The sequence below is a fragment of the Nelusetta ayraudi genome, unplaced genomic scaffold (assembly GCF_046127955.1).
Source record: "Nelusetta ayraudi isolate G7.1 ecotype Tasmania unplaced genomic scaffold, CSIRO-AGI_Nayr_v1 ptg000004l, whole genome shotgun sequence".
Lineage (NCBI taxonomy): Eukaryota > Metazoa > Chordata > Actinopteri > Tetraodontiformes > Monacanthidae > Nelusetta > Nelusetta ayraudi.
In genome coordinates this window covers 5735729-5805527 of record NW_027466054.1, presented here as the reverse complement: position 1 = coordinate 5805527, position 69799 = coordinate 5735729, and the positions used below count along the sequence as shown (strand labels likewise).

Below are 69799 nucleotides of genomic sequence, written 5' to 3'. Positions count from 1 at the left end.
GCATGTGTCATTGTACATGCCAACATGCAATATGTATTCGGGATGTGCAATTGTTTAGCCAGTTAAGTCAAAGGTGCCTCCTGCTTTGTTGGTCAGGTTGAAAAACATCAATGGGGTGATTAGGCTGAGGCTTAAACACCAAAATGAGCAGACGGGAAATGGAAAGAGATCAAATGAAGGCAATGAAGAAAAGTTTCAAGTGTTTCTTGGAATGTTCAAGGGTAGCAGAGGTGAAAAGGCGTGAAGCTAAATTCTGAAAGGAAAGATCGTGATAAGAAGTCAGGGGAGGACGTGGACACTTTGTAGAATTTAATGACTACAAACTGTCAAAATAATAGAACTTGGCAAAAGAAAAGAAGAGAGGGTCACCAATGAGCAAAAGACTTTGAGAGAGAGCAGACAGAGGGTTGAGGGGAAAAAGGCGGGAAGTGTGGGGGGTGGATGGAGGGTGGGGGGGTGGGGGATTAGGGAGTGCAGAGGAGTTATGGGTCAATAAAGCCCGTGGTGGGGAAGAGGAGAGGGACTCATAACGAGGTCAAGGACATCATCGATCGACGCATCATAAAGCTGACTGGCAAGAGAAGAAGGGAAGCGCATGGGAGGGGCGGGTGGGCCGCCCGCTTTCTTTGAGGCAGGAACAAAGAAAGCAGCGAGAGTTACAGCTGGGATACGCAGAGTGGACGGCAGGGGCGGCCCAGAGAGGGGAGTCAAGAGAAAATAGAATTAGCAGGATGAAAAAATGAAAGGGGACATGCCTCTGGCCAGACAGAGGCATGGAGGAGGGAAATTGAATTAGATGGAATCATGGCTGAACAGATGAATTCTGTAAGAGAACAAGGACGCACGCATGCACGCACACACACACACCCAAACACTGTCAGCCTCCTGCACCAGATACATACAATTGCAGGGACTGGCTGGCGCATCCGACGAGCTCTGCCCTGGGGGAGCAAGTTGATTTTTATTTATTTTATTTTATTTTTGTAATTTTAACGCTAATCCCACTCTTAGTGTCCGGTGCATCATCAGGACGTGCGAATCTTAAAAAAAAAAAATCAAATCACGATCGTTGGTGAATGCACGGCGCCGACTCCAGGCTGCGCTCTGACAAAGCCCGCCACACAGTTTCTGTCGCGGCACCTAATTTAAATGAAAGCACTCGCCCTGTGATGTCATTTTGTTTGGTTTACGGGAAGGCGTAGCGCATTCCCTGACACAGCAGATCAAAGGCTTCACATATCCACGGGATATATTTCCATGTGGGAAACAGCCCAAAAAAACATGTTGGGAAAGGGCAGGACCTTTGGAAAGAACTTTGAAGGTGACAGGACAAACAAAATGAATGGAAACAATAAGGTTTCTTCCTCTCCAGTAGAATAATTTGGATGGATTTCATTCCATCTGTAAGAATGAAAACAGGCCAATCACGTCGTTTGGTAACATGGCAGCACTGACTGCTGGCAGCTATTTGCTGCTAACTAAATCCGACCCACAGGTTCTGATGCTGACTGCTCTGGTTCTTTTCCAACTGGCTGAAAAAGAGACGGATCTGCTAAATTTCATACTTGAGTCTCGCAGTTCAGCGCATTTGCAAAGTGATGGACAACATCCCCTTTTCAAGACTGCACTAATGTTCGATGTCATGTGACAGCTGCCAAAGGGTGAGCTGTTTTCAACTTTTCTCATTTCAGCAGACTGTTGTTTTTTGTTCTGCGTCGGTTGACACATCCAGAGCAGCTAAACTTGTAAAGAGGGGGAGAGTAAGATTTGCAGTTTGCTGACTCGACTCATTTTGTCCGAATTCCGCCGCAGAGCTTCAGTGTTTAGTTGCATCTGTTGGATGCCTGTCTATAAGAAAAACATTTGTGGCAGGCTGGAAAAAAACTGTTGTTGTTTAATTGATGTTTGATCATGAGGCGTCAATTGAATCCATGAACTAGATAGGGATGTATACTTACTAATGATTACTCATCAAATAAGGAAACGTCAGCATACAGATAGATAGATAGATAGATAGATAGATAGATAGATAGATAGATAGATAGATAGATAGATAGATAGATAGAGACTTTATTGATCCCTTTGGGATGACTCCCTCAGGGAAATTAAGAGACGTGAGACAGACGTGAGACGTGAATATTTTGGTCCAACATGTCGTTTAGGCTCAACACTGCAACAGCCCCAACAGTTAAAGGCCAGAAGCTCTTGATTAAAATGGTAATTTCCTCGGTTGAAATCCTGGGATATCGCTTTAAACAACATTTTTGAAAGCTCTGTTTGGTCCTTGAAATGAAGGACGATGGGAAACAATTTCAGAGGTCTCTGTTTGTCCCCGTTTGATCCCGTCACCCTACACATGAAGCAGTGCAGGAAAATGTACAAAGGCAGGTCGGCTCTCTTTATGTTGGGATCAAGGACAGTTTAAGGTTCACACATTATGATGATGAACTAACTAGGTTTTTTTTGATCATCTACTCAAAACATACTGTCGTACTGTTGAGCTCTTAATATTCTATGATGTTTTTGACTTTGAAACAAAACAAAAACTCATCGGGGGAAGATCACACGAATAACATGAAGGAGCAAAAAAGAATGATCCTCATTTCTCTCGCCGCCTCTTGCTTTTATCACACATTTATTAATTTCTGTGCCATGGCCCTTGGTCCTAACAAGTAGGAAAGAGGTTGGACTGCCTCATCCCAGCTAATGACTAAAAATACATCGCCTCCTCTGTGGAGACTTAAGATGAAGCCTCTGAGATGCCAAGAGCTGCCGCCTCTCCGTTAGACTCTAATATCTCCTCCTCCGCCTCGCCCGTCCTAACCATCCCGGCTGTCACTCAACCCCGTTTCATCGGCGCTTTGTTGGGAAATGGCAGAAGAAACAAGTGCTCTATTAATTCCCCGCGTCTGCCTAATTAATTTTGCTGTGTTTCCGTCTCGTCTCGCCTCGCCTCGCCTCGCCTCGCGCATTGCAGAGTTTGAACGTTCAATTTCCAGTCTCCAGTTGTTTGGACGGAAAAGATGAACCGAGTCTGGTCCAGGCGTTTACGCCAGCCGTCCGTCCGTCAATTTCCTTCTCGGATTATCCTGGAGGCGCAGGTTTCCCCGCCCCTAATCTGCCTCCGTTCCCGCACTGCCTCTCCACATGCTGCACGTTTCGAAGCAGATCTAAATTGAAAGGGTTGTAATTTTCCGAGCAGATAAATGAGTTTGAGAGGAGATATGAAGGGTGTTGTATAGAAATTGGCTTCCTGGTGCAGAGTGATCCCTCGGGGCCAGACGGAGTCATTTAACGCTCTCTGATATTCTCTCAGCATCGACTTACTGCAGTCGTCTCCATTCTTTCTTTCCTTCTTCTTCTTTTTTTCTACCGAAGTGAAAACGGGTATACTAAGCTAAACTGGAGCGATGTGTGTGTAGAAGCGTCAGTGACGGCATGATGTCAGTCTTCTCTGACTCGCAGGATTTGGGAGATTTGCCACACTGGGGGTGGTGGTATCCGTTGACAGGTGCAGGTACAGGATGCAAATGAAAGAGCTGCTTCTCCTTGTACTGTTAAGTCACTCGTAGCTTTATTTAGGTCATTAAAAAAGATGCCCAGGAATCCAACCATAAAAGAAACAACAGCAAAGCATACACACCATGCCCCAACACTCAAATGGTGTCATTTAAAACTCAAGAACGCTCTGCAGTTTTGAGGCAAAATATCAAGTGTCGCCTCTTAGTCAGGAGCATGTTCACAGTCACGACTGACAAGTATTCTGGGCTTTTGTATAATACTGTAAAACCAGGCTTGTTGTGCCTATTGTTGAGTACTATAGCACCACAATAGGCAGCGGCTGTTTTGGGTGGAACTGTACCTTTAAGCACGACAGAAAAAATGTGGAAAAAAAACATGATGATAAGGTAATAGCATAAATGAATTATAATACAAAAGGCAGCAGGACAAAAGGTCTAAAAATAATATGACTAAAAAAGATAGGACTTATATTATTTACATATTATTTGAAACAGCTTCAAAACTTAAAAAGTCTAATTTGCTCAGGATGAATAATGTTTACTGCAAAAAAACAAAAAAACAAAAAAACAGGTCATGAAAAAGTTCAACCACGTCTTGAAACAGCTGGACACCCAATTTGCGCCTAACTGAGTGCCACTGAGTATTAATAATATTCAGTTACAAATGAGTGTAGCTACCTTCATGTTCTCATTACATTCACAGTATTTACTGCAGGGAGGTGTCATCAGGGTTGGTTTGACTGCAGTGCCTTGTTTTTGTTTTTTGTAACTTGTCACTCATTGACTAAAGCACAGCTGCATCTGGAGACACAGAAGATTCAATGATGTCTCTGCGTTCCTGTTTTGTTTTCTTTCCTGAAACAATCACAAAATCGTTGGACGTCCTCAGACAAATAAATTCACTCCTTTTGTTTACTTTGCCACCTACTTTGAGCTCTGTATCACGCAGCTGTTGCAAGTAGGCACCATTCCAGATGAAAAATAAGTGTCTCTATTCCAGCGGTTTGTAAACATCTGCATTAATCCCAACTGGAATTAAAAGCCGTCCACAAAGTTTAGAAGAGGCCGTGATTGGTCGAGAACTATTACGCTGCGGCGTAACGGCTAAGCTCATAATCAAGGCGAACACGATGAGTTAATCTCAATATGTCTTTGCAGACCCCTGCCCAACTGCCTAATCCCCCAGATTTGGGATCTCAGATTCGAAAATCCTGGATGATTAATCCCATATTGTGTGTATGCACACGTTTTCTTCCTGCAGGGGACCCTACGACGGGTGACCTTCTCGGTCGTCAGCCAGCCCCACGACGGCGGTTGTTATGACAGCGGCCTGGAGGATTCCGAAACTCCCAGCAGCAAGAGTTCATCAGGGCCGCGGCTTGGAGCCCTGCCACTTCCCGAGGAGGGCTATGAGCGCACAACACCGGAGGGCAGCGTTGGGGAGGAGGAGCACGTGGAAAATGGTCAGTGTGAGAAAGAGAGGTGGCAAAAGTATTCATATTCTGTACTGTAAGTTAGTAAAAGTACTGATTCGACTCTTTTGCTTACGTAAAAGTAAGAAAGTTCAGGTCCTGAAATGTTCTTAAGTAACTGAAAATATTTTAATGGCATTAATGTTTTGACATTAATGAAACGATACATTTGTTGATAATTTTGCAAAAATGAGAAAGTTGTGACAGAAATGTCTTGCCTGAACTGACTTGCATGAGCCTCTAGATCATTTTTAACAGCTGCCAATGCACAACCAAACTGTAATCTGTCATAGTTCTGTGACTCCAAAGCTGAGGTACTCTAAAATAATCTCCCTCTAAATAACTACACAATAGCAGGGTTCAAATCGCTCCACTTCAAGAAATAAAAGCTATTATAAATAATAAGTGAATTTCTTTGAACAGAAATTGTATATTTTAAATACAGACGTAACAAGCATGTTTTTCCAATGTAAGAAGTAAAAAGCAAAGCTGTTTTTGTTATCAACACAGTGAGTAATAACATAGTGGGTAACAATAAAAAGTCATGAGAAAATCATACTCAAGTAAAGTACAGAGAGCTGAAAATTTTACCTTTGTGCAGTAACAAAGTATTTGTACTTTGTTACTCCCCACTCTGGAAAACACAGGCGAAAGTGACTGTGATTATATTCAAACCATCGCCTCTCACGGGATGGGAATGTGCGCCACAGAAAGGAATAATTGTCTTGTCTGCATATGCTTGTGTCATCTGTGAAAAGCTGTTTTATTAAAGGTGACGTGTAGCAAAATGTTGTGCTGCGGACTCGCCTGTGTCCTTGTCAGTCACCTGCTCAAATCAACAGGAGTGCAGGTTGGGTTTTTGTTGGGTTTTTTACCTTTTCATAGCAAGTCTTTGTCAGAGATGGAGAGAGGCTGAAAAGAAATTGTCTTCATTTATCCTCTTGTTATGGTCAAACCAAACCTGGGGAATTGGTTGCAGCACACTGAATTCACGCCGACCTTGAAGGCTGTTGTTGAGTGGTTGAATGTTTTGACCCGTTGTAAAACTAGCAAAAGGAATTGAACAGGGGAGTCCTCGTGGTGATTCTGACAGAAGTTTATCATAAATATTTTCTGCTTGTGTATGCTGACCTGCCACTCTTGCTGGAATGCCTCCCATATGTATGTCACATATTCATCTTGGAAAGAGACCCAGTACAAAGTGTGAGGCGAGACAAGATAAACGCTTGGAGTGTGGTCAATTTAGTTCATTTTGATTTGTTAAGGCCAATTGACATGAAAGCGGATAGCGCGGTTAGTGTCTTTTTTTCTATGGTTTGTGTGACAATTACACCCGGTTCTGTTTCAAGTCTCTAGCCGCAGCTATTGTGCCCAACTTATAGTGCCTCTCCTCCCTGGTCTTCTTCCATGGTGTTTAGCCTAGAGCGAATGCTTCCTGCCCACGTACCTCCTGCCTCTTCATTTGTTAAGGTAGCTAATTGGTTTTTTGGAATCCGCCAAATTTCTTGCAACAGGTAAAACCCCTGTCTGTTAGAGGTTGGCTAAAGTAGGATGACTGATATCTCAGTTTAAATGCTTTATCCTTAATTAATGTGGAGCCCAGCAGCAACGCAATGCCATGTATTGTCTGTTGCCCATGGTGTGACATGATGTTTAAAACGTTTTCATACTGTCACATGAGCCCAGGAGAGTTTTTTTTTTGATTCGGAGAAGAGTGCCACATTCACATTATATATTGCACATCTCGTCTATAATCAACATATTGTCAGTATTGATCTGCAGACTGCAGGCCGACATAAACATCCTTTTGACCTTTGACTCTTGACCTTATGGTTACTGCAGTCAGCCTCCGGTGGCCTCACTAACCTTTTAAATCAACACCCGTGGGACAAAAAGATGCTCACCGCATGTTAATTCCATAATTCTGCGCGTGAAGACGTTAACGTTTGTCATTGTAATTTCCGCCGATTAATAACTCAGTGGCTTCATTCTGCGTTTGCACTGACCTCACCTTTCACCCTGTGAACTGCTGAGGGTCATGTTTCTGTTTTTCAACATAGCATGATAACATAATAATAATAGCATAACAAAATATAGATATACATATATGCATATTATAAATGTGTGGGTGTATATATATATATATATATATATATATGTATATATATATATGTATATATATATATATATATATATATATATATATATATATACACACCCACACTAACATAATTAGTAAGAAATAATTATTTTATTGACCGCTTCTTCTGCAGAAGTCATCATTTACTAATCCCCCCACTCTTTCCTCTGTGTCCAGATGCCAGACAGCTGCCAGACGTGGCTCTGACCGGAAAGTGCACCAGAGAGTGCGATGAGTTTGGCCACTCTGACACTTGTTGGATGCCCATTCGCCCTTCGCCACGCCAGCGTCAGCGCCACGGCAGCGACCCCCCACGGCTTTCGACTTTTGCGCCAGGAGACGATAACAACAACCTCCGCGGCAACGACCACGAGAGTGACAGTGAGAGCGCAGGCAGCGCCGGGAGCTCCGAGCCCGGCGTGGTCGTTAGCGTAGAAGGGCAGAGATTACCCATGGCCAACGGTGATCCTCTCGGCACCCTGGGCCGCGGAGACCGCAACAGGAACGTGGGCGATCACAACCGTAACCTTCTGAACCGCAAGATGACTTCGGCCTCCTACGACACCTTCAGCAGCGCAGGATTGGCAAGGCGCCAGCCAGAGGAGGAAGGAGGAGAAGGCCAGAACCCACCTGAGGTCATACCGCTGACGCGAACAGGGGGAGATTACAAGACCGCGTCCTGCCTCACGCTGTCGCGCCGCGAGGTCTACCTGTGACGACCCTGCAGCGGAGCAGTCATCGTCACACATGAAGACTTCAGAAGGCAGATTAGTTGGGAAGGTCTTTAAAACAAAGATATGTTAGCATCAGAGGAAGTGTTTTCAAGATACTGAAAATCCAATTGCAACCGTTTGGACTTTGACTACTATTTATAGGCACTTAATCTTAAGCAAGCGATGGATCAACTCTGGGGTGAGGTTTGACCGGGAGTACTTTGTTTAAAAAAAAAAAAAAAAAAAAAAAGCCTTTTTAAATAATAGCGAGACTTGCCTGCAGGCAAACGTCCTATTAATGTCCATGTGGAGGAGGACAACTTCATCTCTTCTTTTTTTTTACCTGAATCCAATGCATGCCTGACCCTCAGAGGGATCTGGGAGAAGAAGAGAGAGACGGAAACTGAGTAAAACCTGCTTCTATAAATACTTTGGTGCATTCTTTGGTGCGTTCACTGAGGCTACGGCAAGCGAGACTTGGACTCAAATGGTGAACCATCTGCCGGTGGAAAAACAGAGGTCCTATCCAGTCAAAACAGAAGGAACAAAAAAAAAGAGTCATGGGTCTTTGATTGAGTTATTTGGATGTAATTCAAACCAATCAAACATCTCTAATCAACTCTGTTGTACTGCAGTGGGAGGATATTAACCATTCAAACTGCTAATCCTGTGAGTCTTAACGAATCAATGCACCAACAGTGTGCCAGCTGTACAGATACACCAAGTGGGGATGGGGCTGGGGAAGGGTTGGGGGAGAAAAAGTGCTGATCTCAAAAATCAGACATTGACGTTCAAAAAAAAAAAAAAAAATGAACAAACTGCAGCAATGTCAAAAGACTTTGTGATAATCAAACGTAACCATACGTGGTTCTCATAGTGTCAGTGCCACCATTGTCGAGCGTGTGAAAATACTTTTTTTTCCCAGCACAACCCGTCTGTATGTATACTGTATGTACTGTACCTGATAAAGCCTCAGAGCAGACTGACATGCTGAGGTCCGTCACACTTACAGCAACCAAACAGTGTTTAAATACGATGAAGGCTCTTTCGCACACACGCGACACACGTGTAAACATGCACTTTTGCACGCACTCCTGAGCGCAGACCTGAGCATGTAGACACAACCGGCCCATAGTGTGCACCTGCAAAAATGTGAACGCGCATAAGGACCACAGGTTATGACATGAGCCAATGGCTGTGTAAAATAGCATATATAATAACCTGCATTTACTTTCATACTAAAAGAGAAAGAAAAACAAAATAAGCACATACACCATCTTTGAAAAAAAAAGACTTAAAAAAACGCAAACCAATACAAGGATGTGCTCAATATGCAGTTCATGTGCGCTGTGTGTGTTGGCACTCATCATTTCCTCACACACACTGCCTCTCATTAAACTAGCTGTAGCATTTGCCTGCTCCCTCCCAGCCAGTATTTAAACATGAAATGTATTTAAATAAGTACTCATCTCTGTGACTGATGTTCGAGGCTACATTAGCAGGAGCTTCAGACGTGACATCTACTGTATGATAACGATAAGAAAAAAAAAATGTGGGAATATGAGATATTCCACATACTGTAAGTAGGACTCGGAAGGAAGGGAGAAAAAAAAGAAGAAAAAAAAACGCACATTTCTGCAAGGAAAAGGAAAAAAAAAAAGTGCATGGAAAAAAAAGATAACGCTTACTTTTTTCTCTTTTTTAAAATACACGCCTTTTTGGATACTACGCCGGTTTGGATACATCTGTACTATATCTGTGTGCTTACAGGAGGATTGGTGAGGGGTTTGGGGGGTTCTGATGGCAGCCAGGGAGGTAGCTTCAGCGGATTAAACTGTTCCCTCTTCAGCGTGGAGTAACTCGGGGTGAATCACGGGCCTTTTTTTTCCCCCCTTCTCTCGATGAGACGGAAGGTGCCAGGGAGGCCGTGACAACGGAGAACACCGTGTAGTGGGAGCACACAGTTCTGCCGTTACCCACCCCCCACCCCTCTTTTTTTCTTTCTTTCTTTTTTCTTTTTTTTTTCACTTTCCGCTGCACAGCAACGACCCCGGACGCGCCCCGGACCGCTGTGCCGAAACTGGCACAGATGAACGCACTTCTCCGAGACTCGTCCTTCCCCCGGCAGCCCACCACCGCAGGAATCCAGACACACTCGGCTGCACCGGGGCCTGACGAGCTGAGGCTGAGGATCGAGGCCAGCACATCTTAATTCCCATCATCAGTGTGTGGTTCGCTGGTGTGATAGGGATAATAGGGTTAGGTCGTCCCTGCGGTCTTAATGAGTTTTCATTTCTCCGCTCTCCTCCTCCCTTGATCTGCGCTGATCTCATTAATGTCTGGTTAGGCGAATGTAACGCTGCTGGAAATTGACGGCGAGCGCGCCTTCTTGGTTTGGCCCCCGTTGTTTCGGGTCGGGCGATGGTAGGTGGTCAGGGGGGGAGGCGTGGGTGACTGAAATATGACAGATAACAGATTCTTGTTTAGAAGGACAGCACTCAGGTAACGCCTGCAGCAATCTTGAATTTTCTTTACGCTTGTTTTTTGGGTTCTATCTCTGTTTTTGAGCCACGCTTCGCTACTCGACTGTCTCTCCACCGAAAAGGTGACTCGGTACAAGAGGTTGCAAGAGGTGCCAGTGGCGACGAGCTATGCTAAACAGGCCAAGAGAGCCTGTGTATGTAATTACACTTCCTGTAAATACCTTCCAATTTTACAAGCTGGTTTAAAAAAAAAAGAAAAAGAGCCTTTTAGTTGTTTGAGACCACTCATGTCCTGGCTCCCTAAGCCTTTATTACCCTCCAACCACTACTGTGTAAATGGACTGCGCTGAGGATGTAAGGAAACTCCAGGGACACCACGTGGAGCTAATCTGGTCGAGGAGAGTTCACATTAAGAACCGCTGGGTGACAACAATTACAGCGTCCCGCATGGTGCGGCCAAGGCGGACAGACTGCAAGCACAGGAGCGCCCCCACCCCTGCCCCACCCCCACACCTACCCCCCTCATCCCTCTTCTGGAAGATGGAGACGTGTGCGTGTCAATGCCTCGGACACTGACGGTACTGCATCCAGTGTGTCAGCTTGGGAAAAGGGATGAATCACAACCCCGACGACTCAAAAGTGCCGCATATTTCCTCCAACTGCTGTTTTAAGGCAGGTTCTTTGGTGGCACCTTTTCAAACTCTCCCATCTGGATTGAAGGGAACTTGCTGTCTCTCTGTGTGTGGGTGGGTATCTTATTTTTTTATTTTTTTATTTCTTTTTTTTTTTTTTGTATTTTTTAACTGCACGTTTAAACATGAATATGTTTCAGTCTTCAGCAAAACAAAGGAAGGAGACCGACAGAGAGGAGCAGCGGAACATCTGAGACATTTTGAAAAACAGACACTTGGTTGCACATCATGTACCCGTCATCTCTCTCTCTCTCTCTCTTTATTTCTCTCTCTCTCTCTCTCTCTCTCTCTCTCTCTCTCTCTCTCTCTCTCTCTCTCTTTCTCGTGATGTTACCCTTATAGCCATGTAAGATAAAACTACACTGTAGAACAGACAACTGGAAACCGTAACAGACAATGGCATGCTTAAGGTCTACAAATCTGCACTCGAGGAAAAAAAAGAGGAAAAAAGTGTTTTTTTTTATTTGCCTCTTTGTTTTTTCTCTTACGGGATAGACGCTTTTTTTGTTTTTGCTGCTGCGTTCCTGTAATTACCTTATCAACTAATTGCATTTGAGGAGGACGAGGGGCGGAGGCGCTGTTGGCGAAACCGTTTGGTACGAAGATGAATCGTGTAAAAGTTTGAATTTGACATTAAAAACTTCAAACATTCTTGTCTGCCTGCTCACATTTTTTTCCAAACTCAACTGAGGATTAGAATATGTTGCAGCCACAGGACTGTCAGCTTGAAGTTCAGCTTTTTAGCTCCATGGCCATACACACAGAAACACTTCCACATTTTTTTTTTTTTCTTGAATCAAAGATGTTTTGGTGCCATTGGAAAGTGTTTCAAAGGCTGGAATAAAATAATTAGCAGGGTTTGTTTTAGTTTTATACCTCTACAAAAGATCATGTAAGCTCGAGATCGTTCATATTTAGATATCTAAGAAAATAAACGTGATGGAGGTTAAAAAAATAAATAAATAAAACTTGTATGGACTTGAATGATCTTCTCGGGGTCTAAGGTCACAACCTCAATTTTAAAGAGATTTCACAGCCAGCCAACAGAGCAGGAATCTTTCCATTCAGCGGGACGACAACCTGATAGTCTTATTTTAATGGGGTAATGTCAATTTTGCACCTCACTGAGAAGCACACTGACTGGAATATATTATCTCTGAAATGTTGGGAAATAAATCGACTTTATCTTTGGAAAGTTGAACTTTTCTGAACCGGATTCTGCTGCGAGAAAACTTTAAAGATGTGGAGAGCAATTTGGTCTTCGACTAATCAGCGCACATTTCAGAGGTATTAGCAGCACGCTGCAAAGATTAGTGTGAAGTCAATGGTTTGAAGGACTCAAAATGTCAAGAACAATACCAGTCATTGGCCCAGTATGCAGCAGTGGCACCGTGTGGTCAAAACCAGTATTACTTATTAGAAGACGTTTGAAGTTCCAGCAAAGGTCAGAAAGGGTTCACGCACCAAAACTGCGGATCTGGACATTGATCTAAATTTAGTAATTAATGCAAATTCTGCAGGCCATAGAAAACACCAGGCTACAAATAAAGAAGCAGCTGAAGTGACTTGCATGCATACTCTAAAAAGGTTTAATGTGACATACAGTCTTGAAAACATTCTTGCATTAGGTGATCATACACAGGATTTAATAATGTGTAAATAAGCAATTTCTGCAGTGTTACTGACAAAAACTTTGTCAATAAGTAAATTGATGTATCACCTCCTATAGGAAAAGGCAAAAATTAAGTTTGTCTGCCTTGCTAGTTACCTGGCCAGTAGATACCAAAGCTATCTAGCAAGCTAGCGTCATTGTACTGCTTCTACCCATTTTAGGTGAGGAGTGTTTATTATGACATGCTTGATTTGTGATTTGCAGTGTGCAAAATGTGTATGGAGGACTGTACTACCCAGTACAGGGAACATTATAAAAGCAATGAAACATCAAATGGTTTTATCGTGTTCTGATGACTTACAGCAATGCCACACTATTCAATGTCTCACTACACTGCTTTGGAACCACTGTGATGTGTCACAAAATGTTATGTTTTACTCATTAACATAGCAGCATGTTTAATATCTAATTTTTTTTCCAGCTACAAATTTCAAAAGGTTCTTCTCAACTTCACAGCTTTAATGAGAAACGAGTGCAGACATAACTTTCCCCACTGGACTGGCTTTTCTGCAGCCAGTGAGTGCAATAAAGCCATAAAACCCACATACAGGAAAATCATTAAACTCCACAACAAATGGCTTTAGCAACCCTTTGTAAGGCTGCACGCCCCAAGTGAGATGTCAATCAGCTCATATAGCCCATAGCCAACTCATATTAGCGCCGTTGATGGAAAGCTTTGTCAAGAAATCACCAGATAAATGGGTGAGTAGCTGTCTGCACTGCAAAAAGAAACTGTTTCTTTGAACTCTTAATTAAATTCCAGGAATAGACCCAGTGGATGTGCAATTTATTGATTCTATAAAGATGGAGGAAAATGTTGCAAAGGAGCTGCCTGGTGAAGTAAACCCCAGAATGTTAACGCCCTTACGCAGTATGTCAAACGGTCTTTGGAGTTGTCAGATGCTTTCAAGCAGCTTAGGCGGACGGCTTTTTTTCCCCCCTCTTGTAAGCAAGCTGAAGTGAATTGCCTTTGAATTGCCTTTCTATGCAGAGATACGGATAGAACCTTGGGATTATCCCCTCAAAGTAAGAAGACGCAACGCTGGAACGTATTGATATCTCTCTGTCTCAGTCACTGTGACGTCCGCTTAGTTAACACTGACAGCGGGGTGCCGCGACCCTCCCAACGGCAAAAGCCCAACGAGCGTCAGGACGGTCGAGCCGTGGAAAGACCAGAGACGTGATGAATGCTGTTTGTTCTCTCCTTTGTCGGGGCCTTGCAGTGGAGCTGTTAACATTCCCCCTCGTTGATGTGCAGATAGTTGCTGATGTGAGATTGGATCCTTCCGGTGTTGCTCCGAAGGCTGTCATTTGTGCCTCTTCATCATCCTGAATGCGACAAACGCTGTGCTATCAGTGTGCCTAAAAGAGCGGCAGGATGTGACTTGTCGGCCATGTGTAAACCAGCCTGCAGCTAAACTACAAAAAAAATATTTTTTTTTTGGTCGGTTGTTGTGTTTTATTTTAAAGGAATGCAGCTGTCCACATTTGTAATCTTTATAAAACAGAGAATGGCGTAAAATGGCCATAAAATATTATGCCATGCAAATTAGCTGAGAGTTTTCTCACAACATTAACTCATATGGTTGGTAAAAAAATAAAAATAAAAACACATTTGTGCGGCTGTCATCTGTGACATTGCTTCAAATGATGTGTGAAAACGTAATAAGCCGAGGCAGATGCATTTTTTTCTAATTATGTTTATGCAGATCTGAATGAGTCAGGCCACTCGCTCATATTAGCTGTTGGGTTGTACTTAGCATTCAGATGGCCTGGCTGATGGGTTTTAATCACATACATAATGTATGGTTTGTATAAATAGTTTTTACAAAATGGTACATGGATGAGGAAACAAAACAGCCACTTTCATAGCATGTCATGCAGTGTTGGAGTCAATAAAAACAAATGCTGCACTAGTTGGGTGGTTCACAAAAGCTAACATTTAGTTGGCTTACATCTTAAGAAAACATGGTTCAATTTTAATTTTCAAATTTCTAATGTTTCAAACAATGGAGTAAAGGACAATTCTCTTTTCAATTTTTCTTTTAAAAGTTGGAGTTTATAATTTATTTGTAGATTGTGTGTACATAGGTGGGTTCAGCTGATGACCATTAGGTGCCATTTGATTTGCAGTTCCATTGCAAAGACGTGTATTGTCTGCTGACAGGCAGATAATTCACAGCTTCTGCCTCTGTAAAAAGCATGCAGCTCTGGATTGTTTTTCTCTTCAAACTTATTTAGGTTGAGTGAGGTTGAGTTTGCTCTGCTGCTCTGGTCCATGTGGTCTTGATGAGTGGGAGGGATAACTGCTGTATTATCCGTGTCGAATTTTTGTAATTAAAGATGTCAGGAAGTAGTCGTGCAAATTCACCTCTGTTTTGTGGTTAAATTGATAAAATGCCAGTGTGACAGCATCAAGTTGAGAGCACTGACTTATAGGGAACAATTAGGCTTAAGGTTTTAATTCAAAACTCTTGAAATCTTAATAAAGGTTGTTGGTGTTCGGGTGCTTAAGTTAATTTCAGTCTATTTCTATTACAATTAAGTCCAGCTCAATTATTTATTTATTTATTTATTTATTTATTTATTTATTTATTTTAAATCAAGGCTCAATGTGGACACCAACTGGCCAATGCGGAGTGTTGCAGTCTGCAGATACTCTAGACCGCAACGTGGAGCTTATCCAACTGATTTCATTTGCTGGCTCCACGTGGACGTTAATTTGATCCTCTGCCCGCTGCTGAAATAACTGTGAGAACGATGGGCCAGAGAAGTCACTGCACATTTATTGGCAGTCAAGTGTTACATGTTGAGTGTATAACATTTTCAAACAAGAGTTCAAACCTGTGTCGGCCATTCCGCATCACCCAATGGTTTTCACCTCTGAAATTAAGTAAAGTAAGCACACTGCTGACAGTAAAGAATCGTGTTATATATCTGTGTGTTATATCCTGCTGCTATTTGCTACTATCCAATGCATTAAATATTGATTAGTCATCACTGCTGAATAACTACCCGGTTGTTAGTTTTGGATTGGATGCTTTTTCGCTGCAGTCAGAGGGGAAATGGATTGTTTTTTTGTTTATTGCACAGTGGCTGGATGCAGCTCCGGCAGCCTGAGGGATCGCCGGTGGTAGAGGAGCTGCACAGCTGGCTCAGTAATTTGCCCAGCTCTGGCTGGGCCCCCGTGTTATTGCCAAATAGCAGCCCAATTCTTCCAAGGGATGAGAAGTGCTCGGCATTGTTATGGCACCTGTTCAGACTTCTGTGTGCCCTGAAACCCACTAAGCTACTGTTTTTCACTGCTCACTAGTCGCCCGGTTTCATGGCCCGTGGCAGAGAATGGGGGAAGCGACGCATCGTTTCGAGTCTTGCAGCCTCAATATTGCATCCCGTCGGTGTGATCCCAGAGCAGATGGCAGTGGCAACATGCAAGTCCCCGTTGGTTCTCCCATGAAGGTGATGTTGTCTGCAGCGGTTTATCAGTCGGAGGGAAAGTGTTCTCATGTTTACAACCTGTATTTTATAAATAAAAAAAGCATATTGAGGGAGCAGGCCCGAGGCTGACATTTCCCTGGGAAGATCACTCTTGAGCAACACTGATATGGCATTAAAAAATCTCTTCTATGTGCACTCATCCCTTGGTATATGTTCTCTTTAAGTTGCCCTTTTTCGTATCAAATGCAAGCCTTTAAAGATTCCATAATTTGAATTCCACTTTAACGTGGAATCTCACCAATCGCTAACGAGGCATGTGATTTCAGTCAAACACACCGACAGTGAAGTCATATTCTGATCTTTGGCATCACGGATTCGGTCTGTTGTGCAACCTTTTTTTTTCGAAGGGGAAGCTACATCAAAAAAGCGTCAAGTGTGTCACAATTTTTAGAGTGCATATTCGATGGGAAGAACTGTAATATTTATGCAACTGTCACATGAAAGAAACGCACACTGTTGTCTAGGTTGTGCTCCCCTCCACTGAGAAGCAGCAGAAAAAAATACATAAAAACAAGTGATGGTAATCTGTGCCAGATGAGACGTAACTATTAAGTCAAGTAAATGAGCCGTTATTTTTCAAACATTTAGGCGATAAGGAAACACTCCAGAGGGAGAACAGATGTGTGTGTGAATATATATATTTATATAAAGCAGTGAGTAATGATTAATTATAAAGAGTATTATGACGCAGTGAAAGTCAAGGCATGTTTAAACAGATAAGCTGAAAATTGCCACGTGGTGCAATTTCCATTCTACTCCTGCCAATCTGCCCGCCAGACTTTTATTGCGATACTTGAAGGGATTATTCAGACAATTTAAGGATTTAGAGGCTTGTTTCTCAAAAAAAAAAAACAGGAGACTCAACAGCAAATTATTGGCCACAAGGTGTTTATGGTGTCATGACGGCTCACATTCAACCCTCATCCATGAGAAATTGGGATTTTACACACAGCTCAGTCTTTGTTTCTCCTCTGTTTTATAGGTTTCCTTTTCACTGTGCGAGTTTCTCTTTGCTCCAAGAGAATTTACAGGAAAGTAAAGAAGCAGACATCTTGAAGACATAAGATTATTTTCTCATTTTCCAAAACTTTTTAATGAAGGAGCAGTAATGAGGTCAATTTGGACACTGATGCAGTTTACAAAAAAATCCTGGAGAACTTGTAACAATGCTTTATTTATTGAGAGGAGATCAGTGTGAATCTGTGATCCCACTGGCTATCAAAACCCCCCAAAAAAATCTGCTTTAAATTACATTTACATGATTGATTCTTCCAATCCACACATTCAGACCCAATAAGCAAACTGCCAGAAACTATCTGACCTCCACTGCATCTAAAACCTCATTTTAAGGTTTTAAACCAAGCCCGTTTTTGTTTGTATTTTTTGTTTTTTTTTTCACACAGCATGTGCTCATTCCTGTAAGGTTTCCTGACTGAATAATTTTTTTCAAATCAAGACTTTATTTGTCTATTTATTTATTTTTTATATTTTCATCTTGCAGGAATGTTGACGACTCAATTGTGTATTGTCAAAAGATTATTTCTTCACGTTTTGCTCTGTGTGATTTCCTCCCAGTTTCTGGGTTGCACACATCTGATTATAGGAATGGTGTGCAGGTGTTTGGCTCGCTGGTCTCCTCAGCTGCAACTTATCACATAATCATCTGTTGGCTACAATAACCCAGCCGTCGCTCGCAAACTAGCAGATTGTCCACACTGCTGTGTGTCGTGTTCAGGCAGCTTTTCTGTGTGTACGAGTTTGGTTTTTTTGGTTTTTTTGGTGATGTGTGTGGTTTTATAATTTCAGTTTGTCTGAAACCTGCCTCCAACCTAGTCATCTGGTTTGTCTCTGTCTTTGTGAGCCAAACAGTCTACGTATCAGATCAAGTTATCCAATATTGCTTGAAATGTGGCAAACCAGTCGCACATCTTTTAGTCACGTCTTGGAGTCAAATGTGTTGAAACGTTGCTGTTGGTAAACACAAGTTGAGGCCCGACATGTCTGTCTGCAAAAAAAGTGCACATCTTATACTGAAATACTGATACTCAAAAGGACGTCTTTGTTTAAACCTTCATGCTGAAAGCTCATCAATTGCAAATACAAACCACCACCTTGTTTAATCATGCTTTGAAACACCTGAGTTTAAAAGAAAAAATCCTTTCTTTTAATACGTTGAGCTTTCGCATAAAGCATCCCTATCAGTATCGGCACTAGCAATAACACCTTTGCTTTTATTTGATATCAGAATGGAAATCAGTGGCATTTGCACCTCACTGCTACTAAAGTTGACCTTCACATGTTGTTTGTTGAACTTTTATTGTGTTCCTCTTAGTAAGCACGTGCAACTTGACGTGCAATGAATTATGAGTACACACGCACTGTACCAAGAACAATGTAATGCAAAAGTATGACTCAACGACTCAGAATGACCGGAAACATCAGAATGGTGCTTTCTACCATCATGTTTGACAACAGTCAAGTCTTTATTGATCATTAGTGGTTCCATTGGAGACACCAGACAGCGGCAACAAAACAAAGCAGCATAGTAATACTAAATGTAGCAAGAAAACACCCAGGGTTGGCAAAATGAAATATAAAAGACGAGAGAGGTTAAAAAGATGCCTGGTGGCATCTTAGAGAATGAGGGTTTGAGGCGGAAGCCCTTTTGCAGCAGTGTAGTGACAACAAGGAGCTAGCCCAGTATGAGTTCAACTAATACACACACCATGCAGCCTTAACTGTGACTATTATGGAGGTACAATGATTGTATTTATACTGAAGAGAACATTGAATCATTTGCATATTTAGTATTGGACTGTGTAGAAGAAGAAGGATTGCTTTTTTTAAGTTCACAGTTAACATGAATTCATATGTTTTAAAGCTAGTTACAGTTGGCTCTACCCACAGTGAGTGTCATAATGTGCTTCAAGAATATATTCACCAATATAGGAATGTGTTTGTGTTGTTTCATACAAATGTGCTTTTGGTACATTTTGAAAGCGTTCCTCAGTTTGAAATAATACGCCACAAGTGGTGCACAATTTCATAGTTGTCCATGCAGTACATACAAACAGTGCACTGGAGACCCTGTGTAACAAACATTGCCTAGAGGCAAAAGAAATCTGGACTTCAACCAGATGGGCAAAGTGGAGCACCATGTCTAAATAGATCCACATAGCAAGATGTGGGATGTCAGGAAGAACCAGGAAAAATTCATGCTCACAGGGAAAGGAAGCAGGATTTTAACACAACACTGAGACAACGTGAATTTCTGTATGTGTGTGTGTGTGTGTGTGCGAGAGTGAGTGCGCACAGTTTCTGTGATTGTCATGACTACAAATGATGATTGAAAATCACACTCTTTAAGCGGAAGCATTAATGTGCCACCTCTCCGTGAGCTTGGATCAAGGGAAACCCTTCTGAAAAAGCAGGTTGCCAATCGAGAAAAAAAAGAACTATTCCTTCTGTCAGTCATACACGCATGCACACTGATCACTCCCATACACGTTCCACGGCACAAATCACTCTAGCGCTCAACCAAGGTTGGTGATGTTAGAGCGGCCACCAGGGGGTGCTACAATGCGGTGGCCAGACCGACGAGGGATGTTGTCATCGGCCTGCGCCCCTAGAAAAAAAAAAAGGCAGAATTGGTTAGAAACGTCACATTTTCATAAACATTCTGGATGAAAACCAGTTATTGGTACTAAATTAAAACCATTAAATGAACCAGATTTTAAAGCATAAAAAATATCGTAATTATTGCTGGTACCTGAGAAGCTGAAGTTGGACTGGTGCAGGTTGCGTATTGGTGGTGGCAGAGTGGAGGTTGGCGAGGTTCTGGCGGATGGAGCAGGAGTGATGTATTTGGGGGTGGGCACCATGTCACACACCGGACCGTCATACATCCCGCGAGTAACGCCTTGTTTGGCATTAACCTGGACAGAAAACACACCCAGACACAAAGTCACAGAGACGTACTTCAGCATACAGTATATCATTACTTTACAATATGGATAGCGACACCTATATATGTGGACTCCAACATTTATGCATATTGTGTTTTTGTGTGTACATATACATATATATATGTGTGTGTATACATATACTGTAAATATATCAGAATATGATGTCACTTAACCATACATGAATTAATATAAACAAAGTTAATGAAAACATTATATCCAACACAAACATTTTTATTGTAACTACGAACTTCTGAATCCTCCATGCACTGTACCTGGTTTCTGAATTTGACACGCTGGTACGCATAGTCCGGAAACTGCTTGCGTGGAATAAATCGACCGGTTCCCTGCTGAGCCTGCAGCTTGCCTTCCTCGTACACCACGCGCCCTTGACTCATCACCAGAGCAGGGCTGCCTCGGCACTCCAGACCCTCAAAGATGTTGTATTCGCAAGCCTATGTGCAGGGGGTGGGGGAGTGCAGGACAAAGAAGGTGATAATGGAAATTACATGAACAAGAGAGATCTCTTTGATTTTCCACAAGCCTTTCAAACACTGGCACCGTACAGTGTCTCAGCCCACTCCGCCATTTCAGCTGGCATTGTATCAGAGGGCTTAATGCCGTTGAAGGGATGGGGGATGAATAAGTGAGAAGCTTGGGGCGACAGTGTGAATACAGGGGGATGGGTTAGAGGCAGCAGCACGAATGGGTGAGGGGTGATGGGAGATTATAACCTAAAGCTGGCACCAGTCTGGATTAGAGTCTGTGAGAGTGGCAGAGAGCAAAGTGAATACATTATCCACAGTCTTGGATTTGTCCTGTACTGTGTCACAAGGATCAAAGCACATTTTACCTCCAAGGACATGCAGCTGAAATAAAATGTTTCATTGTGTCCTCAAGTCTTTGTGCAAATACAAGGACTTTACGATGAGAAATTTTCCAAAATATTTTGGATTACCGAGTCTTGAAGAACCAACATTATTAGACTTTGTCAGGGCCTTTACAAATAATTCAGCCAGATTTGATGATGCTACCCCAAATAGTAGGACTGCAGGGGATTTTGTCTCTTGGGAGCTGAAGGATTTAATACCCCCAAGTAAGGGGACTAATATGGTATAATTATGCCAGACCTCCACAGCAACAACAAAAAATCTACCATCTGCAGTAGGGTAGATTGTTCTTAAATTTAAACATAAAAAAGAAAGTGTAATGGACACCATCTGCCTACCCAGTCACCCATTACAGATACTTTAATTATAAAAACATTCAAGTTATTAACTCAATTCTACAAACTATCCCCTATCCAGTCCTCGGAAGTAAAATTCATCTTCTTTTAAAAAAAAGAATTAACAGTGTTTCACAAAGATTAAACAATGAATGGTGAAACACACAAAAAGTAAATAAAGATAATGTGTAATGCATAAAAACACTGATTTCAGTTCAGTCCAGTTCAGTGTCTGCCCTGTGGGTGGAAGATTGCAGTTCGATCCCTGCCCAGGTCATAAAAAGACAATAAAAATGGGACCCGCTGCTTCCCTGATTGGTACTCAGCACCAAGGTTTGGACTTGAAGGAGTCAGATGTGAAGAACACATTTCACGTGTTTTGTTCAGGGACAATTAACGGTATATAAACCTTTGACGTTAGATTCACACATATAAAGACAATGGTTTAACGAGAAGCTTGTTGCATTAAAAAGGGAATTCAAGGAAGGGAAATGAAAGGAAAGAAATCTGCTTCCTGCTCCTTTGGTCTGATCACCCGAGGCTGCAGATTAGAATTTGATATATTAAATATTAGATTAGGGTTCTATCTGTGTTGTATCTCTTACCGACTGCTGAATTTTGGCACTGATGGTTTTGACACTGTCTGGGTCCCAGATGACAATGTCAGCATCAGAACCCACGGCAATCCGACCTTTACGTGGGTACAGGTTGAAGATTTTAGCGGCGTTGGTGGACGTGACCGCCACAAACTGGTTTTCATCCATCTTGCCCATGGCCTGACATTCAGAGAGATCGATGTTTAGAATGACATCACACAGCCACACAGACAACATGTACACAGACTATTGCCTACGCACCACAGCTTTGTCCCACACAAAACCCATTCTCTCTTCAATCCCATTGGTTCCCTCTGGGATCAGAGTGAAGTCGTCTTTCCCGATTGCTTTCTGGGAGGTGCTGTGCGTGCAGTGAGCGCTGCCCACCGCCTGAAGGTCCCCACTGTATCGGGAAAAAAAACTAATTATGAGCACAGCATGGACTAACTGTACAAGTTCCAGAATTGTCCCTGCAGCTTTGTTGAAATTCCCTCAAGCGTTAAATACAGGTGGCTCAGTGTTTGCAGTCAGTTTAAGTGCATCTGCCGGGGTCGACGTTCAAACTTGAAAAAAATGCAAAGCAGCTATTTCATCCACAGGCCACCAGGTGTCTTCACTGAGCATGTGAGTTAAACTGCAAGTCATGCAGTCACCTGGAGCTCAAAACCCAGCCTGCCATCTGAACCAGAGAGAATGGTGCAACGCAGCTGCAGTACCAGCCCCTCAGGCCTGACTAGATGCCATAACAGCGTAACTTATCAAACTGCAGTCAGCTAACAAGCGAGAATTACACATTAGATTGTTATGGCATGGAGCCGAGGCCTTTCTGTTCATTCGTTGATTACAGTCATTTGTTTGCGATAGTAATTTCACCACGGAAACAACGGTGACGTGATTACTTGCCCTCTGCTGACTAAAAATACACCCTGTCACCTCTGCAGGAGCTCAAACACCTCTGCAGTGAAGCAGCGTCACCGGAGTGACAGCACGGACCCCACCCAGGGAAGTTGCACTCTCTGGGCGGAGGAGCAGTGACGAGGAGGAAGGCAGTGGTAGCCAAGGCAACAGATGATGAAGGATTCTAGCTCCTGCGCTATTTATGGAATCAAGGACAGCCAAAAGTGTAAGGCAGCGTACTCTCTGCATTGTCTGTGTATGAGGGTGCGTGACTGAGGTGAGCCCAGTGAAGGCCTCTTAATCTCTTTCCATAGCACGGAAATGACATTTTTAATCTAGGCCTATTTTGCAGTAAAACAGTAGAACATGTTTGAAAGGGATTTTCCTTTCCTGCCTCCATCACTCACCCTCTTTGACGGTTAGTCCTTAAATACTTGTTTGGTATTCATATCACCATTATAACGCACAATGTCAGAGCAGCCTCTGCAGGAGAAAAACAGATGGGGAGTCGCAGTTTCATAACTGAGTCTCCTTTGGTGTCATCCCGCTGATTTACATTCAACTTTCTGCAGAGGCTGATGCTAAATGAGGCACATACTCCATATTAATTAGTAAGGTTCTTACAAGCTGCATTGCTCAGAAAATCTGCTGCGGGCTGCATACTTTATCTTATCCGTTGTTTCCTCCAAAACATTTGCATTTAAACGAGGCTGAAGTCATTCACTCAAGTCGTACCAAGAAAGGAGTGTGTTCAGGTGGTCTGGGGTTGAGGGGTCAGGACTCAGCGGTGGGGAGGTGACATAAGCAGCTGCTTTGGCCCAGTTCTTGTTCCAATAGTGAGAGCCGTCAGTGGCCAGACAGGCTGTGATTGGCTCCCCAAAAACCACAGAACCTGGATGGGACGACAGTGAGACCGTGAGGAGAAGAAAATAAGTAAAATGGAACAAACATATGCAAGGAGTTACAGAGTGGATAGACGAGGCATAAAAGGTTTTCGATTCTAAAATATCCCAACTTCAAATCGTCTGCAGTGTCAGTAGCATTCCATATGTTATGGTCTGACTTTTGTTTGAATGTTTTGTGTGATTATGGTGAATTTTGTGTTTTGATTGTCTTTTCTCTTTTGACCACCTGCAGTGCTGGAGTGTGTCGGGGGCGGGGCTGACCTACTTCCCTTAAAGGGCAGTGAGGCACACCTGGATACAATACACTGATCACCCTCCTCATATAAACCAGCCTCAGACTTCACTCAAGTGCCAGATTATTCCATCCTGTGCGTCAGAGCTGTTGCACGAGACCTTTTGGTGGTTTTTCCTCCCATATGAACATTTTTGCTGCTTTTTCCAGTTTCAGTTTCCTTTTCTATTGCCATCTCGGTGTCGCAACTCCACAAGCAAATCAGTTGCTTTTTAGTTGTTACAACGCCATGAACAATTAAAAAAATTAAATGAATGACACTGGATTATACTTAATATTAGCATTGAAAATACCGCAGATTCTGTATTGTCAGAACTAAATGACATTTTTTCTTTGAAAGTCGAGCAAGAAAAAGGCGCTCAACTGTTGTCCTGTCTTTATTTTATAAACCTCCCCTTTCCCACACATGAACTTTTCAAGAGTTGGAAATGTGAAATGAATCCTTAGGAAATACTCAATCTGGCATGTCAATTTAGTGAAGGATGTGAGGTGAAACAAACAAGACGCTGACCTTTCCTACGGGCCTGCGTGATGGTGTCAGCCGCGCTCTTGCTCATCACCTTGGTAATGTAGACAGGACAGTTCACACGGTTACCAAGAGTGATGGCACGGAACACGGCCTCGGCCTCCAGCTGTGGAAAAAGGAATTAAGAAAACCCTTAAAACTCAGGGACAAATGAATAGATCACAAATGCATAACGCAGAGGCCATAAATGATGTTACTTCTTCAGGGCGACTCAGAGGATGGCCTTCGGGTCCAGTTATTCCCATTTCCAGAATTTTCCTTTGTTCCTGAAAGCCACAAGAAATAGTTGATATCATATCCACTACAATAAGTGTCGAAACAACATACAGCTCTTGTCATATCATATTTTCTCCACTGGGTTCAAGTTTCAGTGTTTTTGCTCCGGTCGCATTGCAAGTAAATGACAATTCCGTCTTTGGCCTGTCATGCTAACACAAAAAAGGACATGTGCAGTCTAATGTCATATTCTAATGAATGATAATACATTGGAATGGTGCCTCTGAAGCTTTTTCTGTTCCCAATCAGTCATTGTTAGGTTAAGAAGTGGACCATTATCATTCATCAGCAGCACCTTTATTCATCATTTGCCTCATTAACCTCAAATATGTCAGCGTTCACCTTTATTGTTTGCTTAACAATGACTATTAATACTTTTTGGCACAACTCTCTTCATTCTCAGCACCTTCTCCATCATCATCTTATGTTCACTGTTCATGTTTCTCTGTTCAAACATTAAAAATGAACAAGTATCTGACCAACGAGCAGGCAGAAAGCCATAATAAATACACAAATTGTGATGGTGTTCCAAAGTGCCACATAGAAAACATAAAGATGGGAGAGGCGGGCACCACAGAACATTTACCTGAGCAATCAGGTCTCCGTTTTCAGCGTGAACTAGCACCACGGCACCAAGCTGTTTCAGGAAGGAGAAAGCCTCATAGAGCTGGAGGAAGAGGGCGGGGGGTCACGTTAAAGTATTTTGACAGAGGAAATCACACACATGTTGTGAAAACATACCTCAGAGTCCGACATCTGATACACGTCCTTATAGGCCATGTACACTTGGAAAGAGTTGACGCCTGAACCAGCGGAAATAATAAACGTTGCCATTATGAGGTGGTAGAGCCATTAGCTGACATTACAATGACAAATCAAAGATAAGTAAATCAAAGATAAGTGGCGCAATACATAAACTGATGTGGAAACCTTTCTGTGGAGAATGTTAATGCCACCCGAGCCAAGAATTACAAGAGTAACTTCTAAAAACAATTGGTCAAGCCGACAGCTGCCTTGGCTCGGCCACAGGACTGTGCTGTGTTCTTCCCAAAAGAAAAGTGATTTTTTACTTAAAACAGATTACAAGTAATATTCACACCCTACCGCCACGAGAGCACCACACTGAGAGTAACCAATTTCCTCTGAGGCTCCACTGTAAGAGGATTCAACACTGGGCCAAATTGTTTCTAAGTCTGTCCCTACTGCTCCTGTGAAATGGGTCCAAATTAGGGATGAACGTGGCACTGAAACAAGAACACCAGCAACGACCACGACTCTGAAATATGACGGGAGGGCAGCGAAAAAGACTTAAGAAAGAAAGAAAAAGCCGTACCTTTCTCATGCACCAGCACCTCAAGCTCATCCTTCACGTTCTCATTCCACTGGGGGATGTCTACGTGCAGGGAGTAGTCGCAGCACGCTTTCTTGTCCGCCGCCTCCTGCCAGCACTCAAACGCTTCAAGCAGGCTGTCCCCAGGCTCAGGGGTCACGTGGTCGACTGAACGAACAAAGGATGGGGTTCAGAAGGACAAAAAGGTTACGGTGGAGAGAGTGCACGCGCTAATCCGAGTTACACTGCAATGTGGTGTCCGCACTCACTGATCATGGTGGTGCCCCCAGCGAGAGCTGCCTTGGTGCCCTGCAGGAAATCATCCACAGGCCTCGTGCCCAGGTAGGGCTTCATCAGGCAGGTGTTGACATCAATCCCACCAGGTATCACCATGCGACCGTTGGCCTCAATCACCTGGACATCCCCAGGCACGGCCAAGTTCTCCCCAACTTGCCTGTAAAGGATGAAAGACAAAGAAAATGAGTGTTCCGAAGGAGGCAGACGTGGACATATGTCATGAACGGGGATAAAATCATAAAAACGCGCCACAACAAAGTGTCTGAAATATTTCCTATGTTGTTTTGCCTCTTATCTACGCACTTGATGACTCCATCCTCGATGTAGACGTCGGCGTGGACAGACTGGTCATCGTTGACTACCCGCCCCCCTTTGATCAACAGCTTGTCACTCTGCTGGAGGAATACAGAGAGAGAAAGGGGAAATCAATCCTGACATTTTGATAGATTGTACAAGCAGTTACGTAATCTTTGCCATTAAACAAATATCAGGACTTTGTGCAGTGGTTGGAGTGTATGTGCAGGCATATCGACTCATATGAGAAACTCGTACTAAATGCTAAAATCAAACGTGGCCATTGACAAGCGTGGCTTTAAGCAGACATGCTCTCCTCGCACTACAATGATTCCACACCCTCTAGCACCGAGGATGCTGCCTGGCAACAGCACCAGGAAGATATTTTGTCTCCATGGAAACCACTGATCACCCTAGTTCAGCTGACATCTCTGCTGGATCCTTACAGCCATTTCTGTTCCTAATGGAAATACTTATTGGCCCCGTGTGATTGATAGCAGATCTAAAACATTTACCCAAGGAGCCTTCATTTGGTTTCATGACAGCTTTTGTGACAGCATGTTTGATGTTCAACAGCTGATTCAGCATCAAGCGACTTAATCCGCATTATACAACACTGGGAAATCTGAATATAAAAAACAAACAAAAAAACATGACACAGAGATTTGAAGGGACCTCACCGATGTGGAGCAGCGGGAGAAACACAGGGCCCTTCTGCTCTTTGCTGCCTCACTAAGAGTTTAATCCCCTCTCTGTTGGCATTGGCAGGAGGGATTTATCCACGGGTGCAAACGCTCTGCAGACCAGGCCAGGCCGAGGTTCCTTACCGTGAGGTGAGGGATGCTGTTCTTTCCTTGGTAACCGTTCCCTGACATGCTCCCACCGTGCCTCTGCCTGCGGGCAGCCCACACTCTCGGAATGACTCCGGTGCCCTGCGCCTCTTGGTCTCCGCCAACAGCAACGGCTCGTTTCCGCGTTACGGCGGAAGAGCGGCGAATCCGCCGCCGTACGGCAGCGTCACGATACGCACGGTCCCCGTGCGTGCGCGAGTGCGAAGCCGTGCGTCTCTCTCAGGTGACAGCGCCGGTCATGGACACGGCTTCAGTGGTGGAATACATTATTTATCAATTTGGATTCAGTGGTCGGAGAAAGGTTATATTACGAAAATAGGGAGATTAAACGTCGCTCGTCTCTTGTAGGTTTGACCGTCCACCATGTTACAATGTGTTCTCGCGACTCCTTTGTGCGAGCGCTTCATCGCGCCGAGCTTCGCGCACACCCCCCTGGAAACACTCGTTCACGTGAGAGCAGGTCAAGAACAGGTGCCCATCATCATACAGACAGCTAATAGTGATTTTTTTTTCTTGTTATATTTTGAAACTGCGCAGATTTTGCCCAACATATATAACGAATCTGCAATGCAGCATTGAATTTAATAATGTATGCAGCTGATGTAGCTGAACAATATCTCTGAGATCATGGAGTGTGTAGTGCTTTTATTAGTTGGCATTCGCTTTTTTTTTAAAAAAAGTGGATTTCTTTGGTTCTAACTATTAAAACAAGCGCCCTTTGTTCCTCGTCTGGGGCCCATGCACATCAGTGGCTGAACCCATTGTTACTTCTGTGTGAGTGCAAGTAGCCTGATTTACATGACGAATAAAGCAAGGACCAACTGAAAGCCAAATCAAGCGTCAGCCTGCTTCTAGCATCAGTCTCACCTTCCCATCACAGCTGTCGTTTCCGGATGAATGTTCGATTTGCACACCGGGGCGGGTGTCTCCTCTGTCGCCGGGCGAAATGCTCGGCGATCCCTCTCGAGCCTCGCCGGGGGTCTTCCCGACGGGCTCACCTGTATCCAGGAGCCTCTCCCGGCTCCCGCTCCTCGGGGTGCGGCTACCCTTTCTGCCCACGGCGTAGTTGTCAAAGTCTATGGTCTTGCTTTCGAACGCCCCCTCGACGGAGCTGAACATGCCGTAGCTCTTCCTCTGGTTCCGCCCGGTGTTGATCGGTCCGGCAAGATAGACCGGTAGCTCATCCTCCCGGTTCCACTGCCTCCTGCAGTCAGACATGGTGGCTTTTCGCACTCGGATGGGCGAGAAATGGGCGCGATGGAGAGAGAAGCCGGGCTCGTTTGACGTCTAAAACCGGGTCACGGAGAACCCCGCCTCTGATGCTGCGAGCTTGTGGCGCGCTGTGACAAGATGCTTTCTGCGGGCTACCTACCTTGCTGCACGTACAATCATGCGCGCGCGCACGCAAACGCGTCAATTGATGCAGTGCTCTACTTTCTGTAAGTGTGCCAGTTAGTCCCAGTTAGTGATCAGACAGACGCTTCAAGTGCAAGGGAGAAAGGGGGAGGAGCGCACAACCCCCAACAAAAACAAAGATGCCCCTCTCGTTCCCCTGAATGTGGGGGGTTTGCGCATGTCACACCATCGGCGGATTAGAGCAGAATGTGTCATCTTTTAACCCACATCTGGAGGGCTAGACAGATGTAGGAGTTGGCTGCATGACCATGGGAGGCGGAGTCCAGTAGTAAAACGGTATAGCCCACAGAGCCAAGAGGAACTCGACCCCATTCCAAAATCTAGTGCAATTGCAGGTAAGACTCCAGGCTTGCGGCAGGGAAGCTCTCCACTCAAGTCAATGATCTGTGCACTCATTGGATGCTGCTGACGTGAGCACGACGGACAGCAACAGACTTTCCTCCCGAAGGGACGTTGAGAAAAAGGCTGAGCGAAGCGGCCAGAGTTCAGTACCGGCTCAGGTGGACAGCTCCCAGAGGAACAATGATCCCCTCGAGCACAGCGGCAACAGTACAAAACAACAGGATCTATCAGTATATTACAAATTGATATGGATCAAATGCTAAATATATTATAACACACTCAGAATCACCAGGGGAGAAGATGCAGGCTTTGTTTGCCACGAGTTTTAAGAGGCTGATTTTCATTTAATCCAAACTATATTTAAAGACGTAGCATTCACATATGTCGTGACGATACACAATTAAAAACTTCAGTCTGGACAGTTATGAGAGTCGTAGGCTTCGGATCGAATTCAGATCTGCAAAGGAATTCACTTGGCTAGCCGTTTTCATACGTCTCAGTCTCCAGTCAGGCTGGTGCCATATGGAACGGAGTCACACTCGATTAAGAATACGCCTCTATACCATTTGACCTGGAACCCAGTAATCTACTTAGCCGACATGGTGGGACCATTCACTTTAACTAACAATGCGCTTAGTACGCAAAAACATTTGAGGTCTACATATTTTTCGGATTGAAACCTCGTTGAAATGAGAACTTTTGGCACCGACATCACGAAAAGAGCTGTTGTAATAATAATAATAATAATAATAATAATAATAATAATAATAATAATAATAATAATAATTCCTATTGCCGTTCTTGTCTTCCGTGATATCGCCTGGGGCCATTCTGATTTTGAAATGAAATTTAAACACAGAAATATGTTTGGACTGGGGAGGCCAATCAGATTTCTCATCCTTTTGAAGAGCATTGAAATTGCCCAATTACAACAGAGTCTATTTCAAGGGGGCTGGCCATAAAGTGGTGGTGCTCATTTTGACAGACAGGCGAGAGTTTAAAAACAGTCAGCGTGCGTCTTTGGTTTCAGCGGGACGTGCGGGTGCATGCACCGCCTTTAAAGTGTAAAAAAAATAAATAAATAAATTGTTTTCAGTCTGAATGAACTATCACAAGGCCAGGTAAGGTTTCGTGTTTTAGTGGCGTTTTAGAATTTATGTTGTTATCTTCACGAAGTGCTCCGTGTACGTATTTCCCTTGACATGCATTGCCCACTTGCTTGGTTAGCTCCATACTGTTCAGTGTAAGGCGACGACGCACAATAATGTAGTCACCGCTTGAAAAGGGATTGTGTATGCATGTGCTTTCTGGTTAATGATATCTTTATTTAAAACCTGGCGTTACAAAATAAAAGCAACGTTAACATAATGCGACTGCTTACGCAGGTTTCCCCACACTCATTAACCAAATAAGTATGTGTGCAACAGTGCAGTGCGGTGTTAATTTTCTAAGTACTTGGGACACTGAAAATTGTATCTACAATTAAGACTATCATTTCACTTGAATACAATATAATTCTACTTCCAGTTGACATTTCGTTATTTGCTATGTTCTTGCAACTGAAAGCTGATTTTCTTTTTTTTTATTATTATTAATTAATTAATTAATTTTTTTATTTTTTTATTTTTTTTTTTTTATTTTGCTCTGGTGTTTCTCTGTTGTTGTTCAGAAGTGTGTATGGCCAAAATATAACACACTTGTACAATTTTTACAGGCATCATGGAAAAGGATCTGCTCTTAACCCCAACCTCCGTCAGTAACCAGGGGTCATGCCCTGGCCTGGATAGGACTTCTCATCCCTCTTCTTCACAGAATCTCACTTTCCTCAACTCTAATGACACCTCTGCTGCCCCCACAAAAAAGGAAACCTCCGTCGAACCCACACAGTTGCACCAGTCCTCTCATCCATCCACTCAGGCTGCCACCAAATCAAAGGATTCTACCCATCTGGTAGACACAAAGTCTCTTGCCAAACCTCCGTCTGAGACTGTCTCACTGAACTCATCCTCTTCAGAGTCACGTGGAAAAACAGTTGTTTCCTCACCTAAATGCTCCGCGAACATCCCCAAGACGCCAACGTTTTCCAGACTCTCACAATCTGCCTCTGCACCTGCCGGCTTGGACGGTATAGCTCCAACAGATCCCCCTTCCTCCTCAAACACCGGCATGAATTCTGCAACTTCATCATCCCCACCAATAAAACGCACCTTCGCTTCTGTGGCCAAGACTGTGATATTGCAGGAAAGACTGAGGAAAGCAGAGGTGGATGCAGAGGATGAAGAGGAAGGTGAGACCCCCATTGAGTTGAGAATGAAACTGAATGGCGCTGTATTACCAAAACTGTTCATCAGACATGTCCTTTTTTTTTTTTTTTTGTAGCATACAGGTGTGTCCGCAAAAATCTCTCTTAACTTGACCTTTTCCAAATCTGAATGAGCTGCCCAACAGGTTTTTTTTTTTGTTATTTAGTTTGAGATGCTGTTAAGCAAGACACAAAAGCCCATACAGTTTTTGCACTGTACTGAACTAATCACTCCTTTGTATTCCCCCAGAACTGATCCACATGCACAACTTTTCCATATACATGAGAAACATTAGAATTCTTGCAGAACTGAGGCACGTGTTCAACATTGGTACTTTCTACACATATATAAGCCACTGCTAAATACCAGCTACAACCAGTGATATTTGTAGCTATTGTCAACTTCAAAGACCCTGGAAGAAAGGGGTTTTTACTTTAGAGACACTGGCCAAACTGAATTGTTGCTGTAAAATTAGCCATACTGGCTTAAATAGCACTTGGAAGGCAGCAACTCTATGCATTCACCAAGCATCCAGATGACACATGAGCTGGGCACAGTGTTGACGGAGGTTTTCGTTAAAGAGGATAGACATGGGCGAACACGCAGACTCTCAGTTTTACAACACTTCTGACTTCTCTGTACTCTCGCATTACAAGATATGTTGAGGGGGATTTGTTCATCGCTGGCTGTGAACAGTGTGAAATCTGCGCAGCCATACGGTTCCCTCAGTAAAGATTCTCAGCGAACTTGTTCCGGATCTATGTGTGCAATCCGCAAAGCTCAGAGAGTAGCTTGTGCTGGTTTGAGGCAGATATGTTTACAATGATGGCCTCACTGTGTCCTTTAGATGAAGAACCAGAGGAAGAGCTGACAGTGGAGCAGTTAATAGAGCGAGCCGAAGGTGGCGATGCCAGAGCTCAGACCCGAGTAAGTAAAACACACTCAGACAGACTTGCACTTGGCATTGTTGTCAGCCGTTGCCGTTTGACTCAGTCTGGTTGGGGACATGTGTCTATTTTTGGCTGGCTGGAAGATGATCCCATACTTTCAATACGATACACCAAAATATTCTCACCCACACAAATCATTCTAAACGCCTTTGCAACGTATTGCAGCACTGGCAATGATTCAAAAATATTTTATCACGTAATCTAAGGCAATATTTGAAGTCTTCTCATTTCTTCTCAAGCCATGAATTAAAAAAGGAGATGACGCGTGAAATGAACTTTCACGAGTTGCATGTCATGGCTCTGAACATGCAAAACCCCAAAATAACCACACGGGTTGAGTGTTGAAGCACATGTGCAAAGTCTCATCTTCAAGACGATTTCCACATAAAAACTATCGTTTCTTTCCTTTAATTTGGCGGAGTTGCTGCAGTCAGCTCCCCCAAGTGAACTTTTGTTGCCCAAAATCAACCAACGCGTCTGTTGTTTTCTGCAAGAGCAGAGAGTTAAGATTAGAAAACAGTTATTTGATATGCTACTGGGGTCTCTGCCTCACTGGTAATTGGCCATAATGGAGACGGTCATGGTCACAGGGACATGGAATTATGGCGTGCGTCGTTCTGTGTCTTCAGTTGGTGGAATTAACTGCGCTCTGTACTGTTATTACAGACAATTTTATAGTTTATAGTGTCTGTTTTCATGCTTTGTGAGAAGATAATGTCAAATCTCCAGTCTAATTTTAAATGCATTATGTATTTCTTTAAGCGTTGATTTATCAAAGGGATTTAAATTGACATCCTGAAATTTAGCTTAAAATAAAATCAGATGATGATCTGCTATAAATTATCTGCTGAATAATGGGTAAGATTCAACTTTAGTTTGCCCACTTTTGTGGTTATGTGCTTTCTTTATTTGGGAGATGAAATAGTGCATATTCAAATTCTTAATCAATGAAATGATTTTGATAGATTTTCTATTTTCCAGCAACTACTTCTTATCTAATTGTGTTATGTTGTATTGTATTTTTAAAATGTATGGCTGATTGTGTGTAATAATTGAATTTTTTCTGTTTTCTGTTTCAGCTGAGTCAACATTACTTGATTCTTGCTGAAGAAAAGGACACAGAACAAAATAATCATCTTGCTGTTAGCTGGCTGGTAAAAGCTGCTAAACAGGGGAGAAAAGGCGCCGCAAGATTACTGCAACGCTGCTGGATCCAGAAAAAAGGTTCACATCAGATTGCCATGTTATGGCAATACTTGTGCTTTTTTGTGGTTCTAGATCAAATAATCGTGCTATCATTTGCAATTCTTGACAAAGGGATCACTTCAGAGAATGAGGCAGACGTGCGGAAGCTGTCGACAGAGAGCAAGTTTGAGCTGGCGGTGCGAAAAGCGGCCACGATGATGTACTGGAAACTCAATCCGGAGAGGAAGAAGAAGGTGGCCGTGGCTGAGATGCTGGGAAATGTCAGCCAGGTCAACACAGCGCAGGGTAGGCGTCACACACTCACTTTAACATGCACCAAGTAATGACAGTGCTGAAAACCGAAGAAATTGAGTTTTTCTCTTTAAAAACAAAAACATATTCTGTAGAGACCGCCCACAAGGTAGCTGCAAGCGCTATGTCTATCTTAACATGTGCAGCTGCCGTGGTGAAGACTATCACATTACAATGTAGGGCTCTGGGGACGTTTGTACCTCACTCACAATGCTGTGGCCGTTTCTCACCAACAGGTGGCACTACAAGCAGAATTCTGATTCCCACTGCAGGCCAGGCCCAGAGAGTCCTGGAGAGCCTGGTCAGCAAAGAGTGTATGTAACGTGTACAAACAGTGATAGAATGAAGAGGATGTAAGGTTTTATTTCTTCTGAATAACTGACTGCTTGTTGTACTTTAGCCACACAGATGGTCGATGCGGATGACTTTGTTGAAATGACTAAAAATTATGCGCAAGGGATCGTCCCCTCCACACCTCAGGACGACTGCAGCCAGGGCGAAAATGGAACCGCAAACGGCAATGGCAGTGTTAGGGAGGTAAAACCAAAAAAAACAAAGAGACAAAAACACAAGGACGCACCTTTTCTCTCACTTTTTTCGAGAAATGTCTGAATCTGGTGTGTGTTTTCTGGGCAGCACAAGGTGGAGCTGGTCTCATCGGGAAACAAAAAGGCTTCCAGAAGTTCTTGGGGTTTTGGCAGAAGTGCAATGTTGCTGGACTCTAAGCAAGCAGGAGCATTTAGAAAAGCCATGGACGTGAGGTCACGGTTAATGGTATAGTGATCTTTAAAGGTCCCATGTTATGCAAAAGCCACTTTACTAACGTTTTCTAACAATCTTTGACCTTCGACTTTTAGTGAACTCCCCAAAAATCTCCAAAACTCCCCGCAAAAGTCCATCCTTTCACTACATGGGCTTCCCTTCCTTTCAGAAAGTGGATGGTAAAACCCATTGTGATGTCACAAAGGGTACTAATCTCTGATAGACCCTGTCTTAGCCAGGTGTTGAATAATGAAAGGTAAAACAAAGCAATTGTTCACAGGAAGCTCGTATCGAATGTTTTTTTCACAGACCACTGCAAACTAATGAAACTAATAAGGTTGATAGTTTATTTGAGTTTTTTTCCTTGCAGTTAATTTTGCAGTGCTGCTCCAGTGGACTAATAAAGATCAGAAAATGGTTCTTAATATGGGGCCTTTCGCTCTTGTTCTGCTACTGACTTCTCTATGAACCCCTCTCCCCAGATGTTGCAGTATCCACTGCAAGCCATTGTGGAAATGAAGGAGAACCTGGTGGACTGGGCCTCGCGAGCCGGAGTCCAGTGGCTCAGCACAGTCATCCCAACGCACCACGTCAACGCACTTATTTTCTTCTTCATCATCAGCAACCTGACTGTCGACTTGTTTGCTTTTGTCATCCCTTTGCTCGTTTTCTATCTTTCCTTCATCTCCATGATCATCTGCACGCTGCGGGTCTTCCAGAGAAGCAAGGTGAGCGTAAATTGTATGGTGCTGCTGCGTATGCGTTCTAATCTGTTCTATTTACTTGAAGATTGCTCTTCTTCTGACTTCCCATGCTTATTAAACCAAAAATATTGTTCCTGAAGGGCAAATCTGACAGATGATACTTAAGACTGAAGCTTTAAAATATGAATAACATTAATATTAGACTCTCAACAATCAAGCTGTATTTGCAAGACTTAATAATGTCAGTCACAAAAACTGAGTCAGTCATGACCACTTATTTGGCTACGCGGATGTTTCAGCCTTTTGTACTTTCACTTTTTTTCTCTTTTGCTTTTTTTTTCTAGGCTTGGGAAAACTTTAGTGCACTGACGTCTCTGCTGATACGTTTCGAACCGGGCCTAGACGTGGAACAGGCAGAGACCAACTTTGGCTGGAACAATCTGGAACCCTACCTCTACTTCATCATGTCTGTCTTCTTCATCATTTTCACCTTCCCTGTGGCCGACAAGGGCTGGATCCCGTGCTCTGAGCTCTCCACTGTGGCCATCTTCTTCACCGCTGTCAGCTACAACAGCCTGAGCCCCACAGCTGCTACATATGCACGCAGGGCAATCATCATAGAGGTCAGAGGAAACGGAAACACTGGAATTGCATGCATAACTTTGTGAAGTGAAGTGACCAGTGTAGAAGAAATCCTAGATTGATTTTTAGACTCTGGCACTTTAGAGCCATTGTTATGCTTCTTTATTCTGGGTTACTGTACAAACACAGTGACTCACTGCACATAAATAGAAAGCTGTGATACATCTATATTGTACTGGACCAATCCTGGATACAGTCACAGCTCTGTTGTGTTGCTGTTTAGAAACCAGAGTCTGTGGAGAGAGTGCAGCTGCAGTCACTTTTCTTTTTGCTCTCTTCTTATTGATCAAAAGAATTATTTAAAGCAGCTATGGGCAAAATAAGTTCACCTTTATAGCATATGTTGCAGATTTACACAGCATGCACACTTAAGGCAAACAGACACTTTGTGTGCGATTGTCTCCATATGGTGGGTAACAGTGAGTGACAAATGAATACTGTTTCAGCAGACTGCTCTATCATTAGCACTGAAGGAGTTTCCCATTGGCACCTTTCTTGTGCATGTCGGTAGCAGGACGCCTGCCACAGTTCAGAATGTGGAGATTCACACACATTAGCGTGATTGCATGGATAGATTGAATGAGCAGTAGAGCTACACACACAGAGGAAGTGTGACAGGACGTGATGTCATGGCACCACAAGTCTTGTACGGAGCAAAGTCAGTTCACAGTGAAGTCTAATAGTATGAATAACATATTGTGTCTACACATTAATGTACATCTTCCTGTAGCCTGTAACCTCTGAATCTGAAGTTCACAAATATGGAGGTTTTGTTGTGACATGATCTCACCGGTTTTTGTTGTTTTCCCCCCCACCGTTATATTTTGCCTTTGTGTGCTGCAGGTGGCCTCCTCACTGTGCTGCCTGACCCAGTTCCTGCCAGAGAGCAGGACACTGCTTCGTTTCCTAGGACACACTTTTACCACTGTGCCACTAGGGGATTCTGTGGTGCTCAAGCTCAGTATTCCCTGTCTGCTTTATATTTACCTGTTTTATCTTTTCTTCAGGTAAGTGCCCCCCCCCCCCACCCCACCCCCACTCCCCAAACCACTGCACAGCTCAGCACAACAACTAAAACAAGAGCTCTTTCAAACTGTGTCTTGTTCCTTCCTCCTCTCTGTCTTCCTCCCCCAGCATGGCCCGGATGCGTGGCTTCAAGGGCACTTACTGCTGCCTGGTGCCGTATTTGGTGTGCTTCATGTGGTGCGAGTTTTCGGTGGTGCTCCTCCAGCACTCCTCCCCCGTGGGTCTGATCCGCACCTGCGTCGCCTACTTCCTCCTGCTCTTTGCCCTGCCAATCCTGGCGTTGGGCCTCGCCGCCATGCTCCTGGTCCAGGTCGTCAAGTGGTTCCTGGAGCTGGAGCTGACCAAGATGGTCGTAACCCTGGTTGTGTGCGCCATACCAGTCACCCTGCGGCTGTGGACGCGCTTCAGCATGTCTATCCTGGATGTCTTCCGCTCGCTGACCGACCGTGGCCCCGTCAAGCTAATCTTGCTCTGCATCTCCATGGTGCTGCTCTTTTTTTCCTTCTACGTGTACCACGCGGAGGGCCAGAAGGTGTACAATTCCACGCTGACGTGGAGGCAGTACAATCAGGCGTGCGGCCCGCCGGCCTGGAACACTAAAGGCGTGGCCCAGACGCAGATTTTCTGCAGTCACTTGCACGGGCACAGGGTCACGTGGTCGGGGCACTTCAGGCAAATCCGCGTGGCCGAGACCGAGAACGGAGCGCAGTCGGTCATCAACATGCTGCCGGTGTTCATGGGGGACTGGCTGCGCTGCTTGTACGGAGAGAGGTATCCCAGGTGCGAGCCGAAGAACGACACCGTCGCTGCAAACCTGACGGCCTCCGCTCCGCTTCCCCTGTTGCTTCAGCTGAGGGAGGAGGAGGAGGAGGAGGAGCTGTGTCACATGAAGGCTCTGGCCACGCACACCTGCCACGTCAAGCGTTTCGACAGCTTCCGCTTTGAGGTGACGGTGGGGAAGATCCAGGACGTGGACGGAGTGGACGACCCAGCCACGGACATCCTCCTGATGGCCAGCCACGAGTTCCGACAGGTCCTGTTGAACCTCAGTCCAGGGAACGTGGTGGAGTTCAGCACCAAGCTGGAGGGCCGTCTGGGGTCCAGAGCCCCCGCCTTCGAACTGAAGGCCATCCACTGCCTGGACTGCACCTCGTCGCTGCTGACCGGAGGGCGGCAGGTGAAGATCGAGCGGGACTGGAGGAGAACGACAATGACATCGCTGAAGTTCGCCTTCGACTTTTTCTTTTCTCCCTTCCTGTCGGCGAAGATCAGCGCCTGAGCGGTGAGACGGCGGGGATGAAGATATGAGCAATGACTTGTCTCTTCCCACGAGGCAGTGCTTTCCTTTTTTTTATGTGACCGTGTAAAATTGTGTCATTGTTTACAGTTTAATTCAGATCAACAGCTTACATTGATGTATTAGATTTTAACTCTGAGGGCTCAGGTGCGAAATGATAAATAATCAAATTGGTAAATAAAGAAATAAATCACAAATGAATATAAATTGCATTTGAGTGTCAGGTCAGTTGCTGACAGATGCTGTCCAATTATATTGAAGATATCTGTCTTTGGATATGCAATGTTATCAATGATTATTATTTATTACAGTGCTTTCAAAAGTATAATTAGAAATGCGTATGCTTGAGTCCATACATCAGAGCCTGTTCAAGTCTATGTTTACAGTTTTTTTTCTTCTTGCAGTTTTTCTTATTATTTCAATCAATCACAAGTTGTGTCTGAAATAATATAATTTTGCACCTTTTGTGGTCTTAAAACCTCCCAGTCTTATTGTGGTCAGTAGTCACAGTAGTTTCCAGTGCTGTTAACTACATGACAAAACATATAGTTGTGTTGTTTGTCATCAGAACAATTTGGGAGAAAAGTCAAGTATTGTTGTTGCAGTGCCAGTTTGGTTTAGTATGACACTCTCCAAATCAGTATGCCAATGTTGTCTTACAGTGGACATTCAGAATATTAACTTGGGTCTATGATTTTACAAACTTAACCAGTCATCCAGCTGTAACGCCTCTAATCTCGCAGTTATACCAGGTAGTAGACACACCAAGAATTAACTGAGCATGTTCATTCCATAGTCTCTCAAGGAGTTTCCTTTTGCCTTAATGTCATGACAAAGGTTATCATGTGCGTGAGTCCATTTTTTTTGCCATTTTGTATGAACTCCCTGAATTTTATCAGCCTGAAATTCAAGCTCAAATTCTTTTGGCTTATTTCATTTTTTATTTTCTTTGTTTTTTAAATCGAATAATGCTTCTGATTTCAAGAGCAAACACAAAGAAAAGAAATGATTAAATCACTATCACCAATTTAATACATATAGAATTTCCCCTACACTAGAGATCCCATGCACAGAGGAAATTACATGTTGATGACACTTGAAATTGTAAATTACCTTTCTCCTCTCACCTATTCTCAATAGTCATTAATTAATCTTTATTTTGTTGACATGAGTGCCTTCTCTGTTTCTGGATGGTTTAATAGGAGCATGCATTAACTAATAAAGTCTTCATTTCAAACATGTTTTTTGTCTTAATGAGCAAACACAGATCCACACCACACATCATTTGTCTGATTTCACATTATTTTATTAATGCACATTCCCTTCATTCACCTCATTTGACTTCTGTTATATTGTTAGATTTGTCTCTTCTTTTTTTTTTTTAAGTATGATAGATATATGCGCTAGTAGCATTTATTACTGGCAACATGCTGCTGCAGCTGTGCTCCTTTCACTCATATGTGGTGGTTATGATGCGATTGTAGACGACCTGCTCTAAACTAACAGCTCACTGTTGAGGAACTGAGCCCTGGGGCTTGTGTAATGCTTAAGGTGGGCTAACACTATGTAAACCATTTTCATGTGGGTTGACATCAATGTGGATTTGTACACATCACTGAACTGATCAGTGCAAGATGGTGTTGACATTCAAAAACACGCGTAGACTTTGAAGACATAGCTCAGGCCCACAGGCTGTAACACAAATGTCTGAAGAAGTGCGATCTTTAATTCAAAATTAGGTTTGAAGTGAGGAGAGAGCAGACCAGTGGGGCACATATACGAATAAAATTCCCGTTTTTCTGGGTTCTAAGTCTATAGTTCTTGTCAGGTTTTTGATGATCTGCAAAGATTTTTGATTTGTTCTTTGCTGCAGTTTTGTTCCGCTGCCTCCTACAGTACACATCCAGACTACTAACAATGATCCCCATCAGGGCCAAGGTCACTTGAAAGCAAAGCACTTCACTGTAAACAATCAAATCAGTCAAGCGTTTCTGACCAACACAGGCTTCCCCTTACTGCTGTACATAGAGTCCCTTCATGGATCACGCCCCAGACAAGCATGTGGTACTGTGAGGTATATGATATAATGACATTTAGAACCTGAAATACAATGGATTCACAAGATGTTATTTGTCACAATGTACAAAACTGAGCTATTGCACAAGAACACCCACAGTCCTTTCAATACACTGGACACAAGCTTGCTCATTAGAACTTTTTTTTATGCAGACTCACAGGTCTTTTACTTAATTAATGTGCTTCAAGATTCCAATTTTTTTTTTCTGATTGTAAGAAACTTCTTTTAAATTTTGATTATACAACATAAAAATTAATACTGCTCATCTTTCAACTGACAATAAATCCAAATTTCCTCTCAGGCTATAAGTGTTGCACTCTTTAAATATAAGTGACCTTGATTTGAGAATATCCAAGGACCCTATGTTAGGTCAGTAATCTACCTCAAAGGTAGGCCGAAAAACATTTCTGCAGGTGTATGTTTAAAAAAAAAAGAAATGGTGTGCAAAACCACCTGACTCTTTCTCTGGCCAGCTATACTTCTCTGTGCACCGCTACAAGAAAACTCCAACCATAGCCTTCTCTACCATAGAGGTTTATCTGTAGTGGACAAGATTAAATTAATCTTTTAGCTCTCCAAAACCAAAGATGGTATTGCCTTGAAAAGTAGATCACAGATTATTTACAGAACAGTAAAAAGAGTGTGACTTTGTTGAGGAAAAGCTCATGTTTCAAAGCTGGAATACTGCTGCACTCCGTCCTAGTGCTGTTATTGCAACGTGATGGGCAAAGAGTATGGGTTATGTGCGCATGCAATCTCTAAGAGCACTGCTCTGCAAGAGAGATTCAAATGCTGTTGCCACCCAAAAGAAAACCAAAATAAAGTTCAGGATATTGCAAAGAGCTGTACAAAACTTCTAGTGCTTTTAATGTTTGCTTTAGATGTTCTTTCTTCCAAATTAAAGAGTAAGCTCTCCGCATCAGGATCTTTATCTTTATGTTTTATTCTCTGGTGCTTCCTGGTGTGGGTCTTCCGTTCTTCGCGTCCAAACGTATTAGATATCAGTTGAGAGTGCAGCAGTTTGCGGTCAGCAGTCGCTGCAGATGAGGAGGTGTCCCCGCACCTCTTTCACAGCCCGAGCAGCGGGGTAGTTTCACAAACATCTTCAAAAAGGAGGAATCATGGGTCAAAATCACAGCCTGGCGAGTGCTGCAGGTGTCACTTCCTCTTTGTGTGTTGGGCAAAAAAAATAAATAAATAAAGGTTACCAATCCGCCCCCCCACGAAAACAAATTAACAGTCTGCAGTCATTTTACCTACAGTCGAAATTTGCGTCAAACTTCTTCATTCATCGCAACATGTCGACAAAGCGGCTTGGCTTTTTACTCAATCTCCTGACACAGTGCTCCCGGGTGTCCAAAGACATTTTCTGATATTATCTGTGTCAGTGAGTAAAAGAAGCGTCGGCTGCCTCCCGTCACTGCGTCTGCATGTCGGGGTTGACTCGATCCTGGAATATATACAGGTTGTTGGTGGCCGCGATGGCGATGATGTTCTCTGATGGGTGCCAGGCCATGTGCAGGATCTTTTTGGTGAAGTCCAGACTATCCACGCCGACGTCTCCGCGGCGCCGCTTGCCGCCGGTGTAAACCCGCCGGGTCCGCAGCACAGCCCGAGGCTTGCTGCTCTCCCGCCAGGCCTCCAGGGTCACTCCTCGGCCCGTCTCCCTGTCGAACATCCGGAAGAAGCTGTTGTACGCCCCAGTCATGATGACGCTGAGGGAAGAAGAGATGCACTGCATATAATGAAGTGTCACAACGAAGGAGAGCAATTGTGCTGTAATTTAAAGGGAAAGGATGGACAAGGCACGGCTCGGGGAAGGGTGATTAGATGGCAAAGAGAACTGAAGCTGCAGGGACTGATCTGACGTCTGTAACTGATTTAAACTGTGCAATCTGACAAGCACAAATCCATTAGGGGAATCACTGGAAGTAGAAACACACTGAGACATGCACGCTCCTCCCAAGACTTTATCCACCCTGTTCCCTTCTTTTCACATCTCCATCTCTTACCTGTCTGAGCTGTTCCAAACACACTCAAATTTGTCAAAGATGCAGTCGTTCTCATAGAGGGAGCACAGCTTACTCCTCAGGTACTCATGGACCTGTGGAGCATTCAGACATGAGACCTTAGTGCGTGGGATAGAGTTGAAGGATTACACAGTGGTCTAATGGATCCGTAGCACATCGACAAAATGCATCACAATGCACAATGACAGTATACATTTAACAGTATAGCTAGCTAGCTTGCTGTGGTTTAACTAAAAGCAAACATTCAGCAGATCATTCTTTCCTAAAATACCTCTTTGGTTTCATCAGTCCAAACATGTAAATTAATGTTAAGTTCACAGTTACAGGACTCTGATGGCGTTGTGGTGTTTATACTTCACCTGATACGTCTCCACAGGGCCCTTGTCCATGTTAAGGTCCCACACCTTGGCGGTGAGGTAGTCTCTGGTCAGCAGGTAGCGTCCACTGTGGCTGAACTTGACGTCCGACACAGAGGAAATGATCTCTGAGAAGAAGGACCGACTCCCCGGATCCTCGGGTTCCTCAAACACTGCCCAGTGACAGGGGGTGACGTGTTTTTTTTTATTAACTGTTTGGATCAGCAATTAGGAACATGTTTCAAGTTTCACAAGAAGCTCACGTTTGGTGTGTCTATCGCAGAGTGCAGAGGCCCTCATGTCACAGAGGCGCAGGGTTCCCTTACTGCTGCTGTACACAAACAAGTGGCAGTGGTGTGGGTGGAACTCTGCCGATGTGATCACCTCTGTCAGGTCCTCCATGTTGGCCGGTTTGATGTCCACGATATCTGAGGAAAGGCTCATTGAGGGGTCCAACAGTGTCAGGTTGCAAACTGAAGGGCCTACCAGGTTCAACTAAATATGATGACTGTGCAGATTGCGCAGGCATATCCGAGATGTTCAAACATATGCAGCCCAACATCCACACGGCATCCTCCTGATGTTCTTCTCTCAGCACCAACCATGATCGCATTGCTCCCCAACCAACCCCAATTTGCATGCACGCTCTGCTCCCCTCTCTGTTCTATTTGTGGTGGTCCTGTGTGGTTCAGTCGAGAGTGTACTGCTGGGTGAATTATTTAAACTCTTCTTCCATAGATGCCTCTTTGATTTTCTAGGTCAGCTTCCATTTGAATGGGAAGTCACCAAACACAATCCGTCCAACATGCTAGAGGCTTTGTCGCGCACACACACAAGCACACACACCCTACGAGACTTTTTTCTTTGTTACTAATAGATGTATTCTTGCTAGATGGCAATATGTGATAAAATCAACAAAAACAAAAAGGGCACACAGTTAAGCAGGAGGATACATTCCAGCAGCATTTCACGTGAAGCAATTCATGTATTTAGGTCATGCACTGTTTGGCTCCATTAATCCCAAGAATAGATTAAGAATACAATGTTATAGCCTGAATCAAGACATACTTATCAACTGTCTGGAATGCACAATTAATTTAAATTCTATTTATGAAACCAATAAAATGGTTTTGAGCTGTACTATGGAAAAGCCTCAATGAAATACATTAAGGAGGTAAAGAAATCTAGGACATCTATTTACATTTCTGGCTATATGTATTATAGTGACAAAATACTGATTTATACATGACTATAATTCAAACATAATAGAATCATCCTAACATGAAAGCTACTGTGTTAAAATGGAGAGAACAGCCTTTGTAAGTCTGGAACTGGTCGCTGTAATGAAGGATACTGAAGCTCCGGTCGGTGATGCCAAGGTGCCACATGTTGATGCGGAGGTCGTCGGCAGACAGGTAGGTCTCCCCATCGCTATTGACTGAGATGGAATTGACATGATAGGTATGTCCATTGGAGAACACTCGCCTTGGACGAACCTCTACCATCAAGTCCGTAGGTTTCAGTACCGGAACCTCAGATGCAGGAAAAAAGAGACACATTTAAAGAGAAACACCAGACAGAAATAAAGAACAACAGGGAGCAACACCAGTGATTGAATGAGGATCAGACCAAAGGTACAAAGGGCAGAAACCAGCTGTAACCACAACACTCTGAATAATACAGGGGTGCACCAGCAGGTTTATACCTGCAGGGAGGTGATGGTAGAGACGTCCTTGAGGCGTCCCTCCTCATCTTTCAGGTTGTATCCCTCTGGTCTCTTGTCCCTCTCGCTCACCTTCCACAGTTTGATGGTCTTATCTGTCAGGGGAGAGAGTACAGGAAGCTGATCGCACTGACAGAAAGCTGACAATCACCAAGCTTTTAACAACTTCAGCATTTTTAGGATAGTAATAGGTGCCATAATCTAATGGTCATTTCCAAATACCGTTAGGAGCAAGGTATTTATTGGAAAAAAAAAAAAAAAAAAAGGGGAGAAAGCATCGTCTTTGGCAGATTATCTGATAGCTTGCCTGAATCTGGTTGCTGGCTCAAATATTTGAGATTAAATCTCACTGACACTGTGACACTATGCAAAATGAGTAAACTCATTTTTGATATTCAAGGACTCTATAAGGAGCCTGGCCAGGCTGGACAGTTATGTTTTTGCAAGAGAAGGTAGGCAGCCAGTGGTATAATGTACTGTTGTACAGTGGACGCACGCCGTTTCACTGGTAGGAGTTGACATTGTGCTGGTTTCAAGTGAATAAATCCTAAAAATGGCTTTGAAACTATCCATTTTCTATCCCTCATTCTTCTGCACTTTAGGTTTCTGGAGCCTATCCCAGTTGTCTTGAAAAGAAGTTTGGGTTACACCCTGGATAAGTTGCCAGCTCATCTCAAGGCCAGATGGGGACAAACAACCATTCATCGTCACACTCGCAGCCAATTCAGAGGTGCCAGTTAGCCCACTGCACAAGGCCTTGGACTGTGGGAGGAAGCCAGAGTACTTGGAGGGAACCCATGCAGAGATGGGGAAAACATGCAAACTCCACACAGAAAGGCCCCACGGAATCAAACCCACAACATTCTTTAGGCAAAACCAGCTGACAGGGTAAAAGTTTTTTAAATACATAAAAAACTGCAGATAGACAGATGACTTTATGACAGATAGATTTCTTACAGATTTCTTCTGTTAGCATGACAGTTTCCTCAACTTAGACTGTTGTGGCTGTTTTGATGTCACATTGTATATCCATCAATCATTTTTATAGCTTTATCTAGAATCACCCAGGTAGTAGATCCTCTACCAGTCATGATGGGGTGAGGACAAAATAAACTTGGGACCAGTCACCAGTTTGCTACATGCACGGCTGACATATGAAGACGTCAAGAATTCAAATTCCCACCAACAAACAACTGTAGTGTCACCAGTACAACTAACTTGCATGTTTTTGGTCTCTGTGTAGAAGCTGAAGAAGAAAGATGTCACTCAAGCACCAGGGAAACTGCAAACTATGCACAGAGAGCAGTGAGTCTGAATGAAACCAGTTCAATTATCAAAACAATCAAATCAAAAAACCAAACTAAAGTTCATTAGTGTCAATTTTAGAGCTGCTCTTCCAATAAACTCAATAAGCTCCGATCCAATAAACATCAGGTATCGCACACAGATTCTTCTGGTGTCACTGGTGTCTCACCATTGGTGGAGAGCAGGAAGTGTGCTGCATTCTGCTGGGGGAGCCATCTGATCTTGTTGATTTTCTCCTCAATCTCCAAACTCTTCAGGTAGTCAAAGTCCGGCTCATGGCTCTGGAACGTGCTGTAGACATTGTACTCCCCAGAGTCCCCGGTCTCCCCCAACTCCTCTAATTCCCCTTTGGACTGGACAATAAAGGAAACAAATGAAGTTGGAGATGGTGTGACCTTCTATTTCCAGGGTATACAGGATGGTAATCATGTGAAATTTACAAGACAGACTGACCTCGGTCTCTCTTTGAAAGATGACCACTCGGCCACCTTTATCCCCTGTGGCCAGCAGATCCCCCGTCTGGTTGAATTCCACTGTAGAGATGACATCAGCTGGGTGGTTGACAGAGAAAATAAATGTCAGGAGATTAGATGAGATAGTGGGCTGATACAAATGTGGGCATGAGAGGTGAGCAGTGCAGAGAGGAAATTGAGAGGTAAAAGATACGATGAGATGATGTTGATATCAGCAAAAGAGGGCAAAACAAACCAGTCAAAATACATCATAAGGCTCAAAACATGTTTGTTTGGAGGGTATGTTCAACCAGAGCACAGGGTGGCTCGTGTCAGCATTTACTCCCAATAATCATCATTGCTGAGTTAACCGACCAGGAAGGTCAATTGAGTCCATTTAAGCATCACAAGCATGTCATGTGACACCACAGGGATTGTCTCCTCTACCTTCAGTGACGTAGTCTCGTAAGAAGGTGTGGTTGATTTTGGGGCTCTCAGCGTCCTCGCCCATCTGAAGTAGAGGGAGGGTGACCCGCCAGCGCGCCCGTCCTGAGGGAAAGGGTCCAGTCCGTGCTCCTTCGCCCCACCCAGTCTCCGCCCATGCTGCTAGGGCCTAGCGAAGCAGCCCCAAACAAGGCATCCTGGGATACCAGCCGGAACCAGGAGGAGGGGTAAGGCGTGTCGAGGAGATGGAGATGGGAATGAATGATGAGGGGGAAAAAGACGGTTTGGGAAATTAATTCCAAAGACAAGGAGGAGAGAGAGATCCAGTGAGCATGTGAAAGTAGCAGAGGGAGTGAAAGAGGAAGTGAGTGAGAGGCTGGCGGTGAAGGCAATTGTGGGGAGAAAAGAAGAGTCAGCACGTGTACACAGCATGCCAACTGGTGTGACCTTTGTGAGACATTCAACACACTCGTTAGCAAAGACACGTGTGCAGGCGAAGGCCTAGTCACGGCTGATGGGAGGTGGGGGAGGTGGGGAGGGGGTAGCAGGATCGTGGAGTTGAGGGCAGAGAAACATACATCTTGCTCCCCCTACATGCATGCAGGCACCATGGCCATAGCTACGGCAGCTCCAGCAGCAGTAAATGATACAGAGGTGTGGTAGTCTTCATAACCAACTCACAGATCCCCAGCACCTCCCCACACGCACACACACGCACATGGCCACGAACACACACTCACGCACACATCACAAACAGATAGTCCTTGACAGATATCAGAGGAGAGCACAACGCCTTGCCTGTACTGCAGGGGGTGGGGGTGGGGGGTGCAGGCCTCAGCACACCTACCAGTCCGCCCGCTGCTGCCGCTGCTGCTGCCACTGCCGCTTTTTCCTTCCTTGCCTGTCTGTGGAGGAACAGGAAGAACAAGAGGAGGAGGAGGAGGGATGGAGAGGGGAGAGAAAGGGCGGTGGTGGTGGTAGTGAGAGGACGAGAGGCACAGGAGGAGAAAGAAATGAGGAGGAGAAAGGGATGGTGAGGAGAATCGAGGTTCCGATGCCTGCTGATGCTGTGGAGCCGATTCTGTGCAGCATCCACTGTGTCATGGCAGCCTCCTCCTGCAACAGCCAATCACAGCTGAGCTGTAATTTGTAGATCCACCCACTGCAGATGGCGAGAGGCGGGGTAGAGACCAGCAGAGGGAGCACTAAGACTTGATTCACACCAAAGGGTATGTTTCATTTAGATTTAAATCACACACACTGGCTCCCAAATTGCTTGGGATCTAAATTTTCTGATTCTGATTTGCCTTTATAATTAACTTTATAATTACCTTGTAGATTTGATTGTGACTAAATTAAGTGTTTAATAAGTTTAGTTTTTAGTGCTTGTGTTGCTTTTCTGTTAAATTGTATCCATGACCAGACACTTATCAAAGGTTTCCCTTAGAGACCCTCTGTTAAAATTGTTTACAATTTAACCTCATGAAAAAATTATTTTGAGATTTCTTTGGATGCTTGTAATGTACCTACAACTAAGGACAACTGCAAACAAGGAAGAATGAAAAATGTAAATTAAAGACCCCGTATTATACAGACCCTTGCACACAGAGGCCTATTCAAAAAGCTCCCCAGGTAGAGGTAAAGTTGACCCTCTATTTAAAGTGTCTTGTAAAAAGCTCAGGCTTAGCATTCTTCCAAAATTGATTCCCTGATGTACTTCCCCCATGCTTGGAAGGAGGATGAGTAGAAGGCATTTAGGAGGGTAAAATCAACATCAGGTATCAAGTCTCGATTCCCTAGGGCTATTTTCTGCAACCAATGGTTATTTAGAAATATTTTACATTTTTGAAAAGTGGAGCAAACTAATAAAATAGATTAAACACAACCGGTGACCTTCCAGCTATGCTGTTACAGTTACAGTAAGGGAAGCTCAGCTCAGTTATAATCAGCTTTTGTCCTAGCACAGTTATGTACATATGTTCTGGGGGAAGACACCAGAATGCATTGGTTAGCCACAATGAACAGTCTGACTGGAACACTAAAATATAGATTTCTGGTGGAAAAAAATTCTTATTAGACAGTTCCTAACTATAAACACAAGGTCAAATTGACTGTCAAAGAGAACTGTAGAACGCAGTCATAGTAGCATCGCACAGAACGGTCCAGAACAGGCGTGGGCTGTCTTGTTCAAACACATGAAGCTGAGAACTCCAAATTGTATTTCCCTGTGTACACGCCCAGTCCACTTGGTGGCGGTAGCGTTACTATAGGCTGGCTCGCCAGCCGCCATGGAACACAAAGAACGGCGAAGAAGGAAGCGGTGGCGTTAAATGAAGAAGAAAGAGGAGGAGGGAAAATGACAGGGTGCGCGAAAAGAAAGGCCAAACCGGCACAGGTAAAGAAAATGAATTTCTTCTGACACTCTATGTTGGGGGACGGTTATTCTGAATGTGAATGTTTCGCTGCGAAATCGTGTTCGTAACCACGAGTGTTTCGGATTGCTGTCTGAACAGTAGTGGTCAGACGACAACATGGCAGAATGCTGACCGCTGCCGAAAAACCCTCTCTGGCAGTTGTGTCGTCGTATCCATCAATATTTATAGTTTTACTACTATTATGACCAGATGTTTGGATTAAATAAAACCGGTGAATCTAAGTCTCTGATGTTACATTCATAGATAATGCGTAATAATATGTGTTGTTGCCTGAACAAATTGTTGATGTATCGTGATAACTCGGTCCATTTTTATTTTATTTTATTTTATTTTTGCATTAACATGTTGTTTCACCAGCATTGTCTTACAATTTGTTAATCGAGTTTGCCAAGCAGTTATTGACCTGCGAGAACTGTCAATGCTTGTGGAATAGTGTGTTGAGACTATAGCAAATGATTGACGAGATTTGGGGAAACGTTCCTTTCAAACCCATTGCAAATGAAATGTGACGCTGACACGTTCAGTGAAACCGCGTGTTTCCCTGAAGACGCTTGTGTTTTGTGTTTGTTTGTTTTTTCCCTCCAGAAATCAGAAAGCACAGAGGTGAAGAAGGCACGACCTGATCAATCCAAAGAAATGCCATCAGGAAAGATTGATTCAGACCAACGAGATGAGATCTACCGACTGTACAAGCTTGAGATGCCAGAAGATCTGTACCACTTCTGGGACTTCTGCAAGGAGCTCAGCCCTGACAGCCCATGTGGTAAGCTTTGTTACCTTGTTGGCTAAATGCTTTGTTTTTCTTTCAGCATTCACATTCAGTTTGTCTACACATTTTTGTATGAAGTCATCATTTGTCCCGTTTCTTGTTTTATTCTGCGTAGATGCGCTGAAAGACACTCTGGGTTTGAAGCTGGTCGGTCCGTTTGAAATTCTCGCAGGAAGCCACAAAACCCCAAAGAGTCCAGAGCCCAACTTTCACCTCCACTGGAGGTTCTTCTACGACCCACCGGAGTTCCAGACCATTCTCCTTGGGAACGAGGACAGTCAGCATCACATTGGCTACTACAGGTAGAGAATATCTCGTCCAGACAGCAATGTTTTGATGTGTTCCAAATTAATCTCTAATCCAGTGCCTTCCACTAGTAAGGAATTGATTTATAGTTGATGTCACCGTCTCAGCTATGGGAGTAAAAGAGAATCTAGCTGGTGACAGGGCATGTGATAGGTGATGCGTGTTTAGAATGTCAGTTCTTAATTGTGGTGTGTAAAATATCTCGCAGAGATACTCCGGACTCTCTTCCATCGTTTGTTGGAGAAAATGAAGCCAAGAAGGGCTACGCCATAACACAGATGGGAGATAATGTTTTTGCTGCTGTGCTGTGAGTATCTGAAACCCCACAGTCTATGTATAAGAAATTATGTCTTGTAGTTTTCCATTGCCTCATCAAAATGTAGTGTTCCAGAATACTTTAAAGATGTTCATGCTTCCTGAAATAGCTGTGCCTGTCTATGTGTTGTGCTGCTTAATACACAACAACATGAGTGCATTGAGACACTGAAAACTTTGTGTTTTCTCAGATAACACCGTACTCTACACATACATACTCTTTATTAGTTGCCTCAGTTTGTGCCTTTCGGGTATTTAAGAATTCCTTTGTTTTCTCCGCTCTCTCAGCCTGCACTTGCAAAAGAAGAGAAAAGGGAAGGCTGCCAAGAAAGAGGTAGAAAAAGATTTTGAAAGCTTGGAGTCACGTCTCAGAGAAAAGGCAGAGACCCTGGAATTGTCTCTAGAGCAGAAGACCAAAGCCATGAAACAAAGAGACAAGACGGTAACACTTTATAGTGTTGTATTATAGCGCAACGGTTTCACAACTTCTGATTTTTAACTCACCATGTCCTCACATTTACAAATGTTAACACTAATATCAGCACCTTAAAATAATGCATATTCGGAATAATTTCAGACGATTTATAGATGATAAATTTGAAACTATAAAAATTGAAGATGAGTCATTTTAAATGTCGTTGGTTCATTTGATTATAACCAGATTTGTTTTGTGGTCTCCTGTAGTAACCAATAGACGCCCTCTCTTCCCAACGTAGGTGGTGACGAAAACATTCCATGGTGCTGGCATTGTTGTACCCGTCGACAAGAATGATGTAGGATACAGAGAACTACCTGAGACTGATGGTAGGTTGGTTCCTAAAATTATAGTCTTGATGTTTAGGAAGGTTGTCTCTCGCTGTCTTTCATCCTGTCTTCGTCCTCTTTAATTGTATAAAAGTAATTTAATAATACATCAGGACTGTACACGTACTTACTTAAACTTTTAAAAGGAAAAAAACGACATTGCAGTTCAATATTCTTTTTTTTTTTTTTTAATTGTTTGTAACCACGAGTTACTCATTTGCATACATGAAGAGGATGAAGGGTTTGTGTATGTTCTTTCTCTTGAGTCCATTATTAAGATGGATAAATATTACATCCTTGTGATGGTGTTGAATCTGTTTCTAACAAGCTGGGCTCAAAAAGATCTGCAAGGCCATAGCCGAAGCTCGGAATGATGAGGAGCGCGTCAAAGCCTTCGGCCCTCTCCAAGAAATGATCACATTTGTTCAATTTGCCAACGACGAGTGTGACTACGGCATGGGATATGAGCTGGGGATAGACCTCTTCTGCTACGGATCCCATGTGAGTCTTGCAAAATGTTGCCTCGTAGGGAGAAACACTCTGCTTTTAAATGTAAATGTGTTCATATTGAAAGAATTAATTCTGTGGTGTAAATTTCAGTTAGATTTGGCTGTTTGATTTTCTCTCATGCTTTTGACTTTTTGAACTACGCATCAATTAATTAGCTTTTGTTTTTCATTGCGTTGCTCATGTGGAGATTTAGGTGAAATTGTACTGCGATACAAGTAGCTTTCTTTATTTTTCTCACTGTGGTTTTTACTTATTATAGAATCGAGTAATACCTTCTGTGTCATTTAGAAAAACACAAATGTAGTTTCAGAGTGTAAACATTTCAATATTACACTATCATATGACTTGATCAGAAAATGGCAATATTGATTTATCCTGTAATTTTCTTCCTTTCAGTATTTCCACAAGGTTGTCAAGCAACTCCTCCCCATGGCCTACAACTTGCTGAAAAGGAATTTGTTTGGGGAAATTCTAGAGGCCCACATCGCCAACCGCAGCCACGATGACCTGGACCAACTCTAAACACAATAATAAATGACAAAATTTCTAAAGTTTAAGTCCGTTATAGCTTTTCACCACCATTGTCTTTCATTCTTGTTGTTCGTTATGTCTGTTTTTGGTGGTTCTGTGCTGCTCTTACTCCAAGTTCAATGATGTTTGTTTGTAAAAGGTAGATGTTATAAAATATTTTTCTATTAATCCTCTGCCTATTTTTTTTCTATCGAAGGTGGTCTTTAATACAAACATGATTAGAACTATCATAGAAAGTGCTCTTTGTTTTTGTATTTATGCACTGTTTTGGGACTTGGGACAAATCCTTCCTGTGTAGTACCCGGTGTCGACAGCAGAGGGTACTGTTGTGTCATAAGACTAAGGGGAGTTTACCTACAACACTAACCTGCCACGCTTTAATAACTTCAGATAACGATGCATTTCTCTCAGCAGAGTAATACCAAGATTACTTTTAAGTGAAAGATGTTATGAATTTGGTGTCTAAGCCTGACAGGATTGGTCACTACCGATCCTGTCAAATTAGCAGTTTTCATGAGGTTATCAAACCAAAGAAGCGGTAGTCCAAACTTATCATCAGCATGTGGCATCTTAAAAAAGATGTGTATACGAATTATGTATGTGGTTTGGGCTAAAACACACTGCCATAGTCAACAGAACTATTCAGTGCATTCCACACAACATTCTCTTTGCTTTTGCTGAAATAGAAAGTTTACAACAGGGCAAATGAAATGTAATCGTATTAATAATAAACTTTAACAAAAATTAAATCCAAGTTGTGAAATAGCATTTAATTAATCTCGGTTAATCGCGTCTCTATTGGTTTCTTACAAAAAAATAATTCCAATACCTAACATCACGGTTTATTTTTTTCCGTCAGTGACTGTTTTTGAGCTTGAACGCCTCCGTGTTTTCTTCCTCCACTTAAAGTCGTCTGCTTGTGCATCGTTATTGATTTCGGCCTGTCAGCCCCCATTAAATTTGTATGCCAGTGAAGACACACAGGCCGAGGTGGGGGCGTTCGAATCCTGAAAGGCAGATCACATTACACAAGCCCACTCCAACGTGCGTGTACCTGCGTGATCCCGTGTAAGCAACCAGGCAGTTTGCACTAAATGATGGAGCACATTGGCAACAGAGTTGAGCTATTGCTTTTGCAGCAGAAACACGGGGGAGGGAGGGCTATCGAAAGACATAACAAGAGCACACTGCCGCCTAGAGGTGCATTCAGGTTCAATCGGAGATAATAGTTTTTCCCTAGAAGACGCATTTAGTTCTGTTTACTTGAAGGGTTAAAGAGGGGAGGAGAAGAGCAACACCAAATTGTTCCTGCTTTCATGCTACAATCAGGCTTAATATTTCCTTCCTTAGTGCTCTTAACGCTCTGGAACGTCATTTTATTGCTTGACTCGCGCTTATGAGGCGCTGCTCGCCGAACTTCCTACAGTCCGCGAAGGAGGCATTGATGCTGCGGAGTTTCGGGGAAGCGCATCTGATGCGCGTTCTCGTCTAGGTACACATGCATTCGCGCAGGCACGCACGCAGCATCGCACCTGCACCGTCCCCGAGGGACTGAGCTGGCCCGTGTTGTTGATTAGACAACCTGCGGGTGCACGTTCGCCGTCTTTAGACCGGGTCTCGTCCGTGAACGGACCGTTTCCGAAGCAGCGACCATGATCCCCGGTGGCACCGAACCGTTTGGATTCTGAGAGGAGAGGGGAGGGGAGGGGAAGAGAGAGGGGCGGCACTGAGATTCACCTTGCAACCGGCAAACGGAACCTCGCTCTCAGCCTGTCGCAGCCAGCAGCAGCAGCAGCAGCAGCAGCAGCAGCAGACATCCCGAGACAAAATGTCAAGGAGCCCCGAAGGAAGTCACTCCAGGGGCGGCGGCTCCGACTCTGACCTGAAAATGGCCTCCTCCTGTAACACTTCTCCCGAGGGTGGACCTCTACCGCCGCTGCACCAGAACCGTATACGGCAGGTGGGTGTCCGTCCGTCCGTCCGTCCGTCCGTATGCCAGCACTGGCTGCCGACGAGCGGCCCGAACCGCCGTTTGCTGATAGTGATGCTGAGGTTGATGCTGATGCTGATGCTGATGCTGAGGTTGAGTCTGATGCTGATGCTGATGCTGAGGTTGATGCTGATGCTATCTGCGCTGCTCGGGGAGAGCGCTCCAAGGCGTTGCCGCGCTCTTTCACATCGCTGGTGTCGCCGCACAGATGTTTTGTTAACTCGGGTTCAAGTCAGCCGCTGCCAGGAGCAGATATAATGTATAGGCAGGGTGCCATCTCCTCTAACTCCAGGCAGGCCGACGACCACTGATGGCCAGGCGATATGGCCGTCAAAAATAAACAACATCAGGCTTGCTGTTGACTCTACCAGTTCAGTTTCAGGCTGCAGGGACGGAGGCTTTTCCAGATCTGGGGGCCAGAAGTCTGAGCATCACGGCCTGTGAGAAAGAGTTGTCGTCTTTATAAAGAGTTGTCGTCTTTATGTTGTTCAAAGACATGTGAGGCCAATACAAAGTGCATCTTCTCGACAGAAATTCATATACATTGTTAAACAGTCGTTCCAAACATTCCATTTCTTTCCGCTTCATCCTTTGTGCTGTGTTTGTTAATCGTGCTGCACCAGTTTGCTTCATCCTCATCTCTCTGATCCAGTTGCAAAACCTTTTACGAAATGTACCATCGCATATAATTGTTGTTAGTTCAAAGACAGGCTTTAACACAAGCTAGAATGTACAGAGCCAAATTAGCTCGGTAGGATTTGTTTGTTTTGATGACTTCTGTAAGGAGAGGACCTGACCATGAGTGTTAAGTTTTACCTTCTGGGTTTAAGCGTGTGAGTACGATTGTGTATTCAGTGAAGGTGAATCATGGGATGGTGGATGGCTGTTTCCTGTCTCAGTGCACTCTCTCTTTCAAGCTAATGTGATTTCAGTAATGGACTATAGTGCCACACACACACACACACACACACACACACACACACACACACGCACACACACACTGTACATCGACACACTTTACTCTCATCCTTAGGGTGGGGCAATTGAGCTCATACACTTAGATGCACTCTAGAGTTTTTTCCTCCTCAGTATTGGGAAAAAAGATCTGTTTGTATGTAAACAATTAGTTGAGAGCATTATTGAGAGTAGATCCAAAGCTGGTGTCAACTAGCATTATCACAAAAGGATTGTTTCCATTATTGGTTTATTATTATTGGTGTTCCTCATAATGGCAAAACCTGAAGTGGACTTTCTTTTTTTTTTGTTGGTCTATTGCCCCAAAAGATGTGCAAAACTTGCATATAATTCTATTTACTGCCACCAATTTCTACAGATTTGAGACTCTCGGGTAGATTTTATTGACTCAGGATATCACATCAACTGAACGTATCAGCACTTTGTCTCACTTGTGTTTCTAATTAGCCTGTAAAATGGGAGCACATTTGGTTCTGAAAAGAAAGTTAATTGTGTTCTAGTGGTAAGGCAGGTGAGGGTGCTGCATAGTTAAAGGTTTGCTTTTGTTAATGTGTGCGGGACAACTGGATTCTGCAGGAGGAGGGGTAATCTACCTGTGCTCCAAGCAACTTGTTCTAACTGATTGATCTCATGGGCTGGAGGTGATTAATGACCAAGTCCTGGTCATGGCCCGAATAAATCTTACAGTTTGAAATGTCTGTGCTTCTTTCCTATTTGCTAAGCCTTTCACTTACCCCCATAAGCAGCCACTGTATTTGTTGAGAACATACAGATCTTTGTGTTGTTATTAGTATTTTTTTTCTAACACTGGCCAATATTGAGCAAGCGGTAACATATTGGGAAAATATGTGAGGTGCCGTTGGTGAAAATCCTATGTGGGTGGACTGCAAGTGAGGAGAGGTTTTATTTTTTATTTTTCACGCTGAAGTTCAACTGGGCACACTTTTTCACCAAGGTTGAAGACTTATATGTTTTTAATTCAGGAAAACATGTGTATGAATTTGAATTTGAATGAGTCACTGCAAAATTTATTTGGAATATGATATTTTTGCCTCGTCAAACCAGTGTTGTTAACTAAATGTGGAAAAGTAATTGCTTGCTATGATAAAACAAACATTTCTTTCTTTTTAACAAATAAATAGATAAATAACTTCAAAGAATCCTTTACCTTCATTCCCTTGTTCTCCCTTTATTATCAGTTTATTCTACTTTACTAGCTCACAATATAGGTTTCTCACAGTGCTCTAATTATACTTTTGTTTCGCACATTGGCCTTACCATAATTATTAATTGATTTGTCTGAGATGCTGCTTGGTTTATGTTCGTGCTCTTTGTTACGTACTACTCAAACAATAGAAAACAGCGCTGCTCCAAGAAAGAGTGAATTTCCTGGTAAGGAAAAGAAAATACACAGCAATAATGTATCGCTAATAAAACAGTATCTTGCCCAGAAGACTCAAAACTGCAATAAAAGATCTGTTGTTATGAGAGATAAAGGAGATATTGACAAAAGGATAATGTGTTGATGAGAGGCTTTTAGTTGCAGATCTAAAAATACTGCTTGGCGCAAGTGGAACTGTCTCAGAGGAAGAAAAAAAAAAATGTCTTCCTCTCAGCCAAGAGTCCACCGCTCTTTGCTCAGTGAACCTTTGTCACTGGGTATTTATCCTGCTGCCGTGGGCTGACCTGCTGCCGCTTTCCTGTCTGTCTCACCAAAACAAAGCCTGGGACGTGCCCTCGCTCAGCCTCAGCCCTGCGCCGGTGCCACTCTGTGCGCTCCACACTCAGGGGCTCAGTTTACAGAGATCAATCCGGGACTGGCTTTTACATCCACTGCAGTCTGATATTGATAAGTGAAATCGGAGATCCTGCGGTGGAGACACTGCAGTTCTTCATGCACTCTCTCTTACGACTTTATTTTAGTCATCTGACAGCTCTTACTGTTCTGTTCCCAAAGTTCTCTCACCCTCGCGACGTGTTCGCTGTTTCCCCTGTTCAATTCTGTTTTCTGTTTAAACCCTGCCACCCTGTCATCGCCACCGGCGGTCACTGTACTGATACACTGATATTCCTAGAGGTCAGATTTCACCACAGCCTTCGGCACGATCGCCTCTCTGTTTTCCGCATCTCTATTTGCATCTCCTCTGCCTCTCTTTGTCTGGGCCCCTATCTGCCTCCGTGTCCCTCTCCGCCGGGACTGCTATGATGCCGTTCCACAGGAAGGGAGGCCTAATGGAGCCACAGCCTTCATTATATTACATTTAAACAGCTACCCTCGCTGCTGCCCTCCAGTGCACAATGTCCAGCGTGTGTTCGACCATTTGGGGTCTCTGCGGGTGTTGTTTTGAAGCCGTGTATGTCACGCACCTAAACACACACTGTAGACATAACTAAGATAACGTATGTATTTACTGGAGCTGTTAGACTGCCTGCCTGGTTAAAAGTGCTTACACAGGAACCTGGGAATGGCAGCATACCGGCCACTCTAGTATCTCTACTAATGGTTACCAAAAGCCATTAGGAATTAATAAGTGTTTTCTGGGAAGAACAGCTATTACACTGTTATTCGCTGAAGTTGGCATGAGTCAGCGAGAAATCCATCCAGATTCACTTTCATTGCACCAACACATCAACATTACACAAAGAAAACCTTGAGTGTCAGCTTTATTTGTGTTTGGGTGAATTGTAAACAGTAACAAATGTCATCGGAGTGACGTCTTAGTGGCTCACCTTAGCAATCAGCCGTCATTGATTTAGTTCAATTCATGTGCTGTAAAAAGGCTCATGATAATTAGAAATGACTAACCTAGCCTAAACATACGTTTAGGCTAGGTTAGGGTTAGGGTTAGGCATACATTTATTTCACATCAAAAATATTTCATATATTTATTTCTTTAACATATATGTATTTGGGTTGTATCCCATGGTGGTTATTTACAACAATCCAAATGGTTCATTGAGTTTTAAAACCTGCCTAATTATTATAGATTATATAACAAATTGTAACAGCTTTTTTACAATAAAACTGTTTATTCACAATCGATTAAAAAAATATCAAATTGTAATTTCAATTCTATTTAATTTATTCAGGGACTCATGTTTAATGTCAGTGGTTAAATATCCAAACTTAAATCCGGATAAATGATACAGTGATATGACACATATACCTAAACTATGATTTACAGCAAAAGTGAAGCAAACAAATATTTCATTAACAAAACACATGCAGATTAAGCCACAAACTTTTTCCAAATGAGTCCCTCTGTCTGTTGTTTCCAGGCCTGTCCTTCTGTCTAGCCAGTGGCAGACATGAAGAACTGACGATCCCCGACTCAAGTCCCAGTTGGTGTCCTTGTTTAGAATGTTACTCTAACAGCAAAGCCGCCACTTTGGCGACCAACTCCTGATCTGATGCAACGTGCAGGCAACAGTCATGTGATTTCGATCCCTGTAACGGTATCAAGCGCTCCGAAAATCATTGGAATTTCTGTCTAGGGTCCAACATCAGCATGGACCACCAGCCTTTCTATATTTGGCTACAAACTGTATTGTGACACCCCTGGACTGTCCTCTGAGCTCTTCTTAGTCCCACAAAACCAGTTGGGGTGACCTAGTTTTACTTGACACCACCCTCGCTGACCCATTTTACCCTGATTGATGTTTGAAGGACATAGGTGTGGCATGACGGGATGATGAGACATGGCACACATCGTGGCCATCAAAAATAAAGTCAAGACAATGTCAGAAAAGTAAGAGAGAAGCAAGTGTGAGTAGAAAAGGCTGATAAAGAAGGAGAATAAGAAGAGTGAACGCATTAGCTCAGGATGACTGTTGAGTGGCCACAGATGCAGGATATGAAGATTTAAATACATCTTGAGGCAGAAATATGCTGCATCGTTTTGTCTTTAGGTGCATCCTTAGTCAGCGATTCTGTGCAGGAGACAGGTGGAGGTTCGCTCTGTTTAGCTTTTTTTTCTTTTTGGACTCTGATAGCTGGAGGCATTTTGATGTCAATTATTCATTGCGGCCTTATAACTCCATTTCCCGTTAAAAAGAAGGAGGGGCTTGGTCAGTGATCAATAAATTTCTCAGAAGCTCAACTCAACAAACACGCTGATGTAAACGCTCTCGCTCCCACTCTCACACACGCTGAAAGACACTCTCTCTGTCTCTAAGTTCCACCTCCCCTCCCCTCAGCCTTCCAACCCCACTGTCTCCTCACTTCCTCTCGCCTTGCTTCAGTTGAGTAAGTGAGGGTTTTCTCAGCAGAGTGCACTTTGAAGCTTTAGCAGGTTGACAGCGCCGCAGCGAGACAGAAGCGAGCAGGCGCACAAGGTGTCGCAGGCAGAAACAACAGATTGCTTTCAGCACCTGCAGTGGAAGATTTCAAACCTCTGCAGCTGGAGAATCAGAATGAGAAGTACATTTCATCCGCGCTCCGGTTTCTAGTGCAATATAGAACTGAGGACAAGTCAGATTCAGTGTTTATGTTTCACCGCCCATGTTTGTATTTCCTCCCTCTTTCTATCACGCAGCGCCACATAATGTCTGCGTGTCTGACTAATCGTGTTCCGTCTCTCCCGTCTCCCACCGCTCACCATCGCTCAGCATTCTTTGTACGACTTTGCGCCGCCGTGAATTTTAGGTCACACGCTTCATCGTACATTCAACTTGGAGGTGAAATCAGTTTCTGCCTCGGTAAACTTTGTCATCTGACGCTGAGCTGAGAGCAGCCATGCAACAGAGATACACTCTGTCAGCCTTTTCGGCTGTGGTGGCACAAGAACTGTGTGTCTGGGAGAGGCTATGTGCCACAGAGCTCCCCTGTACTTGTATATAAGTATAGGCCTAAAATAGGCCTAAAGATAAAGTAAACTCACTGAAAGGATAACAAATTTAAAATTTTCAATCTTTTATACAATATTTTATTCAAGGGAATGCTTTTTTGTGATAGTAAAATTGTTCCAGTTTTTGGCTACAAATCAAAGTTTGTGTGTTACACACATTAAGTTACAGGAATATATTAGTCAAGAGGAATCATCAATATCTTTTGTTATTATTGTAGTAGTAGTAGTTGTAGTAGTAGTGGTACTAGTAATAGTAGCATGCTGTGTGTAACAATAAACCTGCAGATATCACTATACACAGTTCACTGTCTGGTAAAGCTTTAGCTTAGTACATTCTTATTGTTGTTGTTGTTGTTAAGTCTCTCCCACATCTGTTTCCTTTTTCTTACAAACCAGATTAGTCATAAAATAACTGACTCAACCAAACGACTTTCAGGTTTGGTGTCAGGGCGCTTTGTGTTTTAGCATCCTGTCGTGTTCTGCATCTACAGCCAGAGGAAACCCACTGCATTTTTTTTGCCATAATACCCCGGTGAGATGATGTCATTGGTCCCTGACACTGACAGAATCGGCAGTGGGATGTTTTTTGCTTTAATATGGCGACATGTTACCCAGAGGACTTTCTGCCTCTCCTCATTTAGGGGGGACGGTAAACTGACGTCATTCCTTCCCCGGGGACTTTGGCAGCGCTTCAAAGAGGAGGACAGGGAAAGCCATAAATTAGCATGACTGCAATTTTCAGCGCTGCGGCATCACAGCAAGCTTAGCACATTAGAAACGAGTCCTGGTTGCACGCAGCATGATTTCTCAAGACACCACTACCGCATTTTGGTAATGCGAACCTCAGAATGAATGATTTGAGCTGCTTATTCTATTTTCTCAATTCTCAAATTGACGGTTTTGCTGCCAATTTGGGCGTTAAAATTAATATCCAGACTGTTTTGAGCAATAAAAGTACAGAAGGAAATACTGAGCGTTCGTTGCTAGTGGTTGATTATTATGATCAGATGCATTTTTGTGTGTGCGCGTGTGTTTGTGTTACAGCAGGGTGTGGTCCTCCACTGCTCTCCCTCCAGTTTGTCTGTCTCTGGGAATATCGTCTAGCAGCCTGAGGGTTCTTACTGTATATTCCCTCTCCAGAGCTCTCAGTAGTAACCCCTCCCTTCTTGCCTGGGAGTCATTACCCACTTCATTTGGGTGTGGTCCTGGTCCAGTCTGCCTAGCTGGCCCTCTGTTATCGACTCTGTCGGATTTTGTTTTGCGATGAGCCGTGCAAGGGTTATTGTGTGCTGTCCACTTTCGTACTCTGACCTTTTAAAATGTGAAAGTAGATAACAAGATGAGATGGCATTTGGATATTAATGAAAGTCAATCCGTCGCTATCTCTGTCCGCGTCTTGTTTAGTCGGCCGTGCGCTCGCTTTGTTGAAGCAAAATTCAATTTGTCGTCCAACAATTTAGTCAAGACTCATTCTTAAACAAACAAACGACTAATGACAATACAAATAAGTCGAGCATTTGTGTATACACTTGTGTCTGTGTGCGTGTGTGTGTGTGCGTGGTGTGTGTGTTTATCTGTGAGCAGGCCATCAGGGGTGAACAATCTGCGCATTTCAACATCACATAAATTAAACTAGTCATGAAATTACTTCAAATAGTTTTCAAAACATGTGTAAAATAATAACTTGATGTGTTCATACATATTTGTAAATTAAAACAATTTCTCTTCCTTTAACCTTTTTTTTCCTTCAGTCTTCATATCTCAAGTCTTGATATCAGGCCACAAAGTGATGCTCTCATTTAGTCTTTCTTTGTTTGCTGAAGCACCGGTGATGAGAGCTATTGCTCTCACATTAACGCAGCCTCCCACACGCTTACTTACCAGTTTGAATTAAGCCTAAGACACCACTTAAACCAGAAGGATGTAAGCACTAATGGCAACTAGCAGCTCTGAGTGAGGAGCGGTGAGGGAGGGGCTTAGAACTGTTCTGAAAGATTCACGAGCCTCTGGAAGTCTGAATGAGTCATTTTCAACAGTTCAGCTCGTTCTGAGATGCATTACATGCTGCCAGATAGTCGCCGCTGGTGCAGCCAGAGTGCCATCATTCACAGCATCTGGATACAGGTGGCACAACAAGAATCAGGAGGAGACAACAACAACCGAATAAGCATTTGGTGTATTTGCTCTCAGTTGATATTTAATACACATCAGAGGGAAAGAGCGCATTTTTCCTGGAGCCAATAATCAGAGCTCCTGTCTGATCACTCAACCATTCATTGTAATCTGATACCTAAATGGACATGCACATGCGTGCGCACGCACACACACACACACACACACACACACACACACACACTCTGACTCTCTCTCTCTCTTTAATTGTCTTTATTACCTCATTATCATATGAATGATGTTCGGGATGGAGGTGACAGATTCATCAGATCAGACAAAGTGCACAATAAAAGTTGTTACGATGGTTAGCGATTGAGGTGCACTGTGCATGCACCACGGAGAGGTGCTCCTTGCAACTCCGAATTATAAGCAACGCTCCACCAAATCCAATGTCTGTGTCCAATGCAGCCTCAATGTGGTTCTCCTTGAGTGCCCCCCTTGTCCGGGTAAACATAAAGGTTGTCTGGTGACCGCAGACGGGAAAGACGAAATTTGATTTGCTACCAAACCCAGCATCCCAACCAATGAGCTCATAGTCTGTCTTCATAATCTATTCAGAAGCATTTAAACCACCGAGACAAGCAGGCCGCGTCCTTCACTCCCTCAAAGCTGGTAAAGATTTGCTCTCATCACAGCCCATTATTTGAAAAGAGACAATATGTTTTACTTGAAGGGATTTTATTAGGACTTTGCTGTGCTTGTTTTGTGGCTGTTAATTTTCTGAAAGCTTTGAGGAAATTAAAATGTATAAATTGAATATACGCATATTATTATTGAACTACACCATTAAACTTACGAGCAATAAATATAAAGAGATGCAAAGGTTCTCAAGAAGGCAATTGAAATGAAGCCAGTGTGCGAGAATTTGTTATATCAGTGGAGAATCAAAAACGATCTGCCTTGGGCTCCTGGAGTCTTTGTCATCAGCTGTAGGTCAGTTGTGTTCTGTCATCCTCTCAATGCGTCAGTCTTTCTTGTCAGCAGAGGTGTAAAAAGTGCCTGAGGAATTCATTAGCGTAAGATGTTTGTGGCCACAGTGGTGGAAAAATCAAAGAGCCTTATCCTCAGTTTGACCAGCAGAGAGTGCTGCAGGAGCAGAGCACACACTCAATAATGGAGTTGAATGAACCACTTCAGCTTCCTGCACCAGAGATGTTCAGGCTGCATTACGTTGTGGAGTGATTCAGCACAACTGTCCATTCCACTCTTAGTGATGTTGTTATTATATCAGCCGCGATGCGTGAACAGAAATAGTGGTGTGAAACGGCGACCCTGTCCCTGGTGCTGAAATTTTGTAACTTCCAACATCAGCACAAGAGACAGAGGGAGACCATGACGTCTCTCAGCTGCTAGTGGACACACTCGCATAATGTGCAAACCTGTCAAATCACATTTGTCCACCCAGCCGTGCTGTCGCTGCAGTGCAGCTGAGATTCAGAGCGAGCCATTATGCCTTCTCACGGAGGGAGAAGTCTGGTGAGGAGGAGCTGCTCCTCTCTGCTCTCTGCTCTCTGGCCCCCCCTCTGGACCGGTGGCACGGCCTTTCTTCTCCGCTTGCACGCTCAAGGACAGCAAGGTTTCCTGTTTCTCATCTTGGCAGCTGCCTCTCTTCATGTTCCTCATGATTGTATTTATTTATTTATTTTATCAGCTATTCATATCCCCATATGTTTTACATTCCCTAACTTCAAAACTATTTTTTTCTTTTACTTTGCTTGAGCTGTGAATGACTGAAGCACCACCACCTGCACACGTCCTTCAGTTCCAAGTGAAGAGAAATAAGGACAAGGAGTTTAGCCCAGCGCCAGTGGGAAACTAAAACTATTTTTCATGATTAAAACATGATCTGATGCAGTTGAGTATAATTAAATATCTAATGAATAACTGCTGGTAATGGGGCCAACCTTTTGATTTGCCAGCCAGCCCTCTGATTGATTATCTTTTTATGTTCTTACAACAATGAATTAGATACCATAAATAGTTTAAAGAATTGATATTCTCATGAAATGCATTTGCATGAACAAAACAACTACACAGAAAAAGGATTGTGCATTGTGTTCTAGAAATTAAATTTGGACAGTGCATGCAATTGCCTCTTCATTATTAAACGCACACGCACACACACACACACACACACACACACACACACACACACACACACACACACACACACACACACACAAATGCCCCGTATTATCAGTTTAAATTATCAGTTTACTAAATGTACCTAATAAAGAATGAAATATAATTAATTGCTTTAAACAACACACAATACAGTGTGAATTGTTGTTTCTGGAAAGATCTGAAGATATTTTTAGGTGTCTTATTACTATTGTCTTCTATTTTATTGTATTTTGGCCAATGACAGTGTGGCTTTTTCTGAAACAGCGTCGTAAATGTCAAACCGAATGAATGGCTAAAATGTTCAGCTCCTGTGCCATGTTTGCTTCTACCCCCTCCCTTCGACACACACACACATGCACACACACATGCACACACGCGCGCACGCACACACACACACACACACACACACACACACACACACACACACACACACACACAATTTTCAGAGAAAAAAGCTGCATCAGGCAGCTGGCAGTTGACATGCAGCCTCCCTAAACCCCTCACACAATAAATACTTTCCTGTGCCTGTAGCTCACACACACATGAATGCATACACACACACACACACACACACACACACACACACCCCACCACCACCACATCTGTTCACTTGGAGTAGGGTTTTCATGTACATCTGGACTGGATCACTCCCTGTGTGTGTGTGTGGCTCAGCCTGTATTATGACCGCTAGTAGTAGTGAATGGGTTTTACACTCATCATCCATCAACCCTTTTCAGCTGGTGCTGCTGATTGTGATCAGTTCATGCTCCATGATCAAGGGTCTTTATATGTGTAGAAATAGGAAATCTCACTGCTGCTTCAGGACTTATCGTACATGGACGGAGACTGATTTTCTCCCTGAAAAACTACCACAATTCCATGGAAGAGAATCTTTTGGAGACACATTTTTTTTTCCAAAGTCAACTGACTGAAAGCCAACTGTGCCGGGATTTGTTTTTGTTTTTTATCGAGAGCTTTTACCCTTTGACATCAAGCTTAAGTTATACATGTGTTGCTCTCTGCAAGCTTTCCTGGTAAAGTGAAGCTTCACACCACAGCAAAGCAATCGGTTTAAATCAGTAAGAGGTAAAGTCATGGCTCACGCTGCAGCCCACCTAAAGAAAGCCCGGGAGCTTGAGCAGTGCTCTGAGTACATAGCTTTGCAAAAAGCCAGGGAGAGGAGGCGACGGCAGCGCGAGAGAGCCGAGCGGAAGCGGCTGGTAAGATCCAGGTCATGCAACGTTACCGTATCTGTAGTATCTTCAGTGTGAGAATATTGTGTGTGGGAGATCAAAGCTGTTTGGCATTTTAGATGAAATTTTGAAGTTCAATGTCTTGTCCATTCATTTGAGTGAGAAAATATGATGAGTAAATTGATCTGTTTTTCTTCATGAAATAATCCATCTCACATCATAACAACTTTCAATTATTATGTTAAAACTCGAAACAGCCTATTTAATGGTGACATGATATTGAGGTTTGAAAAAATTAACTTTTTAGACGTCATTATTGTTGGTATTAAACCTGCTGCTTTGTGTTTTATTGTCCATTTACACTATATTGATTTGCATTTTTCATCATGTGGGAATTCTGCCATATGCTCTGAAAAAAAGCGTCCTCTCTCTTTGTATAATCCAATCTATGACCTTACACGGCAGGCTCTTGGTCAACTCATCTGCAGACACTGGGATTACAGCTGGTGCCTAATCAATCTAATCGCAGTCGTGTGTGTGTGTGTGTGTTCGGCTGGCACCAGTGAGATGCAGCTCATCGGAAACAATGCGGCAAACACGTGCTTCCTCTGTGTGCCACGGGATTTTGACTTCTGCTGCCACTTTTGTAACTCACGCCGCACGTGTCAGTTCATTCGCCACCCGCATTCTTGCTTCACATATGTCGTACCAAGTGTGAATAACACCCCGTAATATTTATACCACATGTCGACGGTCATTACTGTACTGGCATGTATGTTGTCAAATTTACAAAGTCCTTTCTAAAATGCCACAGGCGTCTTCTAACAGATCCGCGCAGCGCCTTGCGTGGGGTCGTAGGTCAAGGACAGCTGGTGCGCTCGACCCCTCGGCCTTCCTGGACAGCGCTGCCGGGTCTCCAGCACGACTCGGACCCAGCTGTCGCAGTGCTGGGTGCGCACGGCGAGGGGTGGTGGTCTTCAACAAATGCAGAGCCCGGGAGGGTAAAAATAGCCAAGGCCGGATACATGGCGAGGGTTTAATGTTTACGGCTGCAGTTGGTATCCTACAGGGCGAGGGGTGAGGTATAGGAAGAGGAAGGACTGTGTCTTAGGCCGGGCTTAACACCCCCTCTCTCAGAGAGGGTTTTGCTGGGTGACAGATGCACATTGAGGGAAGAGAGAGGTCGCAGTAGCGGGAGGATTCTGTTTAATTCTATGATGAAGGCAAAGTTAAGGGGAAATAATCCAAGCGCTTGAGAAACAGCAAAATTTCAGACGGAACCGTTTCCTGATTCGGACGGCGACCATGGGCAATGCAGCGACGTGTCAGGCCTGTGGATCAGAGAGGGCTTTGAAAAGCAGCGGGAGTAGCAAAGACCTCAACCTCGACTCGGACTTCTACAGAGCGGCCGACTGCGTGTCTGACATTGACGATTGTCTGGTAAGAGGTAGAGGGAGAAACGGGGTTCATCAGATTCGCTTTCAGTTGCGTTTGAAGGCGGACGTGCTCGAGGAAGCGAGTCGCGCTAATCTCGTCTCTGCTCGGGGTATTCGAATGAGATTTAACCTTTGAGCCTTCGCAGGGGTGTGGCCTTATCCCGTACAATGTGACAGGGACTGGGATTGTGCTGACATCATCAGTCGACACCCACCAGTGTTTGATTGACACGTTACTGTCTTAGCGCCGCTAATGACAAGGGTTAAAACCTAGTCAACACTCCCACGGATCAACCCAGCCACGAGTTCTGCATATTTCACAGTGGTGACTTTGGCAGTGTCTCGCAATAATATCCAGCAGTTTTCAATCATAATGTAAAGTACTCACAAACAATTCTGCATGAAGTATGATCTACTCTGATCCATCTCCTACCGACACCGCATCCAATCTCAACACATGTTTTTAACATGCATTTTAAAGGTATGATGTGACTTTTCCTAACAGTATCTCTTTTTGTTTGTTTCTCTCTGTTGTCCAGTCCGACAGCAACACCAGTTTTCTTCGGGCTGCCAGGGCGGGCAACATTGACAAAGTCCTCGACTTCCTGAAAAATGGAGTTGACATCAGCACCTGCAATCAGGTAAGAAAACCTGGACCAGACACCACAAAAAACAACAGTGTAACTTTACAAGATTGATTGATGGATGTAATCATTAGTGCCACATTGTTTGGTGTGAATGGGTTTTTTAACTATAACTGTAATGCAGAAGCTACTTCTCAGAGTCAACTAAAGGGATAGTTCAAAATGTTTTTAATGAACAATGAGCAAGTCATTTTTTTATTGAAACATTTCCAATTTTCAAATATTTTCTTTCATGTCAAATTTCTACATCATTGATTTTAGGGGTAATATGACATTTGTTGTTTTTGGGGTTGTCAGATGGTAATGCCAGATCATAGGTCCATCTTTCTGGACGTAGTAAAGCCACATTAAAATAGTTTATTAGTGAAATAAGTTGTCAAACAAATAAGCTAATTTAATTCATTAATCCAATTCATTTAATTCCATATGAGACATTTAAATGTTACTCTCAAATACCCACTGGCACCTCATATCTGCGGCCGATGTAAACAAAACATCCAGGCCACTCTCACACCAGCTGGCCAGAGCGGAGCCTCTTGTACCTGCTGATTGTGTAGGTTTCTGCTCTGTCACGGCGGCATCTCACAGCTGAGCCAGGTCAGCACATACCGTAAACGTGCCCGGATGACCTCACGAGATTTTAACAACCACGTCTACGAGGGCCTGGCCAGTCTGACCTGCAGCGCACTCGGTCTTCCCTCCAATCTCCTCCACATCTGACTCACGTCCTGAGGCCTGTGACAGCTGTCTCTTCTTCACCACCCACAACACACACACACACACACACACACATACACACACACACACATACACACACATTCCCTTGAGGAGAAATAATTCTGGTCGGTGAGGAGGGTGTTGGAATTCTCCCCCCTTGGAATTTTATGCCCCTCCCCCAACGCTCCGCCTTCTCCTGTCCATGTCAGCATGATTTGTAGTTGTCACAAGGCAGCTTAGTGTGCCTACGTGAGGGAGTGCGTGAACGAGTGAGTGAGTGAGTGTGTGTGTGTGTGTTTCCTGTTGCTATACTTTCAAGCACTTTAACACACCAGCCTGTAATTGGCCAGTGCAGGGGGAGTGGCACTCGGCCATTCTTAGCTCAGTTGTTTGTTGTCATGTTCACCATGGGTTGTGCACCAATAGGGACCATTTGTATTCACAGCATTAGCATAAGCAGAAATACATGCACGCTTGTGCACGCGTTTGCACACACACATCACGCATACAGACACATGCACACGCGCGCGCGCGCGCGCACACACACACACACACACACACACACACACACACACACACACACATGCACACCCGCCCACCCAGACTCCTCTGCAACAGGAGAACCCTGCCCTTCACACTATCTGTCCAGTGTCAGATGGTTACATTTGAGCTGCCGTCAGGTGACTGAATGTGCGTGTGACATTTCTCCAATTGTGTGTGTGTGTGTGTGTGTGATTCTGAGAAAGATCAGGCTATGTAATGCACTAGAACTAACTTCCGATAAAGTCATAAGTGATATTAAAATGATACCCTGTCAGTTGTGACCTTCACTGTCATGTGCAAACTATTCCCTTTATAGAAAGGAAACCATTGAAAATGAAACAGAATCCATAGCTCGCCCGTCTCACACACACACACACACACACACACACAAACACGCGCGCGTACACACACACATTGCATGTGTTGCAAGTTAAACTGCGCGTGTTATGAGTTGCCTGCAAGTCTGCGTGTACAGACAACGCACACACCATTTAGACATTCACGTATGCAGTATTACAAG

At 43.7% G+C, this 69799-nt stretch overlaps 6 protein-coding genes across 19 annotated transcripts in view; 4 read left to right on the top strand and 2 right to left on the bottom strand.

Moving 5' to 3' along the window:
- Positions 1 to 11672, top strand: part of pcdh7a (protocadherin 7a) — a 45883-nt gene extending 34211 nt beyond the window's left edge. The window contains exons 4-6 of one of the 2 annotated variants that reach the window (XR_012927271.1): positions 4783 to 4984; positions 7311 to 11075; positions 11162 to 11672. Coding sequence is in view for 1 of the 2 variants with exons in the window: in XM_076030994.1 (XP_075887109.1) it covers positions 4783 to 4984; positions 7311 to 7849 (741 nt within the window). In the remaining variant the exon portion in view is untranslated. Of the gene's footprint in view, positions 1 to 4782; positions 4985 to 7310 lie in introns of both variants that reach the window. The other variant, XM_076030994.1, reaches the window with a different exon arrangement.
- Positions 11673 to 17948: 6276 nt separating this feature from the next.
- On the bottom strand, positions 17949 to 29279 carry crmp1 (collapsin response mediator protein 1). 3 transcript variants are annotated; one of them, XM_076030946.1, is made up of 14 exons: positions 28510 to 29279; positions 26801 to 26889; positions 26470 to 26654; positions 26204 to 26368; positions 25612 to 25673; positions 25457 to 25537; positions 24792 to 24860; positions 24580 to 24700; positions 23607 to 23763; positions 22236 to 22377; positions 21984 to 22154; positions 20429 to 20608; positions 19961 to 20126; positions 17949 to 19816 (listed from the first exon to the last, which is right to left on the bottom strand). In XM_076030946.1, exons 1-14 carry the CDS (start codon positions 28858 to 28860, stop codon positions 19725 to 19727), a joined length of 2031 nt encoding a protein of 676 aa, XP_075887061.1. In that variant the 5' UTR covers positions 28861 to 29279; the 3' UTR covers positions 17949 to 19724. The 3 variants fall into 3 exon arrangements, with proteins under 3 accessions (XP_075887061.1, XP_075887053.1, XP_075887070.1); XM_076030938.1 differs by having other exon boundaries at positions 26801 to 26892; positions 28510 to 29272; XM_076030955.1 differs by lacking the exon at positions 28510 to 29279 and adding an exon at positions 27619 to 27872.
- Positions 29280 to 30443: 1164 nt separating this feature from the next.
- wfs1a (Wolfram syndrome 1a (wolframin)) lies at positions 30444 to 39818 on the top strand. Of its 2 annotated transcripts, XM_076030916.1 has the most exons (12): positions 30444 to 30521; positions 31115 to 31687; positions 32551 to 32630; positions 33733 to 33877; positions 33971 to 34144; positions 34387 to 34464; positions 34551 to 34687; positions 34787 to 34924; positions 35395 to 35640; positions 35961 to 36239; positions 37102 to 37265; positions 37393 to 39818. In XM_076030916.1, exons 2-12 carry the CDS (start codon positions 31120 to 31122, stop codon positions 38561 to 38563), a joined length of 3180 nt encoding a protein of 1059 aa, XP_075887031.1. In that variant the 5' UTR covers positions 30444 to 30521; positions 31115 to 31119; the 3' UTR covers positions 38564 to 39818. The 2 variants fall into 2 exon arrangements, with proteins under 2 accessions (XP_075887031.1, XP_075887039.1); XM_076030924.1 differs by lacking the exon at positions 34787 to 34924.
- Positions 39819 to 41089: 1271 nt separating this feature from the next.
- On the bottom strand, positions 41090 to 48052 carry ppp2r2ca (protein phosphatase 2, regulatory subunit B, gamma a). 2 transcript variants are annotated; one of them, XM_076030978.1, is made up of 10 exons: positions 47816 to 48052; positions 46972 to 47165; positions 46526 to 46623; positions 46242 to 46425; positions 44750 to 44862; positions 44399 to 44576; positions 43308 to 43472; positions 43048 to 43217; positions 42671 to 42762; positions 41090 to 42373 (listed from the first exon to the last, which is right to left on the bottom strand). In XM_076030978.1, the coding sequence occupies exons 2-10, from the start codon at positions 47033 to 47035 to the stop codon at positions 42076 to 42078; spliced, it is 1362 nt and encodes a 453-aa protein (XP_075887093.1). In that variant the 5' UTR covers positions 47036 to 47165; positions 47816 to 48052; the 3' UTR covers positions 41090 to 42075. The 2 variants fall into 2 exon arrangements, with proteins under 2 accessions (XP_075887093.1, XP_075887083.1); XM_076030968.1 differs by lacking the exon at positions 47816 to 48052 and having other exon boundaries at positions 46972 to 47288.
- A 1158-nt stretch (positions 48053 to 49210) lies between these two features.
- On the top strand, positions 49211 to 52806 carry hpf1 (histone PARylation factor 1). The gene is made up of 8 exons (XM_076030904.1): positions 49211 to 49363; positions 49989 to 50166; positions 50288 to 50474; positions 50687 to 50785; positions 51082 to 51235; positions 51510 to 51597; positions 51926 to 52098; positions 52504 to 52806. Exons 1-8 carry the CDS (start codon positions 49325 to 49327, stop codon positions 52627 to 52629), a joined length of 1044 nt encoding a protein of 347 aa, XP_075887019.1. The 5' UTR covers positions 49211 to 49324; the 3' UTR covers positions 52630 to 52806.
- A 14282-nt stretch (positions 52807 to 67088) lies between these two features.
- ank2a (ankyrin 2a, neuronal) overlaps positions 67089 to 69799 on the top strand; it is a 71405-nt gene continuing 68694 nt past the window's right edge. For 8 of the 9 annotated variants that reach the window (XM_076030849.1, XM_076030891.1, XM_076030841.1 and 5 more), the window contains exons 1-2: positions 67090 to 67379; positions 67915 to 68016. In XM_076030849.1, the coding sequence (XP_075886964.1) occupies positions 67245 to 67379; positions 67915 to 68016 (237 nt within the window). In that variant the 5' untranslated portion in view covers positions 67090 to 67244. Of the gene's footprint in view, positions 67380 to 67914; positions 68017 to 69799 lie in introns of all 9 variants that reach the window. The other variant, XM_076030815.1, reaches the window with a different exon arrangement.

Excerpts from the sequence above, each read along its gene's own strand:
- crmp1 (XM_076030938.1), bottom strand. The coding sequence starts at position 28,860 with ATGTCTGACTGCAGGAGGCAGTGGAACCGGGAGGATGAGCTACCGGTC. Across the intron at positions 26,369-26,469 it reads TGGGGGCACCACCATGATCA|TCGACCACGTGACCCCTGAG; the intron begins GTGAGTGCGGAC and ends TTGTTCGTTCAG. Across the intron at positions 22,378-23,606 it reads CTGAACACACTCCTTTCTTG|TGGGGACCTTCAGGCGGTGG; the intron begins GTACGACTTGAG and ends TTCCCGATACAG.
- wfs1a (XM_076030916.1), top strand. The coding sequence starts at position 31,120 with ATGGAAAAGGATCTGCTCTTAACCCCAACCTCCGTCAGTAACCAGGGG. Across the intron at positions 34,925-35,394 it reads ACGTGAGGTCACGGTTAATG|ATGTTGCAGTATCCACTGCA; the intron begins GTATAGTGATCT and ends CCCTCTCCCCAG. Across the intron at positions 37,266-37,392 it reads CTGTTTTATCTTTTCTTCAG|CATGGCCCGGATGCGTGGCT; the intron begins GTAAGTGCCCCC and ends TTCCTCCCCCAG.
- ppp2r2ca (XM_076030978.1), bottom strand. The coding sequence starts at position 47,035 with ATGGGCGAGGACGCTGAGAGCCCCAAAATCAACCACACCTTCTTACGA. Across the intron at positions 46,426-46,525 it reads TCTTTCAAAGAGAGACCGAG|TCCAAAGGGGAATTAGAGGA; the intron begins GTCAGTCTGTCT and ends TTTATTGTCCAG. Across the intron at positions 43,218-43,307 it reads CTGCGATAGACACACCAAAC|TGTTTGAGGAACCCGAGGAT; the intron begins GTGAGCTTCTTG and ends GTCACTGGGCAG.
- hpf1 (XM_076030904.1), top strand. The coding sequence starts at position 49,325 with ATGACAGGGTGCGCGAAAAGAAAGGCCAAACCGGCACAG. Across the intron at positions 50,167-50,287 it reads CAGCCCTGACAGCCCATGTG|ATGCGCTGAAAGACACTCTG; the intron begins GTAAGCTTTGTT and ends TATTCTGCGTAG. Across the intron at positions 50,475-50,686 it reads CATCACATTGGCTACTACAG|AGATACTCCGGACTCTCTTC; the intron begins GTAGAGAATATC and ends AATATCTCGCAG.